This window comes from Pinus tabuliformis, chromosome 1_2 (genome assembly GCF_031772625.1).
Source record: "Pinus tabuliformis cultivar Carrire ecotype Pingquan chromosome 1_2, CPIR1, whole genome shotgun sequence".
Taxonomy (NCBI): domain Eukaryota; kingdom Viridiplantae; phylum Streptophyta; class Pinopsida; order Pinales; family Pinaceae; genus Pinus; species Pinus tabuliformis.
Genome location: NC_142298.1, coordinates 564,667,453 through 564,739,541, shown reverse-complemented (window position 1 = coordinate 564,739,541; position 72,089 = coordinate 564,667,453). Strand labels below are relative to the sequence as shown.

The window sequence follows — 72,089 nt, the reverse complement described above, 5'->3', positions numbered from 1 at the left end:
AGGATTTGTTTTATTTTTTAACGAGCTTGACACAGAAAAAGAACTATGCTCGGATCCAGTTTCATGTTTACGCAAGCCTGAAACGAAAAACTATGCTTGTTATAAGTTCGCATGCGTCACCATTTTGTCACACGGAATGAGTCGTTCTTGCGGACAAGACCGACCTCCCTAGTATCTAATGATATGTAGCGACAAGCAAACCAAACAAATTCTATCTTTCTCTAAATATGAAATTTATAAATAAAGGCAAACAAGTGTTTTAGGCCTACCTTGGGTCCAATGCAATTTTGTGGAAGCCTCGCTCCGTTGATCCAAATGAGCTCCCTTGTAGAGAATTTGCAAACACAAATAAGCACACACATTAAATAGCACCTGAAAAGCCAATATAATAAAGCATACTTATCATGATGATCAAGGAATTCATGAAACAAATCACATAAGACAATTTGTTGAGAAAAATGAATCTGATTGTATTAACTTAAATCAAAGAAGAACCTTACAACATGTGCCTTGATGCTGTACAAGCTCCTCCCAGGGTCCAACAAGAAGTCTCCTCTACTTTGATAAGTTTCACTCTCTTCCGAATGAAGCCAAAAGGTATGTGATCTCTCCTCTCAAGCTTAACTAGGAAGTCTCAATTCCAATAGCATTTACCCTCAAAAATGTTCAGCTTCTAACCTCCCTAGCAACTAGCCCAATGCCTTAATTTATAGTGCAATGGAGGGAAGTTACTAGGTCCACCTTCAAAGGGATAAAGCCCTCCTTCAAAGGGATAAGCTCCTCTCATCAAGGGATTAGCTCCTTCACTTTTGGGATGCATGAACCACCTAGGAGCGAACCATCCACGTCAAAATTCCTTCTAGAATCATATAGAATTAACCCAAAGTGAGTTTTTAAGAATAAACTTGCGCCTTTTTGACTTTCACAGGGTTCCTCACCCACTCCTTTAGAGACAGAGCAGGAAGGTCTGCAGGTAACATGAACAGGGGGTGTGGGACCGCATGTAACAGTGAGAGAAAGTGCGGAACCAGAGATTTATTGATTTTTAAGGTCTTTCTCTCATTTTCAAAGCTTGACATGAAGAGTTGAGGTTTGAGACTTGCTTAGGAGGATAGTATGAATGATGATAGACCCATACTGACTGCAAATAGTCATGGTGACAATATTTTGTGTAACACTCATATTCTTTTTGTGTCATTTTGAAGACTTCATCTTTAATGTTATGAGGCATACAATTATATTTATATTTTTCTAAGAAATATTCTTTCATTTGTGCCCATGTCCTTATAGAATTTGTCCCTAGACTCACAAACCACTTTAATGCTAAATCATTTAAGGTAGCAGGGAACAATTTCAATTTTTGAGCATCATGCAAATAATCATATGATGTGCATAATACTTGAAATTCGAAGAGAAATGTCTCTAGGTATTCAATTCTTCTTCCATGGAAATTAGGAAGAATATAAGGTGAAATATTTTTCATTGTGAGGGTTGTATCTTCATCGAAAATAGGAAATCCAAAAGGATATTGATTTCCTCTACCTCTACCCCCTCCTCTATTTCTATCTCCACCTCCTCCTCTACCTCTTCCTCCTCCAATCCTATTTTCCTCACCATTGACATTATGTACCTCACCTCCCCCTTCTTCAGCCATGACAGATTCTTTAGAACTAATGTAAGGTTCTTCTAATTCTTCTGGTTCCTCTATCAATGGGTAGCCAAAATAAGTTTCTTGTTCCTCTTCTTCATTGGGAATTTCTAATTCTTCTCCTAGAATTTGTTCACTAGTGGAAGATAGAAAAACTACTCCTGTAGTTGGGGATGTAGGATTTTCTTCAATTATAGCTTCAGTAGATGAAGTAGGTGAAGTTTTGGATTGGATTTCTGATCTTGAGACTTTAGGAAGTCTTCTTTGACCTACAAATGGAATTCGGGTTTGAGTAGGTGGTGTGGAATTTTGAAGTCGTGGTGAAGTGAGTGGATTTGTGGGGATTAAGATTCTTCCTCATCCTACAAATCTACCTCTAGAGTCTCTATCCCTACGCATATCATGTTTTGAATTGATGATTTTTTTAACTTCTATTTGTACTTCCCTAGCAACGACACCAAAATGTTTAGTCAATTTAATGTTCTTAAATTGTAAGCATAAATTATCAACTAGGGCAGGTAAACTAATGAAGTACAAGTGCATTGTATGTGCTAGAAGTTACTTATGTCATTAAGGTGTTTATGTTATGGTTAATGTCTAAATCTAGAATCAGTATGGGGATGATGTTACTATCTATATTAGAGTATTATCCTTGAGATATGTTAACTCGTTATTCTAAAATTAATCTTAATTGTGTTGAAATTTGTTGGATGGTTGAATAGTGATCCTAACTCTACTCTATTAAACTATTTTTTATTATGTTTGGATTTTTATGCTACAACCAAACTAGACTAACTATGAAAGCATGGAATGATGTGAAGGAGATCCTACTTTATCGAATTGGAAAATGAAAGATGCTTGAATTTAGTTGCTAAGAAAATACTGTCACTCTTAACTATTGCAGCTTCACTCAATGCAAAAGTAAACAAGAACAAGATTGATAAGCTATGAAATAACTAAACTGTGAAACGAAATGATTGAATTATACTAGGTAGAAAGAAAACGAAATGATCGAGTTATGCTAGGTATAAAGCAAATGAAATTACTGATGCAGATGTCAATTTAATCGCGAACTCCATTGGACTGCATCCTAAAAATATAAAACAAAGCATCCACAATTTAATTCTAAGAAACCAAAGAAAATCTATTTGCAGTGAGTCAAAGACCTGATCTGCACGTAGGGGCCCTCCACGAGGCAGTCAACAACTTTAATCAACACAACATGAAATGTATGAACCAAGATCTATTAATCGGAAAATAGTTTTAACAGGATGCTTTCAAAATTACATACAATGGTGCACACAAAACACAGAGCAACCATTGTTCTTATAACATTTTCTTTATTAACAACATGAGAAATTCAAGCCTAAGTATCTTCGCTACAATCCTTATCAAACCAAATCATATCGCTTAATCATCAATTTGATATTTGAAAAAGCAAATTGATAATATTTCATGAAACTCAGACTCTGTTTTGGCACACTATCTTGCAATTGACTGCCATGGTTGACCGCGTTGCAGTGCAATTATCTTGATAGATTGGTTCGAGTAAACAAGAAGAAATCCGTGAGGGGATCATTCTCCATCTACCCATATACTCATTTGTTGAGCTGGAGCAATCAAACCCTGTCAACAATGGAAGTAGCTGCAGATTTGTGGATTAGCTGCAAAATCAGGTAAATTATGTAGTTGAATGAAAAATTTAATAAAACAATAAGGTATATGGACAAAGAGGACATATAAGTGCTTACCTTAACAAAACCTCATATTTATTGCATTTGTTTAGGTGTTAGGAATATGAAAAAGGAGGAAATATGGGCGAAAATAGGGTGTCAAGGTAAAGCAGTTCTTGGAATCTACACCTTCCTTTGCCTTAAGCAACAAAGAAAACCTTGAACTTTTTTTCACTTCTATCAGCTCCATGCTTGATTTTGTAGAGCCACTTAGAGGTAATAACCGATTTGTCATGGGGTCTAGGGACCACATCCCAAACATCATTCTTCATAATAGACGTGTATTCTTCATTCATAGAATCCTTCCATACTTGTTGCTTCACAGCTTTTTTGAATGATGAAGGCTCATTTTGAATGATAGTGCTCATGGCAGTCAAGTATCCTTGATACCTGTTCGGCTTCTTGCTTTCACAAAAAGTCCCCCTTGGTGCAATATGTCTCTCAACATCTTCGAGAGTCTCCCTAAGCCATGAGGGTATCCTCTTGGAGGAGGAGGGCTCTTGAGGAGGAGGATCAATAGGATCCATAGGTTCATCAATATCCGGCATTGTTTCATCTTCTTTTGCACCCTATTTTCCGATGTCAGCTTCTTTGTCCTTCCTTGGGATAGGAAGGTTGTTGATCTTGCTGAGGGCCATATCTTCATCGAAGGTGACATCATGACTTATCTCAACTTTCCTTTGACCAACCACATAAATTCTATAACCCTTATAATTTTCACTGTAGCCCACAAAGATTCCTTCCTTCCCTGGTGCACCCAATTTTCTTCTTGTCTCTTTCAGCACATGAAAATATATAAGACTTCAAAAAATTCTAAAATGAGAGACATTGGGTTTCTTGCCAGTGAATAATTCTTCGAGATTCTTGGAGTCTAATGCTTGATGAGGGCATCGGTTTTGAACATACACAACGGTATTTGTAGCTTCAGCCCATAGAAACTTTGGAAGCCCTTAATCATGAAGCATGCCATGAACAAATTCTACAATAGTACGATTCTTCCTTTTAGCCACACCATTCTGCTCAGGAGTGTATGACGTTGTGGTCTCCTTCTTAATGCTAGCTTCTCTGCAATAATCATTGAATTCATTTGACTCATACTCAGTTCCATTATCAGTCCTCAATATCTTGATTTTCTTGTTGGATTGTTTTTTAATCATGGCTTTGAAGTGATAGAACCAGGTGAACACTTCATCCTTCTTTTTCAAGAAGTAGATCTAGGTCTTATGAGAATAGTCATCTGTAAAGGTGAGATAATATAAGTATCCTCCCAAGGAGTTTATGGGCATCATACCATATGTGTCAGAGTGTATCATATACAACCTGGGTGGGAATCCTCCAAGGGTAGTGATAGTAAGTTCCCTGTCATGAATGACCTATCCAATTGAAAATAGATCATTCTTGATCTCAGTGATCCTTAAGAAGTACGATTTAATATCCTCATCCTTTCCCTTATTAATACCCTTCAACTTATTTTTGAGAAATAAAATTTTATTAGCATCACTAACCTTGAACATGTTGACCAACCTGTCGTAGAACTCCTTGGAGGTGTTCAAATCGGAGATGTAGGCCACCAGACGCTTGTCAATGGAATCTCTGATAATATTCTTTTATTTGACTTCAACCCTATTGTACTTGGTCTTCGTAGCAGCCGTTGCATTTGAAGGAGGCTCATGGATTTTACCCTTCACATAATCCAACACTTCTTGTTCTTCCAAGGTCAAATAAAGAGACTTCTTCCATCCATGATAGTCATATTTTTCATGGAGCTTGTCTTCAGCCGGGAAGTGGGATGAGGAATCCATTGAGCCTTTTGTCCTTGTCCAACTGTCTATAGTGATTTCTCTTTCAGTCTTGCTTGGGCTTTGTCTTCACCTCACCTCTGATACCATGTTAATTTTAGGTAACAATGGTATGTTCTATGCTTAAGAGCAATTTTACTTCAATTTCTTTATTAGCCAATATCAATATCCAATTTAGCAATCACATCAACATGATAGTAAAATGCAGATAGAACATAAACATAAATAGTAGAAGACAAGCCAAGATAAGAGGATACAAGATGTGGTACCAGCCATGGACAAACCCCAATGTGGGGAAAACCTTGATTAATTCTTCTTATATTCTTCAATAGTTCAACACAGAGAGAGAGATAGTACAAATTACCAATATGATAATTTATGATAGCAGCAAGAAACCCTAACCAGAAAAGTCAACGCTGGTCAAACAACACAGAATTATTCCTCTAAACAACTCGGTCAAACCGAGTCAACTTCAACCTCTAACATCAAGTCTAATCAACCCAAAACAGTCTGAAAAAGTCCAGTCAAAACTGCTCAATGAAAGTCAATCTGTGGCCAGCCCTAGGGAAGTCAACACTGGTCAAAGGAGAGGTCAAATAGTCTCAATTTCAGCGCCAAGATCTGAAGCCTGCTAGGATAGAGCTGCCTCACCCAAACTGTAGTCAAAATAGGTCAACGCTCGAGGTCAACGCAGTCAAACAACAATCCTGCAGTTCGGTCAATGTTGGTAAAAGCAGTCAAACTGAAATTTGTCCTTCTTCCTTCGCACATCCACCCTTCTTCCTTCGCACATGTGAGAGATAGTTTCCCAGATATGCATACCCAATCACAAGAGGAGAGAGAGATATGTGAGATGATATGATGGTTAAAATGACTTGAGGTCTCCTCCTTTTATATGCAATGTTGAGGATGAGTTGGGGGGTTTGAATGCCTGTTTTGCTTGCTAGCCGACCTTGACAATTTGTCCATAATATAAATAAATTCATATCTCCATTTTTACATGTCAGAATTGGATGATCTTTAGATCAATCCTAATCTCTCAAAGAGAGGAACCCAAGAAAAATATCAGCTATCATAAATAATATGACCCATGTGGATTTTGGCCCTAGTTGCCAATTTTAACAGAGTGGAATGGGATAATCTTTGACTCCTCTAGTAACTCATAGGCCAAATGATAGAGGATATAAATATAGGAAAGTTTCATCAATAAAAATTCCATTCTAACTCCATCCTCAACTACTGAGACCTCAAAATATGCTAGTTCTCTGGTATGTCTAGTGAAACCATTCATTAGAGAAATTTTGAAGTCTAAAATGTTCCTCCCAAGGGAAATAATTAAACAATAGATGAATTTTTGAAGGGAAATAATTTTATTTTATTTTTTAAAATTGTATTTTCAAATTATATCCTTATATGTTTACTCAAATTTTTGGTGTATGCACTATTCAGTGTAGTTTTTTATGCCCCTTTTACCTTAATGTAAACACTATTTTGACCCAATAAACCTACTTTACACTCCATTTTGTGTACATTGTCCTAATTTTGGCCTAAAAATGCATCAAAATGGTATTTAAATCATTTTCTCTTAAATTGTGAATTTTTGATCAAATTTGTGCATTAGAAAATAAATCTAACATAAATGGCTAGAAAATGGAATTTTATGGTAAATGCTTATTCTTTGGAATATGTGCAGGACATCCAAGTGAATTCTAAAACATGGTTTTGTTCCTTGGGAACCCCATATGGATGAATACCTATTAGTTCTCCTGAAATGGGCTCGCATATTCCTGGTCAATGCTTGGTCGACACATCCAGTTTTAAGAAAAATACAATTTTTAGGCTAAAAATTAAAACTGTTTTCTTTTTTGAGGGATTTCACCTAATTGTGAGTCACTACAAAGGTGGAGTTCGACCAAAACAGTTTTTTAAGTTAACATTTTAGTTTGTGGTTCGATCTTTCATAGAATTTCAATTCCAAAACTTTATGTATAAATATCCAAGCAGATAAAAACATTCATAAGTTTGTAATTTCTAGATTTTAGTCTTTGAGAGTTTTCGCTTTAATTTCAGATCTTCAAAGTTGTGTTATAGCGTTGGACATGTTTCTTTCATCAATACATGAAGCTTCTTGATTTTTGTTAATTGATATTCTCAAAAGTCCGTAAACTAAGGTTCACATGTGCCCTTGTTTCCACTTGTTGTCCATAATTATGTATGCTAGTATATATTTTCATATATTTTCCTTTTATGTATGTCCATACTTATGAAAGAAAATTATTACTTTCATGATATTTGAGTTATTTTGTTTATATTTTCAATTTCATGAGATTTAAGCTATCTTATTCATAATTTCAAATTTCATGCTTTTAGTTGTTCACACTTGTTTATAATTTTATGTTTACATTATTAGTCTTATTATTTTAGTTTTAGTACTATTCATTAATAGATTGAGTATTTTCATCACAAAATAGTTAATGCTCTTGAAGGCATCCTATTGGTGGGATGGGTAAATGACTAAGAGTTTCCATCCAAGAGAAAAGGCTCTAGTGCATGCATAACTTATTGTTGGGAACGAGATCCCCCAAAGGGCAGTTTTGGGGCTAAAAGCCCATATTTTCATCAAATTTTATAAGAAACTTGTAAAGACTCCGCTTTTTGTGGTTGCAGAGCACGTAGGTGTTGTAATTCATAAAGGGTTGTCTGCCCTTAGTTTTGTAAAGTAAAGTCGGTTGTAAGAGATCTACCCATGGTCTACAGACCATGGGATTATATAAAAAGAGCTAAGCTCTAAGTAGTTAGAGTAATTGATAATGTAGGAGAGTCATAGCTCTGAAGTAAGAAGTCTAAGTTTCAGGTCGTAGCATGGGTAGAGGCTCTATGGCTGAGTGTGCAGAGGCGTAGGGTAGAAGTTCGTAGCTGAGTGCGCAGACCCCTGAAACTATGTGGGCAGGGTGGATAGAGTCTGTAATCACTTTGAAAAGATTAATAAAGAGAAGTATTCTGCAATTTCTGTGTCTTTGTTCTGATTAATGCATCTTATCATTTTATCTATGAATTTCCTTTATAATGCTTATGTGATGCGTGAATCTATATGATTATGTTGGATAACTGAACGCATATAAGAATATTTGTTTACGCGGTGCTAACTGTGAGTATCTAATAAGATAAGTAAGGCACTTGGACTAGTTTAGGAATCTGCACGGTATGCTTCTTTAGCAGCATGAAAGTGTCTAGATCAAGGGTTAGGGCTGTACGAAGGTTAGTTGTACCCTTTCGTGGAGTTATTGAAGGATGGAAGAGAAGGCTCATCCACCAAGCCCTAGAGCGAAGTGACCTACACTAAGGCAAGAATAAAGGGAATAAAATGACATCACGACCATCTCAGGGTGCGAAAACTTGGTTCTAGCATCCCCCCATACTACTTCGGGTGAGACTTCAATCCACGCTCCGTGGGCTGATGCCGAAAGGGCTAGTAGTGTAGGGATTTGTTTGGCTAATTAACGTTGAAACTAGGTCGGGCCCCCTCAAGCCAACAAATGGTTCTGTTGCTGGGACTGGAATCTGCATAAGAGATGTGTGATGTCATATCACTAAAATCTGACTAAGAAAGAGATTGGAGACTAGATGGATAGGAAGATCCACAAATTTGTGGCACAGGAGAACAAAAACCATGACTAACAAAGGAACAGTGGCTGGACAAGTACCTGTATACAAAGATCCACAAGATCTTTTTTTTCTCCTTTCTGATTGAGCTATATGAGTGGATTGTGAAGCTAGGAGATAGCTAAGGAAGGTGGAAACTAGACAGTCCTATTGTGTGGACCCCGGAGCTAGTGCAAATGTTGGAAGAATTGGAGGATAAGATCACCTACGCTATCGATCATTGGCTCGATTGCGTCATAGGAGGATTTGTAACTGAATTTACGGTCGACACCTCAGTCAACTACAGCAAGGCGGAGCATCACTTTTTCAAAGGACCGCGAGGTAAGTACATGAAATATTTGAATACTTGGATTAAAATGCTATTGTGCAAAAAACGGGTTATGCAGCTACCTTGATGTTCGAAGCTATGCAAAGCGAAAAACTTACAGAAACGAAGGAAAAAAGGGTTCTTAATATAGTCAGTTGATTTCACCTCTACGAGGTGACAAAGAGGGAATAGTGTATGTTTCTCCGCAAAGTGCTATTTTGTTAATAAGTCAAGGATTCCCGCGAATACCACCTCCACCCACACCACCTCCAACTTCACCACCATCACCTGCGACTTCACCCATACCACCTCTGCCTCCACTGCAGTTCAGTATGGCGAATTCAGTGAAGTTTCCTTTGTTCAAAGGCTTGGGGAATGAGGATCTGTACCAATTCTGGTTCATTGTAAAAGTTTTATGGGAAGCTTAGGGCATTACAGACGATAACATGAAGAAGGCGACATTGGTTAGCGCTCTACAGGATCACACGTTAACCTGTTATATCAAATACGCTAATGATAACCCGAATTCTAGAGTGGCAGACATCTAGACAACACTAAATAGAGAATTCAATAGGCCTAAATCTGAAGCACAATCTATTGTGGGGTTCAAAGAAATTGTGATGCGACCAGGTGAGACACCTTGGGAACTCAATTAGAGGTTGAAGTGTACAATCCATGGAGCTAACATGAACCTAATAGATGGAAAACATCGTGAGTGGTTTGTGGCTTCGCTCTTGCCACACTTAAGGGTTACATTGTCACAATAGAAGATAATGACTCAGGAAGAGGCCTTGGAGATTGCAATAAGACTGCATGAAATACTGATGCGGGATCCAAATCTGTCAGTTCAGCAAATCCATAAGTAGTTGAAAAATATTTTCCTTGAGATGCAAAGCTTGAATCAGGACATAACAGTTCGACCAGAAGTGTGCGAAGAGGTATGGTGCCTGAAATGCAAGAGTCAAGGGCATGACAAAGACCGTGTTCCAGTCCTTGCGAACTAGCTTACAGTAGGAGGACCGACGCCTTTGAGTCCAGAAGCTCAAGCAAGATCAAGTGTGGGGCCTGCATTATGGTGCACTATATGTTAGGTAGCAGGAAAACATGCCACAGATAACTATCGTCTGCTGCAGAAGTTTGTACAGACACTGCAACAACTGTTCTACAAATTTTGTAGGTCGGTAGGGCATGATGAGCGTAATTGTAGGAGTTATGAATTGATGATGGATAAAACTCTCGCCTATAAGGTTCAGGCCGAAACGCGATCCCCTGACCAGAGCGCAAGGATGGTGTTGATAGGATTTCAGGGGTTTGGACGAGGTCGAGGTAGAGGAGGACCTGGCAAGGTCGAGGACTGTTGATCTACTACAATTGCAGAGGGCCAGGACACTATGACCGTGATTGCACTCACCCAACATGTCCATCATGCAAGTATTGCACATTGTTTGATCATGAAATAGAAGACTGTCCTACGTTGATAGCAAGGATACGTGACAAAGGGGCGTTACCACTGCAGCCTACTCAAAACCTGCAGATGATGAGGTCTGAGCCACGCGAAGAGGACCCAAATGTTAATATAGTGCTCCAAAGTGGAATCACAACAGGATATGACAAGGGGAAACAACTAGAACACAGTACATGGGTTCACAAAGCTCCAGTAAAGGAAACTAAGTTTTATTTGGAACGGTCATGTAAAACCTTCATGGAAGCAAAGAAGAGATTCACTGAGCCCTCCACCTCAGGATGCAAGGATAAGCCTGATTAGGAGATGGACCCTTCTATGCTTACAACTTTCTTGGAGGCCTGTATGAAGTTATTGTGCGATAGTAAGGCTATGAAGGGGTTACAAGAGGTCATCAATAGATGTGCTAGAACTGCTCCGGGTGAACCATGCATAGTGCGAAAGATAGGTAAGAATAAAACAAGGACGGGACGAGAGATGAGACTGCTGCGCAGATAGGAGAGTATGCGATGGATCAAGTTATCTTGGACTTGGGGTCAGATGTGAACGTCCTACCAAAACAGACTTGAGAACAGATGGGAAAACCCGCGCTACAATGGTCTCCAATTCAGCTAAAGATGGCGAATCAACAGAAGATCATCCCCATGGGGCAGTTGTAGGGGTGACAATAGATATTGAGGGTGCAACATGCTGGATGACTTTGAAGTGATAGAGATAGTGGATGACAACAACCCATATCCTGTGCTCCTTGGAATTGATTGGGCTACTAATATGAATGGGGTAATCAACCTAAAGAAGTGAAATATGATATTTGAAAAGAAATCGCTACGCATAATTGTATCCCTAGATCTTGATGAAGGTTCGCGTTATACTGAACTAGTCCGCGATTATGAGAGTGATGATGATGTGGATTGTATCTATAAGATAACAACGCAAGACCAAGATTGGGTGAATCCAACAACGGATGGACGAATTACATGGTATTGCAAGAGTTCATGCACCTCAGACTCTAATGAATAACTAGAGTGCTGGCAGAATCGGTTACACGAAGTAACTACGCTGAGCTGTAACATGATGACCCGGTCACTACGTTGTGTGTTGTTAGAGGTAAGAAATCTGCCTACTTATGATGGCCTAAATGATGTAGATATTTTTCTAGATGCATTTGAGAGGGAGGTACTAGAAAAGCAGCACTTCCAAGCGATGGACTGGGCACTGCATGTTATGCCCGCAAGGTGGTGGGGTACGCACAAGGAAAGCTTTCATGATTGGCACGAATGTAGGAGAATGATACAAACTCACTTTAAGAAGCTGAAGATGCGAATGGCAGATAAGTATTGCGGGCAGGATGATCCGCGTGCGCACTTGGCCAAATGGGCTCAGGCTTATGGTATAGGTGAATGGGATATTCTACACGAAGGATTCCTAATGACATTCAGTTTTGAAGATGGGTTTGACAGTATTGATGAAGCGCTACAAGAGTTGAAAGCATCAATATTTAGGATACAGCGGGATCCTCTAGACTTGATTCAACCTAAATGGGCTACTCAGCTGAGTCACGTGTTAGAATGTTATAATGTAATTGTTGAAGAAGAGGATGAGGATCCACGAAATATTAACATCCCTGAAACAGAAGGTCATTGTGAGGTTGAAGGACCGCAGGTTGAGAATCCGAATATAACTGCACCACTGAAAATGAAACAAGTAAACATTGTTATGGAGGTAGAACCCAAATTCACAAATATTGGAGATTACTGCGGTGACACGACGGTGGATAAGGTCGCTAAATTTCTCCGCAAATACTAGGATTTATTCCCTACCAAGTTTACGGATCTGAAGGGGATAATTGGGGACCTAGGTATGATGAAGATCATATTGAAACCTGACGCGGAGCCGGTTAAGCAAAGGCCTTACCATCTCAACCCGAAGTACAAGGAAAAGGTTCGCTTAGAGCTAGATAAGATGCTTGCGATAGGAATTATTGAGCCTATGGAAGAATCTGATTGGGTAAGCCCAATGATGGTACAGGAGAAGAAGCAGAAGGATGAAATAACAATATGCGTGGATCTCAGAAAGTTGAATGATGCTTGCGTACATGATCCTTTCTTGATTCCATTCACTAATGAAGTGTTGGACAATGTAGGTGGCCAAGAAGCATATTCCTTCACTGATGGGTTCTCTGGGTACCACCAGATCAAAATCACACTGGAGGATAGGAGCAAGACAACCTTCACAACTGAGTGGGGTTGTTTTCAGTACACTGTAATGTCGTTTGGATTGAAGAATGTGCCTACAATCTTCTCACACGTAGTTTTTGTTGTGTTTAAAGGGTTTATTCATAAGTTCTTCGAAGTATACTTTGATTACTGGATTATGTTTGGGTTGTTGAAATGCCATGTAGCAAGCTTGCACTTGATGCTAGATACCTGTCGAAGATACCAGATCGCGCTCAATCTGAAGAAGTGCTTGTTTTGTGTTCCCTTTGGGACCATGCTGGGTCATGTGGTTTGCAGACAGGGACTGATGGTAGACCCTGCGAAGATCACGATGATACTGAACTTAGAAGCGCCAAGGAGTGTGAATCAGTTGTGTGCTACCCTGGGACATACGAGATATTACAGAAAGTTTATCAAAGGTTAGATCACCGCGCCTATGGAAAAATTATTGAAGAAGGATGTCACATTCTGCTGGAATGAAGATTGTAAAAAGAGCCTGGATGTATTGAAAGAAAAGATGGTCACTGCACTGATCCTAGTCTTCCCATATTGGAAGAAGGAGTTTCATGCACATGTCGACGCATCATGTATAGCACTGGGAGTAGCACTGACACAGGCTGGTGGAGAATACCTGGACCACCCTCTCGCATTTGCAAGCAGAAGGTTATCCAAGGTGGAGAAGAATTATTCCACTATCGAGCGTGAAGGGTTAGCCATGGTATATGCACTTCAGAAGTTTAGACATTATTTGTTGGAGGCCATTTTAAGATGTATACAAATCATTTCACACTGAAATACTTGGTCAATAACCCTGTGTTGGGGGGAGAATCTGCAGGTGGCTCTTATTGTTATAGGAATATGATTTTGAGGTTATTGTAAAACCTAGACGTCTGAACGTGGGACCAAACCATCTATCATGCATCAAAACAGGGGAAGAGCCCACTAATTTGGAGGAAGGATTGCCTAACGCGCAACTATTTGCAGTGCATGTCATGGATGGCCATTTTGAAGTTATAATAAAATTCCTAATGACAGGAACTGCCTCGGAAGGATACATTGTCCAAAAGAAGAAGAAACTAGTAGTGTGCGCAACAGATTTCTCTGTCATAGCTGGGCATCTATACAAAATGGGGTCTGATGAGATATTGCGATGATATGTACCTGAGTTTGAAAGAAGAAGCATCCTCATGGATGATCATGGGGGCACCACGGGAGGACATTATGTAGGGAGAGCAACTCCGCAAAAGATTCTACGTGCAAGGTTGTGGTGGCCAACCCTCCATCAGGACTCAAAAGTGTATTGCAAGGCGTGCGATGTATTTCAAAGGACAGGTAGGACATCGCAGAGGGATTTGAATCCTCAGATGATGTTGCAACCCTTTGAGAAATGGGAAATATACTTTATGGGACCCATTCACCCCAAGGAAAGATGGGAGCGAGGTACATTATCACCACGACAGAGTATTTGACTCGTTGGGTAGAGGCACAACCTGTGAAAGATTGCATAGATGCGACTACTGCAAAGTTCCTCTTTGAGCATGTACTGACACGATTTGGCTACCCAAATATCTTGATGAGTGATTGCGGTATGCACTTTTTGAATGAGATGATCAACGCACTGACGGAGGAATTCTAGGTATATCACCAGAAGATCACACCTTATCACCCACTGGCTAACGGGACGGTGGAAGCATTCAATAAAGTGTTGGAGAACGCGCTGACCAAGGTTTGCAATGCTCAACGAAGTGATTGGGACCTACACATACTAGTAGTACTATGGGCTTATCGAACGACATGCAACAAGTTGATTGGACAAACCCCCTTTAGGCTTGTCTATGGTGTTGAAGCAGTAATTCCTATGGAATATATTGTGCCTAGTCTGCGCATAGCGGTGCTCACAGGTATGATGGATCACGGAGCCCTGGAGGAAAGGCTCACACAACTGGATGAACTTGAGGAAGAGAGATTTCTAGTTGGATTTCACCAACAGGCCCAGAAGCAGCACGAAAAGGCATGAAATGATCAACATATTAAGCTACACACATTTAAGGTAAACGACCTGGTTCTATTATATGACAATAAGTTTGATAAATTTCTAGGGAAGTTCAAGATGCACTGGTTAGGGCCTTATGTCATTAAGGAGATTACCGACGAAGCAGTGGTACAGGTGGTTAAATTGAATGGAGATCCCTTCCGAGGAAAGGTGAATGGCAGTCGATTGAAAACATACACCGACGGTCTAACCATGTGACTAGATGAAGGTAGCATAGTCTTAATGCTCTAGGCAGCTGAAAGGAGGCACGTGACTATAAACTACACTGCCTAGGTTGGGGAGCTGCGCAATTGGAGGTTTGTGTGAAGCAAGGAAGTGTCACAGGTTCCATGACAGTGCGAAGGAAGTTGCACTACCTAGGGAGAAATTGCAGAGATCGGCTAGAAAGTGACCATTACAGTCACTGTTCATGATTTAATGGTTGAAATGCAACCAAATGGAGTGGGTGGACAACATTTAAGACGAAATTTATGGCTTAGATCCTTGAAAATCTGCAGCCAATCTAGCATTAATGAATCGAATTTGGGGGGAATGGTTGGATTTAAATTCAAAATTCCCCATAAATTAAAAATGGTTGTCCAACAAAAAACACTTGGTATTTTGAGAATTGAGTTGTTGAGCTCTCAAACACCCATGGATTGAGAATTCTTCGAGGCTTTCAAAGAGACTCCCGCATTTGCAGACTTGCCAGAGACGTCGCGAGCACTGTTAGAAAGTGTTATGTCAACACCCGCAGAAATTATAAATATCGAACAAGTAGTAGAGGAGCTGACATAGGAAATGGAAAGAGAGGCAGAAGTAGCTGCTCCAGAAGTAGTCAAAGTACTAGTAGAGGTCCCTAAATAGCCGAGGCCCACTGTCAGTGCCCTAAAGGGAATAGGGTTGAACCTGGTAGCGCTCCCACGCGAAGAACTCCACCTCTTGCAGGATGGAGTAATTGCAGAACTTAGGGCCCGAGAGCATCACGCCCTCCAGGTGATCAGTGAACAACGGATCAATAACGAGCAGATGGCCCTATAGAGAAATGCTGCCATCACCACTGAGACCAAGGTGACCAATCAGAGCAAGCGGATTATGCAGGTCTTTGAGGAGACATGTAGAATGGCCCCAGAGTTGGCCATTCCGAAGGAGGAGCCAGTCGAGGTACACATCTGCAAGTTGGCCATAGGGGTGCACGACACTCAGATTGAGATGGTGCAGGTTCAGTTGGAGTTGAACCTGCAAATTACAAAGTTACGGTTGAGGGCCCAGCCTTCAACTCCGCCAGAAGTGAAGGAACAACGCGTGACCGATGTCACAGAAGTAGTAGCAGCGGTGGACAGTGTAGTAGCAAACTGCACGCAGCTATTTGAGCAGTCATTTGAGGTCCTAACAAGCTTGCAAGCAGACCCCAAGGTATAGAGGCTAGAGATAGATGCGCGCGAGCTACAACAGCACTATGATGAGGTTAAGGGCACAACGCGAACCATCATGCTGACACAGAGACTAGCCAACCTGTAGGAGGCCAAGTAGCTAAAGGAATAGGTGGACGCAACACTGAACAAGGAAGCAGTGCTCAAGGAGAGACTAAAGCCCTGGTCGGATGAGGCTTATGCAGTGACAGGGAATATCGAAGGCAAGCTTGTGACTAACAGGCAACGCAACAAAAGCTTTAGGTTGACAGCGTAGGAGCATTAATCGAGAAGACAGTGGAAGGTGCAAAGCAGGTGATAGCTCAGTGCACGACCAATGTTGCGGTCATACAGATCGAGTTGGAAGGTCTTTGCGCAATGATCTCCGCGCCTACTGAGTGACTCAAAGGCAAATCACGATGTTTTTGTTATGGGCCTGTTGGGAAAGAGATCCCCCAAAGGACATCTTTGGGGCTAAAAACCCATATTTTGGTCTAATTTTGTAAGAAACTTGTAAACACTCTGCATTTGTGGTCACGGAGCACGTAGGTGTCATAAGTCACAAAGGGTTGTCTGCCCTTATTTTTGTAAAGTAAAGTTAGCTGTAAGAGATCTACCCATGGTTCGCAGACCATGGGATTGTATAGAAAGAGCTAAGCTCTAAGTAGTTAGAGTATTCGATGATGTAGGAGAGTCATAGCTATGAAGTAAGAAGTCTAAGTTTTGGGTTGTAGCATAGTTAGAGGCTCTGCAACTGAGTGCGCAGACCCCTGCAGTTGTGTGCACAGGGTGGATAGAATCTGTAATCACTTGGAAAATATTAATAAACAGAAGTATTCTGAAATTTCTATGTCCTTGTTCCGATTAATGCATCTTATCATTTTATGTATGAATTTCCTTTATAATGCTTATGGGATGTGCGAATGTGTATGATTATGTTCGATAACTAAATGCATATAAGAATATATGTTTATGCAGTGCTAATTGTGAGTATCTAATAAGATAAGTAAGACACTTGGACTAGTTTAGGGATTTGCACGATACGCTACCTTAGCAGTGCGAAAGTGTCTAGATCAAGGGTTAGGGTTGCACGAAGGTCAGTCATACCCTTTCGCGGAGGGATTGAAGGACGGAAGAGAATGCTCATCTACCAAGCCCTAGAGTGAAGTGACTTGCGCTAAGGCAGGAATAAAGGGAATACAATGACATCATGACCATCTTAGTGTGCAGAAACTTGGTTCCAGCATCCCCCCATACTGCTTTGGGTGAGACTTCGATATGTGCTCCGTGGGCTGATGCCGAAAGGGCCAGTAGTGTAGGGATTTGTTTGGATAATTAACGTTGAACCTGGGTCAGGCCCCCTCAAGCCAACACTTATCAACTAGTTTTGCATTAAATTATTATAGATAATGTTTTCATATATTAGTAGATGTCATGAGGAACAAGCTTATTGATGGGTTATGTAAAATATTAGGAGTTTCCATCCATGAGAAAATACCCTAATTCATGCAATTCCACCAAACTAGTCTTACTCAACAATATTTCATTATAGATCTTGCTTTCATAGATTGGTAAATGTCTTGAGAAACAAGGTTATCAATGGATTATTTAAAATATTAGGAGTGTTAGTCCATTTGGAAAATACCCCAATATATTCAAGTCCACCAAACTAGACTTACGCAAGCATTCTTTCTAGTTTTGAAGTGTGCCTTTACTTTCAAGAAGTGTGCCTTTACTTCCAAGAAGTGCACTTTTACTTTCAAAGAAGTGTTCTTTTATTTTCACTAAGTGTGATTAGTTTCTTTTAGTTGATTCAATTATTAAATTAGTTTTGTTTCATACTTTATCTATTTTTCCAATCTAGAGTTTTAGATTTTAAATTTCCTACTCGTTAGCTCTAATCTATAGGACAACTAATCATTTTCCATTTCTTAACATGACAACAAGTCTAAGTCTAATTATCTACCTATATACATGTGCTCTTAAGTTTATGAACACTTGGATTGATTGAATTATCATGTCCTAATTTATTCCCTTATATTAGCTTGACATTTTTTGAGCCATTGTTGAGGAAGCACATGTTGAGCCTTAGAGTTATAACTAGAAGTTTTTCTTGAATTTTTGCATTTAACTTTTAAAAATATAAACATTTAAGATGAGGAGTGAAGGCAGTGAGATGAGAGGTAAGAACCTACACATTCACTTTAGCTAAGTCTTTGCAAATCTTAGTCATGTTTATATATGTAATTTTGAATTAGATCTTCATTTTTAATTATGTTTATTTATGCATTCCTACACTAGATCTAGGAATGAGAAAGGTAGGTACATATTAAAAAAAGTAACCATTATAATCAACCACCATTGGTACCCTGAACACCAAAAAATGGAAAAAAATTAGAAGAACAAACTACATCAACTATTGGAAGAATAACTATTGAATAATTGGAACAAAAGCAATCTACAGGGAAGAGTTTGACACATGTAGAAATAAAATCATTATTGGCTCAACAAGAAAAGAGGAAACAAGTGAACCTAAGAACCTCCTTAATATAAAAACAAATAAAATCAATTCCTCAACTAGTCCTTAAGAACTAGGAACATTTAAGAGAGAACAATCTCACTTTCCTAGTAAAATATTACAAGGTGATTATCGCTGAACTGAAGAATTTTCAAATTTGTTTGAACGATAAATGGTAGATACAATTTGAGAATTAGAAAACAAATAAAGTGAAGAGAAATAATAAATGAAAGAGAGAAAATGAGAAATACTTGAAAGAGAAAGCGAAAGATGAGAAGAATGGAAAAGAATCGAAGCATAATGGGAAAGAAAATCCAAGGAAGACCATGATGAAAGAGGATAAAATGTAGGAGGAAGAAGAGTTATTGTTGAAGAGGAAGAAGACTGAGATGATGAAAATGATTTTGATTTCCCATTTTCGATGCACCTACAATCATGGGAACAAAGGTAAAATTGAAGAATATTCCTCCTTCTGTCATTCCAATCTTCTATAGAATGCCTGCTGAAGATCTTGATGATTTCTTGTTTAAATTTGATATTTTATGTGGTATATATGGATGCACAAGTGACCAATAAAAACTTTTTCGATTCCCTAATACTTTAAAGGGTTCCCCATCGAAATGAGTTATGGTAAGAGAATCCATTATACTATATTGGGATGAATTGAGAAATACATTTTTGAGAAAATATCAACCTTATTGTATATCCTGGAATTCCAAAGAGGAAATTTTCATGACGATTAAACAAGAGGATGAAAGTCCAAAAGGTTACTTATAGATTTACATAAAATGTACAAAAATCAAAGAAAGTAATATAAGAACTAAGTTTACCCAAACAATTTTATTAAAAGGGATCCAAGATGATTATATAGATGTACTTAATTTTATGATGGAAGGTTATATTTCTCGATTAGCATATGATCAAATTATTAAATGGTGAAATAAATACTCTAGAAGAAGACCTAAATGTTGTAGGGGGCAACAATATACTCTCTCAAAGGTGACCAAGTCAGCTTCTAGAGGAGTTACAAGAGCATAACTTGGCAATCTCTTGAAAAAAATTAAAACTAACTTGGTAAATACTCTTGGATCTCAGGTTGATACACTAAAAGATAAAAAGAGACAAGAAGAATAAAGTGAAGTATTATCTATATATTTCCCCAAATGTAGAAAGATAAATCCTTTACATGAATTTCATTTTGATAATATTGAAATTTGTGCAAAGAAATATTCAACGGAAAATTTTCCAGCAATATTAGAGCTAAAGAAATCCTATAAATGAAGGTGAAGCAGTAGAGTCACTTTACTATGTTGCACCACCAAGAAGGCCTTGGAAACCTCGACCTAAAGATATGTCTCAAGACCCCCAACAATTTTCTCAACAATTTCCTCAACATTGTCATTATCCTATGAAAAATACATGGAATACTCCCATGCCATGATAGGCTTGGTATCCTCAGCAATTCCAAAACCAACCTTATCAACAAGGTTGGCAAGTATAAGCCTATGGAAACCAACCCTCCTACAACCTTCATAAACCTTACCAACCATCATACCCTCAATAGACATACAAACAATAACCTTCTACATTTTAGCAATTCCAATAGCAACAATATCCTTATGTTCAACAACAATTTCTTGCACCACAAATAACCCAACTTCAACAACTTAAATTTTCATTTAACCAACCTCAACCTATACCTACATAGCTACCTACCCATCTAGTGAAAAATAATAATAGTAAAGTGGAAAAATGTATTTATAATAATAGGGAAGGAACAATTCCCACTTATGCAATTGTCTTTGTTGAAAAAATCCACTTAAGGTCAGGTAATTTTTACAAAAGGAATCTCCCATAATCATATAAGAACGAGATGCATAAATCGATAAAATTCCTAACAAAACTAGCACAAATGACTCACACAAAAGCACAAATGCTCAAGATGATCAATCAATAGCAACTAAATCGCCTCCTTTTCTAGAGAGGTTGATTTTGGAAAAGTCAGCATTGGCACGTGAGATTCTAACAGACTTAGGATTTGTTGCATAATTGGCCAAAAAACCAACTCAGTACTGACCCTTTTGGCATCGCCCACAAAGTGGATGAAGTCTCGCCTAAGGTGCTATGGGGACTACGGGAACTAGGTTTCCGTAGTTATATGGGATTCCTAAGGTTCTATGACACTAAGACTTCAACTTACTCTGTGGGATTCCAAACACTTGACAAACATATATTTCACAATCATTCTAAGATTATCTACTACGTGGGAATTCATGGTATTCTATGAGAATTAGTTAGTGTGTTGTTCATTGTTTGTAATGATACTATGAACAAAGTATCTTATCTCTCTCATTAGCCTTTTTGACACTAGTAGAGAAACTCACCATTCAACAAATATATGGTAACATGATAAAACTATCACAATGCTATCAACTCTCTCAACCATTCAAGAAATTGAGAGATGTTGGTTCAACATTATATCACGAAAAAGATAATAAACAATAGATAGGAATAAAAGCCACATAACACATTTATACACCAATATAGAGGAGGATATTGACTATTATTTTAATTACTTCATCATAAGGAAAAAAGGTGCAGTGCGCACTACAATAGAAATCATTCAGAACTTAGCTCACCAACCTTCAGTACTTACTTGGGACACTATACAACCATCATTACAATGAAAAAACATAATAGACTCCAATACAAACTATTTTCTCTACACATATACTACACAACAACAACATACACATATGATTAACATCTAGAAATCTCACTACTATAACATAAGACACGTTCTCAATATTTCTTCCTTCTTCTTCGGCCAACCCTCAAACTGTCTTAGATGAGCCCTCTTATTTATCCTTTGTAGTGTCTCAGTCCTCTTGACCTACTTATCCTCTCTTCCAACTGCCCTCCACACTAGCTAACCATCAAGGATATACACTGAGAGCTTCTCTCTAGGTGTCCCACATCGTCTAACCATCTGGGAGATCCTGCTGAAAATATCTATCACTATATCATCACCACTTTGCCGACTTCCTCCCTTCTATAAATATCTCTAGACTCCTATTCCACGTGACCTTCCTCTCCTTCACCCATCATCTCCAAACTCCCAAATACCATATTTATTCACACAAGTCCTCACATGATGGACGTTGCATTATCCTTCACAATGTGCCTCCTTGTGATACATCTCCCATTCTTGTGCTAGTCTTACTACTAGATGTTGACTACTCTCATATGTCATTCTCTTATATGCCGCCTCTTGCAATAACACTATAAAAAAAAAATTGGCCTCCAATAGGCCCCCAACACAAAATTGTTGCTCATCTCAAGTCACTTAGTCCTTCTCCTATCACCATGGGTTTGGGAACATTTGTCCTTACTGAGTTTAACTTTATGCTCTTGGTAAATCAGTTTGTAAATGTGGTCAAGTGGTTTGGTTTTCCTAGAAATCTAATCCTAGATAATAGGGGAGTTCCATGCCCCTCTTCTCATAGTGGATTCTAACAGAAAAATAGCTTAAGCTACCACTGCTATTGTAGGCCTGATTTCTATGTTTTTCCTTGACCTTTGCCTACTTCATCCTGCTCCAAATTCTCATTTCTTTGGTGGGGATTAGAAAGACCTTGAATTCTTTGCCTTCTTCATGACACCTAGAGGGTTAGTGTGAAGAGCGGTGCATCCTCAATTAGAGGACCACTCACACACCCTCAAGGTGGTCTCGGTTTTTCCTATCCATGAAGGCTTGGGTTACTCTTCGATGATCCTCATGCCACCCCTATATGCATGAGGATGAAACTATATTCTACTACTACATCCACCATTGTAGGGACTACCCCGAAATAGTTCAACCAAATATACTTGCAAGTCCCTCCCATAATCTATGCTAGGTTAAATTAATTGATGCATCTATGACATGCCATGTAAAAAATCCTCTTGAGAAAAATGGGCCCTGTCTTTTTCAGGACATCTGTCACAACTGGGCCATCATCGATAAATGAATTCGTCTATCTCCTCTCTACCACCTTTGGCTCTCCCAACGCTATCTCTTCTTCCATAGCCACATCGTACTACATTTCCAGGTAGTGAATATTCTTATTTCCTACGCGCCCATAGTCACTTCCATTCCTTTAGCTTCTCTCTCTATTAATAGCATAGCACCATCTATCCCTCGCACCATTCTTGTGCTACCCCTCTTCTCACAATTGCAGATTGCTCTAATCTTATGAACTCTCATAAACTCTAAAAAATCATTTATATGTTCTTTTTATAGCTTCCATCCATTGGTTGGTGTTTTATGACTCTTGCACCAATTTATCCTTCCAAAAGATGATCATTACACTAGCTTGATCATTACTAGTTGTAAATCCAAATTGCTAGACTTTTGTGTGGAACATGTGTGAAATATTATTCAATTCAACTCTAGAGGATGACAGACACATTCCACCACTTAAATTAATACCAATTCAAGCTCTCTTTGTCTTATCCCCCTTAGCATTATCCTCTTTCAATCATATAATCTTGATACCCAATGGGTCAAAAGGGTGATCTACGTGCTCTTTTAAGATGCCAAAATCTGATTCGAGGATAATATAAATTGCTTTCTTTCAATTCATTGGTCATTACCATACCATGGATTATCATTCCTTCATCTTCATAAGTGGTTCTTGTCACATTGTTTACTATCACCCTAACTCTTTCCTAATCCTTCAGCCAGACCAATATATTGCACATTGTCAATATTGCATCCAAGCTTAAAATACTATTTCCCACTTGATCATTTGATCTCTATATGTGATTATTTTCTTACTAGAATGCCCCCAACTCTACATGTTATATATTTTGTAAGTATTCTTATGCGGAATTCCCTCTAGTGTGTCGTGTTCCACTTCAACAAGCCATGTGAATTTATTCTACAGTCATCCAATAAATTTCGATAACAAACCTAATGAGAAGTACTACTACTCCTTACCTCTAACAAATAGTGGAAACTTAACTTCAAGCTACAAACAACACATTTTATCTATGTACACAAGAATATAAATTTTCTGTCATTTTATTCTTTCATCATTACACAAGTCCTAATTTCTCGTGTCTTCTTGCTCTGGAACACCATCAAGCTTATCCACTTAAATTCTTACATGGGTTTAATAATTCCTACTTTTATCATCTTATGTAACTCTCGCTTGACCTTCTCTTTGTATATTAGATTCAACATATACAACCCTTGCTTTATAGGATTCGCCTCAAACTTGAATGGAATTCTCATCTCATTCAATTCTCCTATGATTCCATTAATTTCCTCGAAGGTGTTGGGGAACAGACCATGGTACTCACACAACAAATTTGCAACCTTTTATACCATTTTATCATCCCAATAATCTCCATCTTGGGACCTTCCTCTATCCCAATGTTTACTTTTCTAGCTTTAATGGGTTGCATGTACTTAGTTGATTTCAACTCTAGTCCACTTATTGATGGATCCCCTTCAATTTCTGGGATATGTATGTTTCTAGAATCATCATCGTCCTCTCCTAAATATTCTATCTTATAACATTCCATAAAATTATGTATCTTTTGTGAATGCTTGTGTGCATGACACGATGATATATCCTTCAACATTGTCAAATCTCCATTGGTAAAAAAATTATGTTGTAGTACCTTCAAAGCCTCATCGAGTGTTGGTTCTTCCACCTCAAAAATAAATGTAGCTTTAAAGCTATGTTCCATATCATTCCATTCCTCTATGCACCTCCAACCCAATATACCAGTTCATGGGAATATTTTTAAGTGTATGTTCAAACTTGTGAACCCACTCTTGTTGTGGCACATGTTCTTTCATCCATCCCATGACACACCACTTTAAGTGTGTCCTTGGGAATTCCATGCCTAAATACTTCACCCTAGGGACCCCAGAATTGGTTCCAAACCTGATGCACATAACCTGTCTACACTTCTGTCATCCCAGAACTTGGTTCTTAAGTGGAGTCCACCATCTAGCTGGGGTTGTATGCGTTGCAACGTCCAATGCATGAATCCTTACTTGCTCAGATTTATGATCCTTGAAATCCTAAACAAAATTAGTCAATTCAAGCAATCTATCAAAGTGGGGTGGATTATGCGCATCGATTCCTATCCAGAGCATGACTGAAGTGAGGTGCACACAGCTTCGAGTGTTAACCTCATGCACTATGTTTTTCCAGTTTTCCATCACCTATTGAAAGTAAAAAGTAGATGAACCTACCATGCACCAACTCAACACTCCATCATTAGTAGGGTTTGCATAATCCTCCCAACAAGCTACTACATTGTAAAAAAAAATCGATTCTTCCTTACTCATCTCACCTTTAACTAACTCCATATACTAGTCTCCTTCCTGCGGGTCCAAAGGTGTTGTAACCTGAATGTCCCTAGCTTAAAAGATTATTTGTCTCTTCTTTAGGTTGATAATCACTTGATTATTGAAATCCCAATCGATCCCCAATAGAGTAGGGTATGGATCAATGCCATTAACAATCTTCATAACTTCGAAATCAACTATACTCATGAATCCATCAATATCTATTGGCATACCCATGAATATATCAATGGAGAAGATACAATGTTGATTAGCTAATCTTAGTTCAATGGGGACTAGGTTAGCTTTGGCTTCTCCATCATTTCCCAAGTACTTTTTGGTAAAATATTCACATAAGACCCCAAGTCCAATATGATGTTGTCTATTTCATATTCTCCCACTTGTGTGCCAAACTTGAATTCATTGCTCATTCTTTTCCTATGCACTACCTGATTTACTACCTCCAGTGATGCTCATGCAATAGCTACTTCAGTCTCCTTGGAACATTGTTCTACCATTTTCCTGAATTTCTCCAACGCCAGTTCATTCTTCACCAGCTCAAGGCAGCTTTGAAGCAAGTTCCAAATTGGATTGATTTATGTCATAAGCTCCTTGTAGGAAATGCCATCATAGGTGGTCAGCAATGTTTCTTCTCAAACTATGTCCAGTCTATCCCACTTTGCAACATCCATCTCCCATTAAGCTTCTTTATATGTTGCTTTCTCTCAATTGGGATCGAACTTTAGAGGAGGTTCAGGTGCCCTTCTAACTCATTGTGGTTGCAAAGCTCCAGGTATCACATCATCTACTCCTTTTCTAACACCTCTTAAAGTTATTTTTCACACCCACTATTAGGATCTATGGGGTTTAAGTGCTATCATTTGTACATTTGGCCCCTTCTTCTCTTGTCATTTGGTAACTAATTGTGGGGACTTCTCAATGGCATGGTCCAATTCCCTACAATATATACATGTACAATAGGTATTATGACAGTCCCATGTAAGGTGTCCCTCCTGTCCATAATTATAGAAAACAATCATTCCTTGACCGCCTCCAAATCCTCCTTTTCCTTGGGTTGGTCCTCCTAAACCCATAGCTACCATACATTTTCTTTTTCTAGGCTGATTATATTGTCCCATCTGATTATATCCAAATTGATTAAAGCCAACTATCACAATTTCGATCCCTTCGGGTCCCTATACTTGAAATGAATTAAATGTTCATTCACGCATCAAATCTAATGCACAACATTGGTGGATATCATTCCCCACTAATTTTAAAAAATCACAAAATAAAGCGCGAGAAATTGCCTCATACTTCTACATCATTAGATAGTTTTGTGGGGTGTGGCCCCATACTAGGAAAACTCTGCACCATAACCCTCTACCTTGTGCAAGAATATTAGTTGCATTGATCACCATATAGTATGTCAGCAAGTTGCATTCATTTTGGTGGTGACCTTCGGTTTGACAAATTGTACACCATAGTTCCTTTCGCTTCTCTTTCCCCTTGGTCAAATCTTGTAACTGAAGAGTCAGTGTAGCCAATTGTGATTGTACTTGTTCCATACCCGTATTCTCTCCATTCCTCGCCGATAAAGCTTTCAACTTTAGCGTGAGCTCTAAAGCATTTGATTGTGAGGTGATTCTATGTTATGTTAAAGGTATCCTAATGTGTGGTAGTAGTCCAATTATGAACCATTCCTTATGTTGCGCGACCAAAATCACGAACATCAGCCTATCCTTCAAAATATCAAACCATCCTTCAAAATCCCACATAGACTTGGTTGAACCTTACTTGATCTCCTTTAGCTCAATAATACATTGAGATTTAAACTTTGGCTTCTGAAACTCCCTGATCAAATATTTCTTAATATCATTCAACGTCTTGTTCTATCTAGTTAGGGTCACACTCTTAAATTTCATGTACCAAGTCAATGAGTGATCTCTAAAGGTAGCTTCCAACTACGCAATATTCATTGCCTCGTCTTGGAACTACACAATTTTATTGCTTACTGCTTTCCATTGACATACCTCCTCCAGAGTCCATTATCTTGGTCCATTGTGGTGATAAGTTAGATTATTTTCCTTTAGCTGTTGAACCCACTCTGTCAAGAGATTAGGGAATTCTCCAAAGAAATCTTAATGAAGTTTAGTAAACACATATATCTACAACCATATCTCCATGCTCATTCATTTTTACTTAATTTCCTTTATTGCAAATTCGTGTTGTCTTCACTTAAGCCACCAAGTAATTTATTCCTTGGTGGGATTCCATGGTTTCCACATCTCTATCACAGGACAATCCCATCATACAATGATCGCGATCCTGACAATGGAACCTTTTTTTGGCAGACGATATTCTAATAGACTCGAGATTTGCTATGTAGTTGGCCAACAAATCCACTCAACACCAACCCCTTTGGCATCACCCCCAAAGTGGATGAAGTCTCACCTGAGGTGCTAATGGGGACTACTGGAACTAGATATCCACAGCCATATGGGATTCCTAAAGCTCTATGACACTAGGAATTATCATGTAGGATTCCAAACACCTGGAAAACAAACATTTTACAATCATTCTAAGGTTATAAGTTGCATGAGAATTCATAGTCTTTTCTATGGATTAGTTAGCATGTTGTTCATTATCAGTAATGATATTATGACCAAAGTATCTTACGTCTCTCATTAACCTTTTCGACACTAACAAAGAAAATCACCATTCAATAAAAATATGGTAACATGATAAAACTATCACAATGCTATCAACTCTCTCAACCATTCAAGAAATTAAAAGATATTGGTTCAACATTATATCATTAAAAACTAATAAACAAACGTACAATAATAAAAACCACATAACACATTTATACACCAATATAGAGGAGGCAATCCACTATTATTTTCATTACTTCATCATAAGGCAAAAGGGCGCAATTCACTACAATAGAAATCATTCAAAACTCAACTCACTAGCCTTCAATATTTACTTAGGGCATAATACAACCATCATTACAATAAGAAACATAATATAATCCACTACATACAATTTTATCTACACATAGGGCACAACAATAATACACACATATGATTAACATCTAAAACTCTGACTATTGTAACATAAGACACAGTCCTAGTAGTTCTTCCTTCTTCTTCGGCCAACCCTCGAACTATCTCAGATGGGTCCTCTTATTGATATGTCATAGTGTCTCGGTTCTCTTAGCTTGCTTCTTCTCTCTTTCATTTGTCCTCCACATTAGATAACTGTCTGGGATATACTCTGACAACTTCTCTCTAGTTTCCACATGCCATCTAAGCATCTAGGAGATCTTGCTAAAAATATCTATCACTAGCTCGTTACCACTCCACCAACTCCCTCCTTCTACAAATATCTCCATACTCCTTTGCCACAATGATCTTCCGCTACTTCACCCATTATCTCAAATATCCTAACTATGAGATTTATTCACACATGTCCTTGCCTGTTGGATGCTACAATCTCCTTCATGTGGTGCTTCCCCACATTACATCTCCTCTTCCTACACTAGTCTTACTACTATGTGTGAACTACTCCTCTCCCATGCCTCTCTTTTGTGTGGTCTCCTAAAATAACACTATACAAAAATTTCAAAACTTTTCAGCCTCCAATAGTCAGTGATCCCTCTTGAGCATTATTTCTTAAATCAAGTGGAGATTCTTTTGTCAAAATTCCCTTATTGCAAGCTATTAAGGAAATACCAATTTATGAAAAAAAAATTAAGGAATCATGTTTTAAGAAATTCCGTAAAAGAATGAAATCTTTTGCTACAATTCATGTCATTGAGAACTTTGCTAGCTTAATTTAAATAACAATTGAAACTAAAAAATATGTTTATCTTGAAATACCTATGGTAACAATTATTATCAATAATATTTAAATTCCAAATACATTAATTGACTTAGGTGCAACTATTAATATGATGACGATGGATACAATGCAATGTTTAAATTTACACATCTTCGACCAACACCTACAATTATTGAATTAGTTGATAGAACAAACAAAATCAAGAGGTGTAATTGAAGGTCTAATAGTCTCCTTGGATTCTTAGAAATATCCAATAGAATTTTTAGTTCTACTACCCAAATCTAATTTGGGTGGAAAATGCCCTCATCCTATGAAGACCATGGCTAGCTACAGCTAATACATTCATTAGTTGTAGATCAAGAAAAATGACAATGTCAAAGGGAAGTGAAAGTGAAAAAATTACATTATATCCTCAAGCTAAATCACTTAATGAATTATAACAATTATCATGGTGTGAAAAAATAGATTCAGAAGAAGTAATTCAATCTATATTCACTATTAACCAAGTTATTGATTTCAGATGAAACAAATGAAAATTTGTTAAACTAACATTTATAATCCAGATATTGTGGAACAACTAAAAACAACTTAGTATATGGCTACAAATCATCTCTTAAAACATTTTTTTCAAGAATATTGCACAATAATTTATGTACAATCTTTATTTCAAATGACAGTTTCTTTACAATCTTTAGTTCAAACAATTTTTCTTGTAAGCTCGATAGCTAATTCAAATAGAAAAATTGTTGAATGTGAACTAGGAAAAAACTTTGAATATCACTTCTACATTTGAAGCATATAAGGAAACCAATTGATTCAAGTACTAAAGAATATTTCAAAGCATTTACGTAGGGACCTTCCTTATGACAATTTTTTTTTTAGAAATACAATTCAGATTCAAATAAAGGCAACAAGTTCTAGATATAGGAACCAACTCATAATTAACTAATACTAAGTAAATAAATTTAAGATATGACATTGAAATTTAAGCAATTAGGCAATCCATTTTATACTATTTAATTGTTAACCGCATCCTTTATGAAGTCACATATTGCTTAAAATACATCAACATTGAAAACACATAAATTTGAGATACATAATTAGTAATCATAAATTGCAATTCAACTATCATAACATGCACTTTTGTAATCTAGTCATTAAAGATACATTGATAATCATATAAAAATATTTATGAATACCCAAGGTACCATTCACCAAGGAATGGAGTTTTGATTCTCGTCTTTGCTACTGCTTGTGCTCCCTTGCTTCCATTCGCATCCATGTGTGATGGATAAGGCGTCCTTACTGAAATTTGGGACTCATCGGTTGACCTCCCAACCTACTCCTTGGGTACTTTTCTTCCCCATGGACCCCCAAGTTCGAATGGGACTATAAGTAGATGAAGAAATACTAGCCAATGGAGGCGAGCACTCCTAGATCAAGAGATTCCTCTCTAATCACCTCCACCTCACCACACTCCCTATAGTATTCATAGTCACAAACAATAGCATTTTCTCATCCATCCAATCACAGGGAAAAAAAATGCATTCAACTATATCTTGCTCCTTTTTTTATAGGAGGATTCATAGGTGACACTTGGCACTTCATGCAAAAAAACTATTTTTATTAATTTTAAAGTTTGATTATTCACCCACCCATGTGTCACCCTCTCACCAAGGATTTCCTAATTTTTTTTTTACTTAAACTATTGTTCAACATAATATTTTTCCTCACCCCAACATGAATCCCTATTTCTTCTCCTAGTTGTCTCTTGATCTCCATTTTCTACTCCTTAATTTGTGTTCATTATTGAAGTCGACTGACATGTCTCATATTTGGTCCCCCTACTACATCCTAGTTTAACTCACATTGTCTCTTACCACATGGAAGTTCTCTAAATTTATCTAATTTAATTTATTAATCCTTATTTTCATTCTCCACCATCTTTTCTTAATTAGGCTAAACTATTCTAGGATTAATGTTTCAAACTTTATTCCCATTTCCCCCCTTCTCTTATTAAAATCTTATGTACTTTGAAGTTACTTTGTATGCACATTCCTTAACTTATATTTTCCAAATGCGGGAAGGGTAGAGTTCTTAATTGGTCCAATATTTTATTTCTTCCTATTCTCCCTTTACCCTAAGGTTTACTCTTGATTTAGTTTACATGGTTCTAAATATCGCTTACTTCATTATGTTAATTAGTATCATTACCTTATCTTAATTACATTTCAACAATTTCTTTTTGATGCCAAGGGTGTCAAGTTGATTGTTCCCTTCGAAGTTCCAAGGATAACACACCAATCAATTTCCTTTTGATGCCAAGGGTACCAAGTCGATTGTGTCATTCAAGAACTTTCCTTCGAAGATCCAAGGGTGCTATGCCACTTTCCCTTCAAGCATCTAGTGACTATGAGGGGGATAACTAGGTGAAATGACAGAGGTTGCTATCCACTCTTATGTCACCCTCAATAGTGACACTTATGATGTTGGGGATCAAGGAATTCACCTCAATGCATGCACCCCAGTAAAATCCTTGTGAGAAACCCAATATGGGGCTTTCCCCCACAACATTGTGATCTTCAAGGCGAAGGTATCCCAACCCTTCCATCCCAAGTCATGGAATGAGTGCTAGCGGGTGGAATTATGGACGCTATCATACCCATCCATAAGGTTGCATATATTTGTACAACCCCATCACCCATGTGCGAGTCATTTGACCAAGCAACTACCCTGTGCCTACAACCAACTAGCATATCGTCAATATTCACAACAATATTTAAATTTTGAGACAATAATATGCAATTCACATCAAACCAAAGGTCTTCGACGCATGATATGGAGTGCATCTAGGTAGTCTCCTGCCATAGTCAATAATCATCAGTAAAAAATGTTCACAATAATAGTCACCAATATACTCATGTATGTTAAATCATCACCATGACATAATCATCAACATATTGTTAACCATGAGAAAGAGCTAATGTAAACCAAAAACATAAATAATCCATCACATGATTTAGTCATAATCATAAACACATCCATCATAGCTACATCAAACTCGAAAATAGTTATTATCACATCCACAAATAGTAAAAGTCAAATATCTGGATCCTTGACTTGAGGTCCTCAAACAATAATGTATGATCCCTAAGGCTATATCAAGGCTAATGTCATATTAGTATTAGTCAACCAAAGTGAGGCACTACATACACCCCCTCTTAACAATGTAATTTGTCTCAAAGTCCTCATAACAAGAAAGGAAAACAATGACACATCTCCTCAGCTTCCTCCCAAGTGGTTGAATTGGGACTATAACTGTCCCACTAGACCCTAAATTAGTCCATCAATCATTGTCTAAGTTGTAGAGTTTGCTAGTCTAGTATGTGAATTGGTTTTTCCATCACCTTGCCTTCATCCAAGACTTGCAAATAACCCAAGTAATACAGACATACGAGTCACATCATGCATATCTAAAAATGATGTAGGTAACACAATGCTATATGACACCATCCCTTTCCTTTCTATGATTTCAAAAGGTCCCACAAACCGTGGAGACAATTTTTCTCCCTTCCCAAACCTCATGGAGCTATTTTGGAACCTTACTCTTAAAAACACCCTATCTCCCACTTCATAGCTTTGATAAGTTTGATGAGCATAAACATAGATCTTTTTTTTATTTGGTGCTTCCTTTAGCCTTGTTGGGTATGTGTTATATTCTTTACATGACTAGGGACATGTGTTGTTACATTGGACTAGGTGTAGCATCCCGGGATTGTTTTTTATGTGGATCCAATAATAGTTGGAAGGACCTATGCATGGTTTTGCATATGGTTTTTTGGGCATGATGGTTTTTCCCATTGTATTTTGTAGATCCGGTCAAGGGAACTACGGGTATGTTCTAATCCAAAGTTAATGGATTGGGGTTTATGAATGCTTCGCCATGTATATAATGTGTTGTAACATTGAAATAAATATAATGAAAAATCAATATGGTTTTCCCATTTTTGGGTTCAAGAAGAAAATATCTATGTATATTTTTTATGTTCTCACCATTGCATATTTTTTTGTCTTTTAATAATTCATTTGCAGGTAATTTTTGTATAGGGTTAAAACCTACATTTGGTATCAGAGTTGTTCGACATCAAGGGGACAACTTGGCAATTGAGGGGTTTTTCTTGGTCTATGGTAGACCTTGTTACAATGAGAGATTGATTCTTGCGGAGAAAGGAGATGGAGAGCAATGGAATGATAGAGATCGAGGAATTTAATGCACAAAGATTTGAGCTATGGAATCTCAATATGGAGGATCTATTGGTGGAAAAATATCAGTGGATTGTTATAGATCCAAGCACGACACCAACAAGAATGTCGATAGAATACTAGGCGAATATAGATCAAAACGTAAAGAGAACAATACAATTGTGTATCTCAGATTCAATATCATTGAATGTATCAGGGGAAGCTATGACAAAGGCTTTGTGAGACAAGTTAGGGACTTTATATCAAAGTCCCTGGTGAATAAATTATTCCTATGGAAAAAGTTGTATAACTTGAGGATGAAGGATGGAGACTCAGTGACATAGCATTTAAACGCCTTCAATAATGTGGTAAGTCGGTTGTTATCTATTGATATTAAAATTTCAGATGAAGATAAGTCCATCAATCTGTTGTGTTCTCTACTAGAATTGTGGGATAGTTTGGTTATTTTTGTAGGTAGAAATAAAACTACCTTGAACTTTGATGAAATAGTCTCATCCTTCTTGTTGGAGGAGATGAGAAGGAAAAATATGGAGGGCCAAAATGGAGATGCCTTATATGTAAGAGGATGGTCCCAGAATAGAAAAAAAAATAATTACTCAAGTGGGAGATCTAAATATATATGGATATATAAATATATAAGAAAAATTGTAAAGATATGTTGGAAATGTGGAAAAGAAGGTCAGTACAAAATTGATTGTAGATCTAAAACTCTTGATAAAGGAAATGGGTCTAACAATTCTCCTTCTGTAGAGGTGAAAACTACACCAGATTAAGGTGGGGATGTGTACTTCGCTTCTTCTTCAAGTACACATGTAGATCATGAGGCATGGTTGACTGACTTAGATGCATCCTTTCACATGACTACCCATAGGGAGTAGTTCTATGAGTACAATAAATATGATGGTGGTGATGTCTTCCTCAATGATGATAGGAAGACTAGAATAACAGGATGTGGAAAAGTCAAGTTGAAGTTGCAAGGTGGAAGGATTAGAACACTACCTGGTGTTCTCCACATTCTTACATTGGTCAGAAATCTAATTTGTGTAAGCGAGATGGATGATGTAGGTGTAAAAATAGTATTTGAGAATTACACTAGTATTGATGAGGGGAGTTTGGATTTTCTCTGTACAAGTTGCTAGGAAGTATTTTTATTGATGAGTGAAATAGTTCTATGGTTCCTGAAAGTGGAGCAAAAAATCTTGTAGTCTTTGATGAAAATACTATGTTGTGGCATCAAATATTGGGATAGATTGGAGAAAGTTGCCTTCAAATACTACACGGTAATGGTATGGTAGAAGGTATGTCTAATTTCTCTCTGGATTTCAATTTTTGTGAACATTTTGTATATGGGAAGTAGAATCGGGTGAGTTTCCCCTTTGGTGCTAAGAGGGTGAAAGGTATATTAGAGATATTTTGACTTATGTCAGTTCATCACTGGGTAAGCCTGTGTACCATGTATCATTTATAGATGATTTATTGAGGACTACATGGATATATTTCCTTAGGAAGAAATTTAAAGCCTTCGACAAGTTTAAAGAACTTACTCTGGTGGAAATCATATGGAGAAGAAGATTAAGGTGTCAAGAACAAATAATGGTGGATAGTTCTGCAAGAAGGAATTTGAAGATTTTAGTAAGAAGTGTGGTATAGCATAATAAAAGACTATTACATACACACATCAGAAAAATGGATTTCAAGAAAGAATGAATAGGACGTTGATCGAAAAGGCAAGAAGCATGCTTAGTGGCACTAGATTATGGCATGAATTATGGGAAGACGTAGTGGATATTGCATGTTACATGTTTAATAGTTCAACTTCATCAACATTGGAGGTTAAGACCCCACATGAGGTATGGAATGGTAAGAAACCCTCTCTCTCACATCTCAGTGTATTTGGATGCGATGCATATGTACACGTTCCAAAGGATAAAAGAACCATGTTGGATAATAAATTTGAAAGGTGCATCTTTAATGCATATAAGGATGGTTTAAAAGGTTACAACCTTTGGAACCCATAAACAAGGAAGGTTGTGTACAATCAAGATGTGGTGTTTATGGAAGTGAAAGATGTTATTAAACATGAATTCCTACCAAAGGAAAAGTAAGAATATAAGATAGAGTTTGAACTAAAGGAGGAAGAATAAAAATATATAGATGAACAAGAATTAGAAGATGAGGAACCACACACTCCAGTTTTGAGGAGATTAGTTCAAGAGAGAAGGCAGTCAAAGAGGTATATTTCATCTTCTTTCTATTCAAAATTTGATTTACCTATTATTGATGACGATCCCAAAACTATGAGGGAGGCAATGGATTTAGAGGATGGAAAAGTATGGAAAAAGGCCATGGTTGAAGAAATGGCATCCTTGGAAAAACATGAGGCTTGGGATTTGGTGGAGTTGTCGGCTAGAAGGAAAACCATTGGAAACAAATGGGTGTTTAAGAAGAAGATGAATATAGAAGGAAAGGTGGAGAAATACAAAGCTCATATGGTAGAAAAAGGTTATTCCCAAGAGTCAGGAATTGATTTTGGTGATATTTTTTGTCCTGTTGTCAAGTTAGATTAGATTCATTTTATCTATTGTTATTTATTTTGCTTTTGAGGTAGAATAGATGGATGTGAAGATATAATTTCTTCAAAAGGATCTGGAAGAACAAATCTACATGATGCAACCAGAAGGATTTGTAGTGAAGGGTAAGAAAGAAATGGTATGCAGGTTAAAAAAGTTTTTGTATGGATTAAATCAGTCACCAAGAATGTGGTATAAAAAAATTGATACATATATATAGAGACTTGGCTTCACAAGGATAAAAGTGGATCACTGTGTGTATTTTAAATTAGATCGTGACCATGTTATTTATTTGGTCTTGTATGTGAATGATATGTTGTTGATTAGAAATGACAAATAAATTATCTAATATGTGAAGATCCAATTGTCCTCTAAATTCAACATAAAGGATCTTGGTGATGAAAACTATATTTTGGGCATGAAAATTAAATGAGATTATGAAAAGAGGAAACTCTGGTTAAACCAAAGAAAGTATTTTGAGACAATATTGCAAAGGTTTAATATGCATGATAGCAAACCGGTGAGTTCCTATTCTTGTAGGTGCAAAGTTATATGTTGAACGAGTGCAGTTGGTATCCTTATGTATGAAATGGTATGTACATACCATACATTGTGCATGCAGACATTGAGTATTGAGCAGGTTTATGTCAAAAACCAGGGAAGAAGCATTGGACAAGAGAGAAATGGGTTTTCAGGTATTTGTGTGGCACTAGTGATTATGTTTTGTGCTACCAAGGAAGACTAAGATTAGATAAAGTATTGGACATACATGGATTTTTTTATGCATACTAGGTTGCATAATTGGATCAGAGAAGATATACAAGTGGGTATGTGTTTAACCCATTTGGAGGAGAAGTCAGTTGGATGAGTAAGAGATAGTCTGTAGTGGAAATTTCAACTACAGAAGTTGAATACATGGAATCCATTCACACAATCAAGCAAGCATTTTGGTTGTATAAATTGTGTTCAAGTATTGTATTGGTACAACAAGCTATAAGGATAGACTGTGATAGCCAAAGTGCAATTTTCTTGGAAAAGTACACTGCTTATCATTCGAAGACAAAGCATATTGATGTTCAGTATCACTTTGTGAGGGATATAGTTGAAGACAAAAAGGTGTTGTTGGTAAAGGTGGATACTTTGAATAATATTGTAGACGTGTTGACAAAGTATATGAGCATTGAGAAGTTTTATTGGTGTAGAAAAACAATGGGCATTGCAACCCTAAAACAATGACTATGCACTCTTGGACCCCCCTATGTGGAATGAAAACAAGTGGGATAATGTTGGGTATGTGTTATATTATTTCCATGAATAGTGCCACATGCTATTATGTGGTGTTGGGAATAGTAGGGGCATCATGGGGGAGTGAAAGCCCCCCTACTAGGGTGTTTGCATTGGGGCAGTCGCCCCCTGCATGAGGTTGGGGCAGCACCCCAAGATAATTTTTTTAAGAATTTGTTTGCAAGTAATTTATATGTAGGGTTAAAACCTCCAAGCCTCCCATTGATCATGGTCCATTAGAGAAATTTTGAGGTTTAAAATTGGTCCCCTAAGGAATAGTGGAAATAATACAATAATATTAGATTACCTCATCAAGTTTTGGAGGGACAAAAAGAAAAAAGAAAAAAAAAACTACTTTTTCAACTCATATTTTCAACTTATATCCTTATGATTTTACTCAATTTTCGAGCTGGAGCACTTGTTGGATGCAAAATTTAATTTTACATTCAAGGAGTACCCTAGTTGCATACATTCGATGGACCTTACTATACAAAAAATGTGAAATACACAAAAAACGTGATTGCAATCACATGGTTTCATGTATTTCACATTTTTTGTGTAGTATGGTCCATTGAAAGAATGCAACATGGGTACTCCTTCGATGAAAAATTAAGTTTCACATATAATGAGTGCTCCCACTCTAAATTTGAGTAAAATTGTAGGCAAATAAGTTGAAAATACGATTTGAAAAAGTATTTTTTAATTTATTTTTTTATCTTTTTACTCCAAAAATGGTGAATCATCCCCCATGGTTGATATCATTATATTGGATCATATTGGTTCTTACACAGTTTATTTTTGTTGTACATTTTTGTTTTGAGGCCCATTTTTTACCTCAAAATTTCTCTAATGATTTGTTCTTCCATTTCTAGTACTACTTCTAGACCTATTAATACTTTGTCCTCTAGTTTAGCCCAACTAAGAGTTATTCTACAAATCCTCCCATAGAAGAACTCATATGGTGCCATCTCGATGGAACTATGATAATTATTATTGTAAGCAAAATTCCACCAATGGTAAAAACTCTTCCTCTTTTTTGATCCATTTCATATATTTGTAGCATGTCCTCTAGGATTTGATTATTTTCTTTTGTTTGACCATCTGTTTTGGGGTCATATGCAATGTTGAAGTTCAAATGGGTTCCCAAGACTAAGATTATTTTATATGCCTTTAGCTTAAATTCTATAGCATGATCACAACTTTCAAAAATGAAATCATGGTTGAAGAATTGCATTTTTTTTTTTTGAACCATCAAACATTTCAATATTGTCAACCTCTATATGCTTTTCCAGTTGTGATTGTTTGCACATGGAGTTAAATAGTCATGTATATTCCATCTCATATGTTCATTATAATGAACATTTCCTTGTTTTGGTCTATGACCAAGCATAAAGGAAAACATTGTAATGGTCATATCATAATCACATGGCTCCATTAACTCTTTGCTTACACCTAACAATTCAATTATATATGCTAAGTAGAGTAGGTGTCCGCTCTCGGAGGATTAAATTATTGAAAAACATTAGAGTAAATGAATAACCTTTTTCATTATGAGCATTATATTTTTTTAATATTAATTTATCATTGTTTCTTATGCCCTTCTACATTGTAAAACCGATTTTTAAAAGTTTAATAATATTTTGTTATGGTGAGGATGATATTATACCATCTCACAACATAGATTTCAGTCCTTTTTCTTGGAGAATATTCTCACAAATACCATCAAAGATTTTGAAGTTCTCATATGTCCCTAAGTTGGAGGCAAATTTTATCCATTGTGTTAACATGAGTGGTAAAGGCACCCTTGAAAATAATTTTCTCATGTGATATGTGTCCCTGCCTAACAGGGTTCATATTGCAAAACAAAAAAACGTTTCTCAAGCGACATGTATGGCATGGGATAAACTTTTTTCTTATGCGACATGTTACACCAAAGGATTGCTCCTCTCCTATGACAACCTCTACACCTCCCTCATCCCTTTCAAGGTTTTCATGATGATCCATTGTGTGGGAGGAAGTTTTCTCCCATGTGTCAACATTAGCTATCACTCACCTTCTTATCCCATCATAGAAATATTCACTCATGTGCTAAAGGGACAACCCTTACTTGAGAATTTCCTCTAGTTTATCACACTCATGGAAATTTTATCTTGGCAGCATATCACACCAAAGATATATCGTGACTTCATCAAGTTTCCACTGGTGTGATGGATACTTCCCTGGTTCATATCACTATCCAGGAGATGATATCTATTTTTTTTTGTTGTGAAATTTTGATGTTGACCATAATACCATGAGAGTTGAGGGTGGAATCACTCTCTACATCAAAGATTTACTTAATTACTTTCTCTCTATTTCCTCTTATTGCACAAGTTAATCCCTATGGAGATAACTATTGGTATGTGTGCTTGTAGTTGAGCACAGATAGAACCTCAATCTTGATTCCTTTACTACAACTTTGTCTCACATTTCCTGGTATTTTCACCATTTAGGATATAATTTTTATATCTAAACAATGCACATAAGCCAAATTGTGATATTCTTTGTGTTTAAACTGACATTTAAAATTTAAACGCAATGTTATACACATACCTGCAATTATTGCCTAGAGAGTTTTATTCTCCACAATTGACTTTTCTAGTATAGAATCAATCCCACTTGCTAAGATAGAAGGGTTATTAGTCTCAATGTCTTATTTATTTTGTCAATTGGGTCCCATGTTTTCCATCAATGATAACAACCTTCACATTTTGTGTTTTTCAAACTTGACATTTTGAAGCTTAAATGGATTTGGTATCTCATGAACATTGGGTCTCTCAATTCATTCTATGGACAATGTAAAGTCCTAATTAAGATTCAATGCTTTATAGTTGGAAGAAAAACCACAATTAAATTTTGCGGAACATAGAGGTTTTTTTTCCAATACTTTCATTTTATTGAATTATTGATATGTAGAGAATCATATTATTAGTTGTTAGTAAACACAACTAAACTTGAACCACATTATTTTAAGGATCCCAAGAGGCTTGCCATCAACAATTTCACAATGGATATTTTTTTTCATGGTGAAGGATGGTTTTATAGCCCCAATTGTATAAGTATCTTACAACCACAAAAGCTAGCTTCTTTTACTTAGCAAGCTATTTGGTAAATTGAATATGTTTAAGCGAAGTCTCAAGGAACCAACTCTTTCATTTATCCAATATGGCTCATAGAAATTTACTAAGAATATGATTTTACACTCTCATGTGTTATTATCAATTCAATAACGACGATGCAGGTTGAAGGTTTTTTATGTAATTACTAAACAACGAACGTAAAATCTTCACCGTATAAACCTCACAAGCTTTCCCATAGGATTCCCTCAACATAAGCTTAATTATATACCATGTCACTTTCTTGAACATAATTCTTCATACTTATATTACATTCTCATTTCCTTTCTAGAGCATTCATAATGCTAGAATTGCTAGTTCAAGTGTCAATAGCCCAACAAACCAATTTTATTTGGTTAAGGGAGTGGGTGCAAGAGAACATATACTAACCATAGCCTCAAACACACATGTAAGCGCATTTGACAAGCCATACTAATTTCAATCAAGTTGTGCACCAATTTCACATATATGTAATCATTCAACAAGACAAGTAACTAGTCTTCAAGCTTATTACATATATTTAATATGGAAATAATTCCATCCAAGAAATATATTCGTATATTTACACGTTGATGTATAAAAATCAAGGCATTACTCAAGTTTTCCCTCAAATCCTCAGCCTACAGTGAGTGTCACCTATCAAGGGTGTTGTAGGGACGAAGTCAATTCCCATTACAAGGTTCTTCTACATACAACCATGGAATTCACAACTCTTTACAACAAAAATCCACAATTCCATCACTCCCATTACATGGGATATCCATGCAAGGCAACATATCCCATTGTTGAAACCATACCTCCTTCATGTATAAATAAGACAAGAGCTAAAAACTCTACTAGGAAGCTAATCGAGCAATCATATGTTTTCCAACAGATTTAGATCATTAGATTAAGAAAGGCTACTTTCCTAACTTAAATTGGCCAAGAGTTTCACGATGATCTACACTAGGGTTTCTTGATCATAAGGAGAAGATCTTACAATTTACAAGGATGGTTGAGTCCATAAATGAATAGTCAATAGGTTTGCATAGATGTTCTATGAAAAATGATATGATCAATGAGTCTATCATAAAATCACTGCTCCACACTACACACATAGACCGTATCCTCAATAGAACAGTTAATTTAAGATGTATTGGAGTTGAACTAACTCATTGATGACAAGGAAAAATGTGCAATAATCCTCAATAGTATGAACTCATTAATGATAAGAAAACATGAATAATAGTCCTCAATAGTATGAATTCAAGCAATCCATATTAGGATCAAATAAGTCTAGGGTTAGCTAGCCAAAGAAGGTTAGATGAACTAACATCCAAATTGTGGACTTTAATGCATCAATCAACATTCATTTCTACAACTATGTGTCTTATAGATACCAGTACCATTCAAACCTTCTCCTATCAACATAATTTAGCATGACAACTCAACAAATTTTCCAGCCATTTTTTAATACAAAACACATATTGGGAGATCACCTAATCGATGAGTTACAACCCACCATGCAACAATACATGTTGACAGTAAGACTGAGTAAGACCATTTTCCATTTTAAGCAACTACAACTAGTAAGACCAAGTGTGTACAATCCACGAAAGCAAAAGAAACACTTATCTAAAATTATAAGCTACCAAATCATTGGGAATGAGTTATTTTCCACCAAACCCTAGGCTCAACTTCCTATATGATTTTATATCATTGGCCACCCTTATCCAGGCCATGGTAACACAAGGGAAATTCCTTCAAACACTGAGGAATTGGCCAAGTGAAGGAAAAATCTCCTTCACATGAAAAATATATACATGGACTCGTTTTCCCCATTAAGCCTACTGTCGCTGCAAATTTTCCAATGCTTCTCAGTTGAAATACACAACATATAAGGAAATCCTTTCATTGCACTATAATCTCTAAGTGATTTTCCTGGCTCATGCCACTCATGCTTGCCTAACATGCATCGTTCATGATCCCTTCAAGCTCATGAATGATTTGGAGTTTCTTTGAATGAATTCAAGGCCATTATTCAAGGAACACTCTGTCAAATTCTTCCAATGATTAGATAACTTTTGAATTGGTGTCTCTATATGTGAAAATTTCTCTCTCTTTTCCTTGTACACATTTTATTTCTTATTCAATGCCTACCCTAATCATTTTCCTCATTTTCTTGTGTAATTCATGGGTCATCTTTGAAAATCAAAGAGGGTGTTTTTCCTCAAAGTGCTCTATACAAGTGAGCTTTACTAAATGCCTTGTGATTTTTATCCATGCCATTTTGGTCATTGACATGATAATGGAGCTTCCTAGCATCATAAACACATGTCCAATATATCTCACAATTTTTGTTTGATTTTACTAAAATTATAGCATATTGTAAATTAAATTGAATGTTGGCATTAGTCATGGAGTCCTTATAATAGCCTAGAATTGTATTGTAGTGTCCTTGATGATTCATCTAAAATCTTGTAGAGAAATTAAGGGAATTTGCATCCTTATTTGTAAGGGACTCTCCTCTGATTGAACTCCTATGATCACCTTCAATATCTCTATATATTTGAAGTTAAAGAGTCAAGGGATCCATGTAATTGTTAAAACCTAACTTTTTCATGGCCCATAAAACATCCTTGGTAGTAATAGTCTTCCTTTGTTCATTTTGGCACCGGTATTCTGCTTCGCTTGTGGTGGCACTGATAAATTATGAAAAACATTATTGTAGTGTATCCCTTGCATCATTAGAAATTTTTTCATGTGTCTAGAGAAATTTTCTCATGATCCTAATGACATTTGCAGTATGCATAAACCTATCTTATTCTCTCACAACACAATTTTCTCTATCTCCATCCTTAGAGGTGTTGTTATCCTCGCTGGTTGGGCTTGCATCTTCTTCCATTGAAGTAGTTTCTTGTGCTTTCTTAAGGTGATAAGGAGGAGACAAATGTTTGTAATGAAGGTGTCATAACTCACTTCCTAGGGTTCAATCATTCACTGAGGTAGTTATACCTTGGGTCTTTGTTGGGTCCTCCCTATAAGTGGTTAAATGTTTTTTTCTCAAATTTCGATAATACTAGAGTACCCATATTGTCACAATTCATCACTCATGTGTCATGAAAAACCCTTCAAAAAAAATGGTGCCAACTTCCTAGTGTAAGCTATGAAGTTTTAGAGGTGAAGATACTTTGTCGATTGACGCCAAGGGATGTTCCCTTACTAAGTAGTTTGTTTTGCTACTTTTATAATTTATTAAAGATAATGTATTATGGAAGCCTTGTTTCTTAGAATGATTGAATTAGGGAAATCAAAGAGATTGTAGTGGGGTAGAATTTCATATTTCGTCAAAGTCCCATTGACAATAGTGGAGGCATCTAAACAAGAAAAATGAGCATTTGATTCAGCGCCTTTTGTACCAATAGCTTAACATTTTGATCTGATTTTTCCAATAGAGGTTTACTATTTAGATCAAGTAGCACATTCAATTGACTAATCAATTGATATTTTTGATCCATAATTGTAGATTTAGTCAACACCTAATTCCCCAACAACAGTCATATGACTATCTTTACTTAACTAGAGATTGGGTCATTCCATACTTACTAGCAATGGTGAGAGCTAGTCAATGCTATCATTAGAATTGAAGAACCTTAGTTAAAAAAAACACAACATCCATAGTTACTCCTTGTCTGTAATTACTGATTATATCTAATATCAATTCATTTGAAGTGGAATTAATTCATTGTTAGGTTTGAAATAATTTATGTAGAACCCTTGGTCTGGTATCAAAGAGATAACGACGACATGTGGCCAAAGTTGCTTATTTGAATCCTGCAGTTAAGAAGGAACATAAATTTGGTAAGAGATCAATGCTAAAGTTATCATCCAGTTATTATCTTTGCAACTAGAATTGATGATTGAGGCACCTAATTTTAGGATGAAATCAATTCCTTTAGGTATCTCTAGAAAATTAATTTTGTTGGATAAGAAATAAAACTATAAAAGGAATGTGTATCATACATAATTATGTTTTCTATCAGCGGGAAATAGAGGTGTAGTTCTTGATGAGATTGCATGCTAATTGTAGGTTGTTATCCTCAACATTGTGAGGAAGTTACCATTGAATTTAATTTTCAAGAGAAAGAAAATTGATCACTCCTTATCACCAATTCATTATAAATTTATGCCCTGTCCCCCTCAACTTCTAGAAAACCATGATTGATGATGGGAGTTGGCAACCCATCAGACAAACCAATGGTGAATGATGCACATAATGATGAGGGAACAACATATAGGGCTGTGAAATTGGGTGAGGTTATGTTTTGTCACTAAATAATTTCAAGCTTTGGTGAACACAAAAAGGAATTTGATAGAAGAAGAGATATCTAAGGTGGATTTGACATGAATTTTTGTTGCCAATTATTATATGTTAAAAAAATATGGAACATATTTGGTGTTGAGAGACTGACCGACAGTGATCGTGGAGGATCGTAGATGATAGACGTGATGAGAGGTTAGATGAGTAGGAGGAACTTAGACAATAAACACGACAGTGGTGGTGGTAACCCAACGAACTCCAATAGTTGGCAGAGGCTTCACACTTAGGGAAGGATGAATAAATCAAGGAATTGAAGTGGAGGAACAAGAACATGGTGAATAGTAGTAGCAATAGGAAGGCTCGACCTTATTGTAGTATCATTATGATCATGACCAATGTTCCCATCTCACTAGGAATGCTTCCTTAGTCCTTATGATACATTACTATGATTATAGGATCTCTATGAACCACATTTAATATTTTAAATTTTACTTATACATATCTGGGAAATTCTTCAAATCAACTACTATTCTTTTATATAGAGAATTTGTAGACTACATTGTCCCACTGAGAGTACATACAATGTGTATTATAGGAATATATCTAGTATACATATGATTCTCATTCATGTGTGATTTACAAAAGATATTAAAACAATTAAGAGATACTTTAGTTTCTCTTTTACATTGCAAAAAAGTGTGAATTGATATATATATATATATATATATATATATATATATATAAGTTCATCATTTATTTTAATATGTATAGTATATATATTACAATCAAATAATAAAAAATTTCAATCAGGAATCGAATTGAAGCTCTCAACCTCACTAAACTAAAATAACAAGATGGATAGAGAAATTTTTCAACTTCAAAGGTCCATAGGTGTTGGAAATAATACTGAGGGGGGGGGGGGGGGGGGGGGTGTGGTGGTGAATCATTATTATCGGATCAATAATTTAATTTTCAAAACTTATTTGTATACGGTACTTTAGTTTAGTAAACTAGCGTGTATACGCGACTGTACTTAATGCAACCAGCATATATGTAGAGATCTTTTAATTTACCCAAATTATCATGTATTGAACTTTAATCAATATTTAGGGAATTCATTAGACAGTGCAGTAAAAACAGATTAAAGCATCACACCTAAGCAACACACATGAACACCAAGATATAAGGTGGAAACCCAATGTGGGTGAAAACCACCTGCTGCAATCATCTCTGTCTTCTTTCAATAAGAAAATTATGTTTACAGTTTTTGTACTAGTGCAGTCTTATACTAGTATGCATGCTTCTACCTTCATAAGGCTACAACCTTCTCTTGTTGTCCAGCTTCTACTGAAAGGGAGCTACAACCCCCTAGCTCTTGTACTAGCCAATGTGTTTACTAGTACGTAGGCGCCGACCTACAAAAGGCTATGACCTTCTCCTTTTTCTTCCAGGGACCATGTTTCATAAATTTTCAGAATGGATCCATCAACAACATTATATCAACTATATCTACATCAACCAATCACCTTTCGAACCAAACACAACCGAATCAATCAATCACTTTGAAAACCCATCAATCTGATCATTCAGAATACTATCACCAAAATACAGTAACCAGAACCCAAGCCAGAACCTAGAACACCGCAACAGCAAACATAAGCAACTAAAACATATTATACAAGGTATACGCCACTTCCATATGTTGAACTTGTGTGTATACGCGCTTTTCCCAAAGTGAACCTACATAAAGATCTGCAAATCAAATTTATGATGTATACGCTACTTTGATATGTAGAACCGGCGTGTATACGCTCTTTTTCTAAATTGAACCTGCGTACATATCTATAAATGATGATTTAAACATTACAACTATTCCAGACTTCAATCATACCCAGATCATCATATTTACAGACTACAACATGCGCCAGTTATTCAGATACAAGCTCAAATCACATAAAGATAATTCACTTCAAGCCTTAAGATCCTGATACATCATTAGATATTATCTTTCATCAAATGCTAAGGTTCCTCCTTCGTTCAGATCCAGCAATGCACCATAACCCAATAACTTGCATACTAGATCTCACACTTCATCATATATTCAATGCTTGTGTGTTCTGGCCTAATGATCTTCTCCTCCTTTTATAGTTTTAGGCCTTTCTCAATACCATGGACCAAAACCACTTAGGACCAATACCTTGGATCAAATACCTAGGGTCAATACCTCGAACCAAATACCATGGATCAAAATACCATGGACCAAATACTTCGGACCAAAAACTTAGTTTTCCAAGGTATACGCGCTTTTCCTTTTGTGAAAGTGCGTGTGTACATATACGCAACTTGTATACAGTGAACCCGCGTGTATATGTGGCTTGGCCAATGGTGAACCTGCATATACCTCTATTTCTTCATTCTATGCAATCTGATTTGTAACTTTGAGCTGTTAACCTGGTATACTGTGATCTTTCATCTGAGTGAGATGCCTTCTGAACTGATTCCTTGAAGTTGTCCTGAATTTCATCACATTTGTAACCACTACTGTCATGCATTCTGTCACATCTGATATTTCTTCTGTAGATTCATCTAGTTACCATATACAAGTGAGTTGTTTTGCTATAAGTGGGTTGCCATCAAGTACAACACATACATCAAAATGCCAACAATAGGTCCTAGCAATTTAACCTAGGCTTTGATACCAAGTGGAGGGACCTTCCCTATGATGCAATTTTTTTTTTTAGAAATACAACTCAGAATCAAATAAAGGCAACAAGTTCTAGATATAGGAACCAACTCATAATTAATTGTTACCAAGTAATGCAATTTAATATATGACATTGAAAAATAATAAATTAGGAAATCCATTTTATACTAGTCAATCATTAACCACATCCTTTATGAAGTCACATATTACTTAAAAATACATCAACATTGAAAACACATAAATTTGAGAATGTCATCAATAATCATAAAGTGCAATTCAACCATCATAACATTCACTTTTATAATCAAGTCATTATATATACATCGATAATCACATAACAAACTTTATGAATACCCAAGGTATTGTTCACTAAGGAATGAAGTTTTGATTCTCATCTGTGTTGTTGTTTGTGCTCCCTATGTGTCGTTTGTGCCCACATGTGAAGGATAATACATCCTGACCAAACTTTGGGACTCAACAGTTGACCTCCTAGCCTATTTCTTGGATACTCTTTTCCCCACAGACCCCCTAGCTCCAATGGGATTGTAAGTAGAGGAATAAATACTAGCTGACGGAGAGCACTCATAGCTCAAGATCTCCCTCTCTAATCACCTCCACATCACCAAACTTACTATAGTTTGCGTAGTCACAAACAATAGCATTTTCTCATCCATCCAACTTTATATATGCAAGGAATTCATCCCAACACATTCATTTATCATATTTGCATATATGAATATGTAGAACCTATAATACTACTGATTCACAATTATACTGAGAGGGGGTGGGGGGAATCAATATAAGGATATGTTTTACTTATTTAAAGCCAGTCAAACATCATAAAACATCAATCTCATAAACTGAACAAGTAACACAAGATATATGTGGAAACCCATATGGGAGAAAACCAAAAGACTTCTTTATATGAAAGATATTATAGGAACAAATCTATTGTTACATCAATTTGCAGGCTCCAGCTTGCAAGTAACACCAATCCCCTTTATTTCTTTGTAGTCACCAAACCACGTGAGACATCAATTCCCTTTGTTTCTTTGTAGGCACCAACTATGATCCGGATCTCTCACCTACCAGAATTAACCAAGTTATTTTACTTTTGTGACGTTAGAAAAATTTCATGTGAAAAAGTATGAAAATTCACATGTGCATACATTAAAGAAGGTGAAACATAAAGGCAACTATAAAATCAAAGAACACACACAAGTTTATAATGAAGTTCACCCAGTGTGGGATATGTCTCCGAGCCCAGCATTAAGAGTGGGGAGGGCACTTCATTAAGTGTTGAAAGATGATGATGAGTACATGACGTATTCTTTGTCAGTACACAGATGAACTTCTCTTAACTAGAGTGGAATGTCTCTCCATAAGAAGTTATCCTATAAGAACTCTCACCCATAAAATCTCTCCGTTGATATGAAAAAATATCAAACTCTTTCATGAAGTGGCATACAAGGATCCTCCAACATAATAGCAAACAAGGATCTCAACATCAAAGCATCATCTTAGCAAAAATCAAAAGAAGACATGGCATCAGTGCATATTATACCTCCACATCCAGGGATGGACTAAAAATGCACAACTTTGCTTAATAAACAGATTGCATGGTTGAACTCTTGGAAACAAATCATGAAATATGACTGTAGACTTGACCCCTTTCGGGCTCGGTCAAATTTGGGCTCCTTGGGAATCTCAAATATTCTTCAAATATTCTCTTTTGTGGACTGACTGAAATTTCTCTGCTCATATGAAGAAATTGATCACATCAACACATTCCTTGCGAAAAACTAATAAGAATGAGAATAAAGTGGGCTTGGTTATGAAACTGTCATTGTTTAGCCTCTAGGGAATTTCAAAGATTCTTCAAAATTCTATAAAGATTATTTTTTGCAGATCGTTTGAAATTATTTTTCTCATATGAGGAAATTGATTACACCATCAGAATCCTTGCGGAAAAATGAGAATAAAGTTTGCATACTTCTGTTACCTTCAAAAATTGGCCTCTAGGGAATCTTTTAGATTCCATGCAAATTCTTGCGTCATAGTTCCACTTTCATGGTTCTGCGCTCAACATTCTATCTCTGGAAAATCCACTACTTAATTAGAAAACAGTTTGCACCATCAAACTCTTGGCAAAATTTTGAGTAATCTGAGTATAAACTTGACATATTTCTGACACCTTAAAAAATTCACTCCAAGGGAATCTCCAATACTCCTCAAAATTATGCTGCTAGAATATTCCATAAAATATTCCCTTGGTATATCCTTAGGATCTGTCTCTTGATTCATTCTTATGAGGGACCCCTCTCAGCGCACCTTTTTTCCAAATGGTGATATGATTTACTCTCCACAACCCCGCCTCCTCTTTTCATACAAATAGAGATGGTTTAAATAGATTATGGTAAGAAAATATTATAATGACCATGCTATTGGTGTGTTGGTTTGGCATGCTCGAATTAAGAATTTGACTTTTAGGGTTCTTGGGTTCAAACCCTATGTACATCCTCTTTTTAACATAGACTTTCACAATTATATTAATATGTATGCTTTGTTGTAACCATATAACCACCACCATTAATAATTGGTTTGACATATCCATACTCCATAATATGGCTTTCACAATTATATTAATATGTATGCTCTGTTGTAACCATATAACCATTGCCATTAATATATTGGTTTGACATATCCATTCTCCATAATATGGCTCCAAACTTAATACGGTTATATTTATAACCATAATTATTTAATATTATAATAACCATAATTTAATTATTATTATATTTTGGTTAATATATATATATATATATATATATATATATATTGCATTAGTTTTTATATATTTTTTTAATTTTTAAATAATATGGTCAAAAAAATTTGTCGATTGTTTTTAGGGTCATTGGAAAAATTAATTAGGCGATAATTTTGCCATTTCCAAATGTCGAAATTCGTCATCGTGAAGTGCCAATTTGTTGCCTAGTAATTTCCACCAAATTTAGAGGTTTCGCCAAATTTAGTTAGGCTCCAAATTTAGTTGGTGCTCTGCTAACTTTAGCCAATGGGCCTAGTTGACCAAAAAGTTGACTGGCCATAAATTTCACATACGAACTCCAATTGAGGTGTCATTTGCGTCGTTGGAAATTTTACAACGAGCTCTTTGATCTTGCCCTAGTTTCATTGCAATCCAATAACTTTTATTTTTGAGTCTTTTCAAAGTCCTCTGACTTCTGACTGTTTCTAGATCCACTTGGATCATTCCTCCCCGCTGAGGAGATTTTGGTTCTCCAAAAGCATGAAAACTATCTACAATCTATTGTACTTTCTCATCTACACAAAAAGTGACCTAACAGGCCACACTTCATTCTTCTTCAGCTTTGTTCTTAAGATCCATAAGTGGTGAACTGACACTTGCATCATCTGCAAACCTGTAGTACATCTTTGTAAAATACATGTTCTTCTACAAGAAGAAACATGACCCAAGAAAACCCCATACTTTCCAAGAGTTTATAACAAACTCTTTGGTCAAATTTACATCAAAATCATAAGAAAAACCAACACCCCAACTATCAACAAAAGGCCAAAATCATCATCATGTTGCTTTAATAAGGGATGGAAAACACCTCATCACTTTTACAATCATTTCACAACATGTGATTTACAAAATGTGGCCATGACAAGCTACTATATCTAATAAAACCATCTCTCATGCATCAAAGTGAATGGGTCACCATTCTAGAGTTGATTTGCCTGTTGAACAACTTTGCTGGCAGATTCCTTTGCAGGTGCTTTGTCCTTCTTGGGATGCTCCTTTGGATGGAGCCTCCAACATGTGGCTCTCTGATGTGTGACTTATGTTGCAATGACTACAAAAATTCTTCTTCCTCCAAACTTTCTTAACCTTCTTCCTTCGTTGATGTGGAGAAGGCCTTTCACATCTTGTCTTCTTTCTTGCTGTCATTCTTTTCCAACACTTGGCAACTACATGGTTATACAAGCCACAAAAACTACATGGTTTTCTATGTAATAAAATTTTCTCATCATTAGTAATCTGCTTGTAGTCAAAAGGAACATTAGCATACTTGGACTTTTTATACCTCATTTGGTTGTCTCTGGTGCAATCCCGATGATGAGAGCTTGCCTTAGCTCTTCCTATGCAATTTGCACTGTCATGGGGAGATTATGATGTGTTCCGATCATTCTCTTTCCTTGATGATTTCGACAACAGGTTGGATTCTTAGTCTGAAGAACCCCTTGCTTCTATTTCCTTCGAGCATTCGCCTTCAATGTACCCCAATCCTGAAATGGGTACCTCAAGGCTTCCAATAGAAATAGCATAATGTGAAAACAAAATTGAATAACTATCAACATTGTTTACCTCATCTATCAATTCTGAAGTAGGTGATGATAGCTTCGCTAAGCCTTCATTGCACTTCAACTTTTCCAATGCCTCTTCTATGGCTCGTAATTGAAGTTGCAATCTCTACTTCTCTATTGAGTCTCCAAAATGTCATCCACTTTCACCTTCATTTCCATCATTTTACCCTTATTCTATAAATATATAACTCCATAACCTTACATTAAGTAACCTTTTTCATCATTATATGGGTTTATCATTATAATTTTCCAAGTCATTGATTTTAAGTATTATAACTAAATTTGTGCTTAAATGTTAGGAAATTAACATATTTCCATATATATCTAAACGTGCTATGAGTTTTGTGATATTGTAGGGCTACTTGGACATTTTAGAAGGGTTGTACTTGGCCATCCAACCACAAATTCGAATTTCAAATTCCAACTCATGAGGATTTGTGGAATAATTGTAGAAGATGTGGATCATTAACTATGCACATCCAAAGGAGAAAAATCATGGATGAGAGGATTTTGAGAGGATTTGTATCTTACAATTTTAGGAGATTGGTTGTAAACACAAGAGATAAATGTGGATTTAGGAGAGATCTAAGGATCTATATTTATTGTATAGTTATTCTTAATTTTTTGTATAAATAGGAGTGCATCCTTCATACAAAGGGTTGTCAATTGTTAGTTGTTAGATGCAAGCTAGTGGTTAGAGGTTAGAGGTAGCTAGTTGTTGGTTGCTAGTTGGAGGTTTCTAGTTCCATCCATGTGGTTTGTAAAGTGAGGAGAGAGAATTTTTGTAATATTTTGTAACTCATTTTATGAAATGCATACTGCCACTTTGATCTCCATGATGTGATAGTTTGTTTGGTATGCTTGTTGAGGAATGGAGGCCCCCCATCAATCATAGTTTGCATTCCTTTATACATATTGGCAACATAATATAGTTTTGTTATTTCATTTATTTTATTCAAGTGTGCCTTTTCCTTTAAGTAAGTGTGATTTACTTTCCAGAAGGTGTGATTTCAATTATGCAAGTGTGGTGTGATTTCAATTCTACAAGTATGGTGTGATTTCATTTATTCAAGTGTGGTGTGATTTCAATTCTATAAGAGTGATTTCCTTTATGCAAGTGTGATTTCAATTTCTTTATGTTTGGTTTGATTTGGTTTGGATTGGATGGATTTAACTTGTTTGGTAATTAGTTTTAACTTCATTAGATTAATCTATTCTAATAAATAACCACTTAGTACATATAGTACAAGTATACCTCGTCAGTTCTACAAACCCCGAGTTGACAATTAATGACAGGGATTTAACTTACAATTAAATCACCCAACATTTTGGCATCATTTTTGGGGAGGTATACATAGGTGTTTATTTTGAAGTTTAGACAACTCATTATAGTTGCATTCATTTTTAGATGCATGGTTAAAAGCATTGCATTTTCAATTTCAATAATTTTTCAAAACTTCGTACTAATCTATGTGCACAACGAGAATTATCAACCAGTTGGATTAATTCACATACAATTAAGGAGTTTGAAGAATATCCTTCCAAGAACTCTCTCGAATCCTAGCAATAGCTGGGATATTTTCTTCTTAGGAAGAGTATATTTTAACTGCATTCAAAAATTTATCTGTCTCTCCACCTCCACAAGAAGATCTTCAAGTCTCTTTTGATTCCTCTTGTCAATTTGTTGAAGAGACTAAAGAATCATGCAATACTATTGATGGGGAGAAACTACTAGAATTTGAGGAATGCATAATAAAGGATGATATTCAAAGTGATTTAAACCAAGAAATGAATCAGGAATATCATGGCCTTATTGAAATATGGTTCGAATCAAGCATCAAATCACCTTATTTCTTAATTGCATTATCAAAACAATTGGTTTTTCATGATTTGATGTATTTTAATGCATATTTTTCAAAACTAAGCATGAATATGTTTTTACTCATGTTACACACATGGTTACACTGGAAATATGCATACACTTGATTAATTCTTCTATTTCCAATAGAGTAGAGTAAGATAGAATCAATGAATAAAAACCAAGTTTGGTGATGTGTTTTCTTTTTAAGTTTTTAAGTTAGATTTCATTTTGTTTGCAATTTTATTTATTGGTGGTGTAGTAAGAGCCACCCAGCTCACTAATCATTTGCAGGAAGATGTAGAAAGAGAAGGAATATTTGAGAAGGAGAATAAATAAGAGTTTTGAGAGTCATACTCTGAATTTAGAGATCAAATCCTTTCACTTTGTCTTTTTAATTTCACATTCCAAATGAATAAAGAGTTTCGATATTACTGAGCATGCTCTCTTTTTGCACTCTTTGCGATCTGGAAGATCATAAAATAAAATTGAACAAGTTAGTTTTTAAAATTTTGCAATAAAAATTGGATAAGAAATCTAAATTCATAATAAAAAAAAGTATAATTACTAGACTTTAGAAAGCTCAAACAAAACAAATAATGCCTCCAATGGATCCAGCACTGTCGAAAACCCCTGTTTTGACTCTTTTTGCACCTCATTTGGCCAAAAATTGAGAAAGATATCATTGTTTTAAGTTTTTTCCTAGTTCCAATGTTAATAACCCTACAATTCGACCCAAACCCAGCTTGTGCACCCAGAAAACAGAAAAGACGTTCGAATCTAGCCTTCCTGACTGGCGGTCGAAATTGTAGGACGGTTAAAACCGCCCCCAAGTCCTCCGCGCTCGTGGTCATATTACGCTGCATAGGACCATGGGCTAGGGCTTAGCCCTGACCCCTTCCCAAAAAGCGCACCCATTAAAACTTAAATAGATTTTTGGGAGTTATATTAAACAAGAAACATGGTAGTTGAGTTGGTAAAGGTGCTTGTTGCTAAATAATAGGTCATGGGTTTGAGTCATGGGGAGGTTGTTCTGCCTCACAAAAATTTTGGTCCGCCATGAGGATGCCACATGGGACTTCCTTGCTGGCCCACCGTAGCAAAATTGTTGACCAACGAAAACCACCCATGTGTCCACCAGTAAAACATTGCCAAGTGTCAAATTCCCATTGGCCAATGAATGTCCAATAAAAACTTTCCAAGTGTCATGACTCAGTCAGCGTACGGACTGCTAACTGGGCATTCCTGCAACTTAAAAATTCATTTTTTAGTTATTTCACAAAACAATCAAAACTCGATTCCGGTAGCATCCGATGTAGGATTTCAATGAAACGAAGTGCATTGGATTCAAAATGCTGAGATATATGCTTTGGAGTTGGTTTTAAGCTAATCCAATAATTTTGAATTTTCAACAATTTCTTGATCCACAAGATCATGGACAAGGGTGGAGTGCTAGAGAAAAAGAACAAACGTAGTTACAAACTTATAATTTCATAAAAACATGCAAACATTACAAACCCAACTGTGATAGTTAACAAACCACCATTCGAGTCTAAATGAAAGTTGTAAAAGTGACAAGGCAATGCAACGATCCATGTTTTTGGTAGTTGTAGAATCGACACAATTCAATAGCTTATGCAAAATTTGGTTTATGGTCTATTGATGAAGAATTAAGTGTGTGGAGAAGAGGTCTCAAGTTCAAAATTGGTTAGAAACATAATGAAGAAGTCACCAACAAAACAATAACAGGTGATCCATGGTACTAATCAGGTAAAAGTGCATTTAATTTTTCGTCCTTGAATTTGTTTTATTAGTATTATTTCTGAGTTTTTTTTGTGTAAATATCAAATGAAGAGGGACTAATCACCTCTCTCTTTTGATAGTATTACACTTTATTGTAGAAATTGCTAATTTTTTTCAAGTTCCAGGATGACGAAGGAAGATGAAATTACATGCACGAGTACCTTTTCAAAGACCAATTTTATTTCAGAAGAGCATAATCATTTCATGTCAAAGCAGATCCACTACACCATTGCTACTAAATACATACCGATTTTACCATTTCTACACATTTTAAGACTGTAGTTGATCCATAATCGTCCATCTCCCTACTACCAAAAATTCATTTCCCTTGCAATCTTTATACTCTCCTGCCTCATTTTCATTCACCCTTAACCAAAAAAATAAACTCATTCAACTCCCTTACAAAGTTGAGTCACCCCATTTTCATTTTCCTTTCTGTAAAATAAACCTTGCTTCAATGCAAATTTTCCATCTATATTTCTTCAAATTATTATTTCATACTCATGTTAGATGATGCAAGATTCATTAAGGCCTCCCTTCTAACAAGTTTTGACCCATCGACTCCGACACATCATCTAGGATCAAAACTATAGATCTTTCAAGTACCGTGAGGCTTGCATGCCTTAATGGCAAGTTCTCTCACCAATAAACAGTGGGAATACATCAATGTCCCATGTTTGTTGGATCTTCTAGGTGACTCGACTACGACACATCTATTTGTACCTAGTAAGATGTACTTAGGCATCTTGACTCTTATTGACATCAATGGTGAGTAGTCTCGTGTTGGTTAATGGAATTCATTAATGGCTAGTAATCCAACAATTTCTTTTGTATGTTTGACGTCAACACACTTATTCACATAGATAATAATTATGCCACTAAGTGGGAACGAATGAAGACTACATGATTTTAGCAGTTTGTAGCAGGACTCAATTCAACAGCCATAGAATAAAGATTTCAATCTTATCATCAATTCATACATCCAAGAGAAAGAAAAATCAAGATCAAATTATTTTACTTCATATTCCATGATCCAGTAGCAGCAGACACACTCTTCGTTACACATAACTTGTCCACTATTCAGGTAGATGAAGGTATGTAATTTTCTAATTTTTAATCATGTAACTCCTTAAATGCTAAAATTGTGATTTTGGAAAATAACTCACTTCATTCATATTCCTTTCTCATTTGCCAAAAAATGAAAACACCTTAAGTTGGGGGGAAGGGATATTCATATTTCATGCCACATGTCACATTTCGTTTCATCCTAACCAATACATTTTTCCCAAATCAACTATTATTGTATTTTGATTCAAAAAAAGTTTATATGTTTTGCAATGATCAATTGATTAGAAGATTAAATGGCTGATAGTCACTATGGGACTTAAAAAGAAATTCTCAATGTTTTCAAGTATTTTGATGCAGCAAAAATAACAAAAGCATTGCTACACAAGAACCAATACTCATAAAAGTTTGGTTGTCACACAAGAACCAACCATAAAAAATATATGTTGCAATCAAATGTATTTCAAAGTACACTTTGCAAAAAGAATAAAATTGTCAAATGATATGATTATGAAAAGTTAAAAGAGAATCAATACAAAGCCAAAGCTCATATAGAAGCAAAACATTTCAAGAAGATCAACTTATGATTAAGTGAATCAATGCAATAGTTGCATGAGGACATGCAACATCTTCAGTTGGGGGGTATGTTGAGTCTCCAAAATGTCATCCACTTTCACCTTCATTTCCATCATTTTACCCTCATTCTGTAACTCTATAGCTCCATAACCTTACATTAAGTAACCATTTTCATCATCACATGGGTTTATCATTATTATTTTCCAAGTCATTAATTTTAAGTATTATAAGTGAATTTGTGATTAAATGTTAGGAAATTAACATATTTTCATATATATCTAAAAGTGTTATGAGTTTTGTGATATTGTAGGCCTACTTGGAGATTCTAGAAGGGTCCTACTTGGCCATCCAACCACAAATTCGAATTTCAAATTCCAACTCATGAGGATTTGTGGAATAATTGTAGAAGATGTGGATCATTAACTATGCACATCCAAAGGAGAAGAATCATGGATGAGAGGATTTTGATAGGATTTGTATCTTACATTTTTAGGATATTGGTTGTAACCACAAGAGATAAATGTGGATTTAAGAGAGATCTAAGTATATATATTTATTGTATAGTTATCCTTAATTTTTGCATAAATAGGAGTGCACCCTTCATACAAAGGGTTTTCAATTGTTAGTTGTTAGTTTTCAGTTTTTAGATGCAAGCTAGTGGTTAGAGGTTAGAGGTAGCTAGTTGTTAGTTGCTAGTTGGAGGTTTCAAGTTCCATCCATGTGGTTTCTAAAGTGAGGAGAGATAATTGTTGTAATATTTTGTAGCTCATTTTATGAAATACATACTGCCACATTGATCTCCAAGATGTGGTAGTTTGTTCGGTGTGCTTGCTAAGGAATGGAGAGCCCCCATCAACCACAATTTGCATACCTTTGTACATATTGGTAACATAATATAGTTTTGTTATTTCATTTATTTTATGCAAGTGTGCCTTTTCCTTTCAGTAAGTGTGATTTACTTTCCAGCAGGTGTGATTTCAATTATGCAAGTGTGGTGTGATTTCAATTCTACAAGTATGGTGTGATTTCATTTTTTTCCCAAGGAAAAAGTGCAATTTTCATTAATTATAAGAAAATTACATGTTTTATCTTCAGCATGTATGAAATGCACCAGTGAATGGAAAACTACTCAGATCAGTACAGTCATAGTTCAATATTTACAATATCAACATAATATTTACATAAAAAGTTAAATGCATAACCGTCTTGTGAACCAAAAAAATTAAATAAATAAATAAATAAAAATAAAATTAAAATTAAAATTAAAAAACAAAAAAAATAAATAAAGAAAAAATGACAGAGTGATATTTATGAAGATCATTCTGATATGTTTCCATCCATCTCGATGAATGGTCGATGAAAAAACTAGAAGAATACTCGATCTCTGAATTCTTGAATCAGCCATTTCCCCCTGATTTGTTGCGTGACTTCTTTGGATAGTAAATCAGCGACCACATTCCTTTCCCTGTATATATAAGAGCATACAATAAAATCAAAAAGTAATTTTAGAGTGATGACTTCATCCAGTAATCCCCCGAGTGTGTGCAAGTGACAATGATATGCAGAGTTGATCCAGTTTATAACAAGCTGAGAGTCCCCAAAGATCTGAATCCTGTGGCAGTTTTGTTCCAGTGCAAATATGAGAAGGTATCTTAGGCAATTTAGTTCTGCGTAGTTATTGGTGCCTCTCCCTAAACCCACTTTTATCTTGAAGAAGTGGTGTTCATTTATATAAAGAACACCCTCGCCCCCACCACAGCTAGCAGCTTGAACATACCCATTGAAGAAAGCCCATGGAATACTCTTGTCAATTACTTCCAAAACAATTACCCGAGCATGTAGTTGTTCAGGATCTTCAGGAATCAGGTTATAGATGGTTGTGATATAAGTGCAAGTGGCTGGCCAATGAGTCGGAGCATCCTAGAAAATACAATCGTTCCTGGTCAACCAAATACTCTAGCAGACAATCAGAGGGAGGTTTCTAACTTTTTGAGAGGTTGCCACATTCCACCAACATTGCCAGGCATCAGTAATGTGCGGACCTTCCCATCTGTGTGAAATGTTGAGGGTGGTTGTAATATGAGTCCACACTTGACCAACAACTGGACAGTGAAGGAATAGGTGATCAATGTCCTCTGAGTTTTCATGGTAGAGACAGCATCTGGATGGACCATGAAAGGCACGTCGCATAAGGTTGACCTCCGTGGGTACTTTATTCGATAGAATACACCACATAAACAACTAAGTTTTGTGAGGTGCCTTTAGTTTCCATAGTGGGCGCCACCACCAACTTACCTCCACCGGGTCTTGAGCTTTCATAAGAGTAGCATACCCTTCCTTTGGTGTATATCGACCATGAGGTGCAGGTGCCCATATGATTTCATCTTCCTGTGGAGTAATTCTGATATTTGCTTCCTCTAGTGCACCTATAAATCTATGCCATACCCTTTTCCATCTATCCGAGATGCCAAGGTCCAAAGTGTCCAACTAATTTTTTGATGTCTAGTTTGGATGTATGTCATTAGCGATGTGTGCAAGCTGGGTGATTCCAGTCATTAAAAGTAATTATTGTAATGCCAGTGGTATGATGTGTGCATTCCCACATCCGGACCAGGCATCAGTGCATAGTTGGACTTGCACACCATTCCTGATTCGCCGCGCCAGTCCTTCCTTGATGATACTAATCAACTGTGAGATAGCCTTCCATATGATCGATGCACCAGATAAGCTCTGTGATGGCTTGCGTATCTAGTCCATGACAGATAGTGGGTGTATATATTTATAGTAGACCACCTCTTTCCATAGGTTCTCTGATTTTTTAATTTTCCATCCCATCTTGGTAGCCAGTGCCTTTGCAAAGGAATTTAGATCCTTTATACTCCAACCACCCCATTTCTTAGGTTTCCTTATCCTGTCCTAGTGTTCCCAAGCAAAATTCCTCCCAACATTTTTCCCATGTCATAGGAACCGACAACATATTTGTTGTATCCTATTGATAATGCCTTTTGGTATCTAGGCAAGTGTCATCCAGTGTACCGAAATGGCCTCCAGCATAGATTTGATCAAGGTGAGTTTGTCGGCTCTAGAAAGCCATCTCTGTTTCCAAATGTTTATACGACCTTCAATTTTTCAATGAACCATGACCAATCAACAATATGGTATCCATTTGGCTTGAGCCTGAATCCAAGGTATTTGAGGCCCGTCTCCAGCTCTTGTCTGACAAATGAAAATTGTTGTAAAACATGTCTTTCCTCATTTTGGAGGCAAGACACTAATACAATGGTGGATTTGTTGAAGTTGGGCTCCATACCTATAGCTTTATAAAATAGTGATAGTATTTTCTTGAAACAAGTGGTATCACAGAATGAACCATTTCAAAAAATAAGAACACCATCTACAAACAATAGGTGTGAGAGATAAGACACATCATATATCATTACACCTCCCAGAGACCCTTATGCATGATATTTATTTAACAACCTACTTAATCCCTCCATGATCAAAAGAAATAACAATGTGGATAATGGACATCCCTGTCTCAAGCCGCGTTCAACACGGAAAAATCCTGAAGCAGCCCCATTGATCAGAATGCTATAGGATGCGGAAGTAAAACAACACATGATCCATTTTATGAATAAATGAGGAAAACCGATATGAGTAAGGATAAGTTGAATATAAGACCAACTAGCATGATCAAAATCTTTTGATAGATCAATTTTGAGGATGATACCCTTGTTGTTATTTGTTTTGATCGAGTGGAGACCTTCATGAACAGTCCCTATGGATTCATGAATCTGGCACTGGTTAAGGAAAGCAAATTTCTCTTTAGATATCATCTCGGATAAGAAGGGTTTGATTTGCATAGCAATAATTTTAGAGATAACTTTGTAGATACAGTTATAAAGGGAAATGGGTCGATAGTAATCAAAGGATAGTGGGTTATCAGCTTTGGGGATGAGGGTAAGAAAGATCAAGTTGAAGCCTTCATACACCCGGCTAGATATTCTACAATCCTCAATAGCCAACAAGAGTTTTGTCCCAATGAGATAAAAAATTTGAGGTAGAATTCCATAGGCCACCCATTCGGGCCCAGACTCTTATCTCTTTTGTAACATTTCAAGGCAGCTTCTATTTCCCCCAATGTCACTAGATCATTTAGGGTCTCTGCATCTTCAGCCTCAAAAAATCTTGGGAAAACATCAACAATGTAGAATATCTCAGCAATGGAGGCTTCCCTTGGTGCTTTGAAGATATGTGAGAAATGTTTGATGCCCATGTCTGCCAACTAATTGAAAGTGTTAGCCTCCCTTCCAGTCTGATCCCACAAAGACCAGATAATGTTAGTATTTTTCCTCCCCCTGGCATATTGTTGAAAAAACTTTGAGTTCTCATCCCCAACCTTTAACCAAATCTCTCTGCTCTTTAAACGCCAACTCTCCTCTTTCTGTCTCAGGAGACGAATCTTTTCAGTTTCCAACTTGATCAAATGATCCTTTGATTCAGTATTTGTATAGCTTGTAATCCTCGAGTTTCCAGTTTCTTAATGACATATTCAATCCTCTATAAAGTGGCCTCATCCTTTTGATTCTTTTCTTTTTCCCAACTAATGGTTTTGGATTTTATGCGGGCCAAGTTGCTTGCAATCACCTCTACCGGTGAGTTGTTGTTGTCTAGTCCATAGTGTGTCCAAGACTCCATTACCAAATTATAGAATTCAGTTTCCGCCAGCCAAGTAGCATTAAATTTGAAAGGGGAGTATGGTTTATGGTTGGAGTCCATAATCTCCAAAAAAAAATGGGGAGTGGTTGGATATACCCCCCGATCCCACCCATTGACAAATACGATTCAAGCCAGCCAGCAGAGGAGCTTTAATCAAGAAACGGTCCAATCTTCTAGCCAATGCATCTTCACCAATTCTTTTGTTCCTCCAAGTCGATACAATCTTGGCCAGGTCTATTTTCAATAGATTATGGGAATCCATCAAAAGTTCGAAATAGGCCATCAGGGGGTCAATCTGACCCCTATTGCCCCAGGATTTAGAATGCCCTAAGGAGATGTTTAGGTCACCTTCAATGATCAAATTGCTTGCCTGCATGAAATCTGCACTCAACAGCCTACCCCAGTAAACCTCCCTATTGTGGAATGGACAATAGATGTTATTTAGTGTGGTGTGATTTCAATTCTGCAAGAGTGATTTCCTTTATGCAAGTTTGATTTCAATTTATTTATGTTTGGTTTGATTTGGTTTTGATTGAATTGATTTAACTTATTTAGTAATTAGTTTTAACTGCATTAGATTAAACTATTCTAATAAATAACCACCTAGTACATATAGTACATGTATACCTCATTAGTTCTATGAACCCTAAGTTGACAATTAATGACAAGGATTTAACTTACAATTAAATCACCTAACATTCTCATATTCTGCTTCTTGTAGAATTCCCCTCAATTCAACATTCTCTGCTTGAAGGCTCTGATTGATCTCCTCATTTGAATGATGAGAATAAGATGAAGAAGAATATTCACTCGAAGATGGAGATGGAGCATCATCCTCTTCTCTCTCTTTCTCCTATTCCTCTTTTTCTATTTTCTCCTCATAATTTTCATACATTATATCTACCATGTTTTCCATCTTGTAGAAGGCTTCATAGAGATCTTTGTGATCCTCCATTTTCTTTTATTGTTGCATGTTCAATCTCTGGTTATCATTCACACTGACAATTTTTATCAGAAAGAAGACCGCTCTGATACCAAACTTGATCTGGATCTCTTAGTTACCAAAATTAACCAAGATCTTTTACTTCTGTGATGTGAAGAATTGCAAGTGAAAGAGTATGAAAAACCACATGTGCATACTTTAAAAAAGATGAAACATAAAGGAAACCATCAAATTAAAGAACACAAACAAGTTGATAATGGAGTTCACCCAGTGTGGGCTACATCTTCAGGCTCGATGTCAAGAGTGGGGAGGCTGCTTCATTAAATGTTGCAAGATGATGATGAGTACATGATGTATTCTCTGTCACTACAAGGATGAACTTCTCTTAACTAGAGTGGCATGTATCTCCACGAGACATTCTCCTATAAGAACTCTCACTCATAAAATCTCTCCATCAGCATGCCAAAATATCAAACACTCAAATGAAGTAGAATACAAGGATCCTCCAGCATAGTAGCAAACAAGGATCTTAACATCAGAAAATCATCTCAAAAAAAATCGAAAGAAGACATGGCATCAATGAATATTATACCTTCACATCCAAGGATGACCTGAAAATTCACACCTATGCTAAAGAAATAGACTGCATGGTTGAATTCCTGGTGAAAAATCGTGAAATCTGACTATAAACTTGACCCCTTTCTACCTCAGTCAAATTTTGGCTCCCCAGGAATCTCAAAGATTCCTCAAATATTATCTTTTGTGCGCTGACTGGAATTAAGCTGATCATATGAAGAAATTGATCACACCGTCATGTTCCTTGCAAAAAGCTAAGAAGAATGAGTATAAAGTTGGCTTGGTTTTGAAACTGTCATTTTCAGGCCTCATGGGAATCTCAAAGATTCTTCAATATTTCATAAAAAAAAAATTCTACAGATCAACTGAAATTATACTACTCATATGAGGAAAATGATTACACCAAGAGACTCCTTGCGGTAAAATGATAAAAATGAGTATAAAGTTGGCATACTTCTATCACCTTCACAAATTGGCCTCCAAGGAATCTTTTGGATTCCATTCTTGCGTCATGGTTCCGCCCTCAACATTATGTATCTGAAAAATATAATGCTCATATCAGAAAACCATCTGCACCATCAAACTCCTAGCGAAATTCTGAGTAATGTGAGTATAAACTTGACATATTTTTGTCACCTTCAAAACTTCACTCCAAGGGAAGCTCCAAGATTCCTCAAGATTTTGTTGCTAGAATATTCCATAGAATATTTCCTTGGAATATTCCTAGAATCTGTCTCGAGATTTGTGCCTGTGAGGGACCTCTCTAAGCTCGCCATTTGTCCAAATGGTGATACACCTTTGAAGGAAAGTCGCATGCCGTCCTTAGCCTCAAGGACCTTATTTAGAGTTTAATTAATGTCAATGGATGCAAATCCACAGGAAGTAGAATATGTGTTCTCCATGTTTAACTTGCACAACATCGACATCAACTTGTGAATGTTAAATTTAGATATAGTCACATTCCTAAAACTATACTCTGCAAAATTAAAGGCTCGAAGAATGATACACACACACACACACAGATATTACTCCATCAAGTTTATTTCGGGTTGGGGGACCTAATTCTAGAACTGAGAATTCCATCATGGCTTCTGCAATTCTTCACTCTCTCCATTGAATGTTGAGTTGAAATTTTCATGCAAAACCATTGCTGAAAAAGAAAATTTCTATGGGGAGGGAGGGATTCAAGCCTTGGCGTGAGGTGAAATGAATTCAACCTGTGTAGTCACCTATTAAATCGAGACCCACTATAGGTTTATGGGAACACTAGGCAACATAAGGGGAATTCCACATGCCAGGTGTGGGTGCTTGTTGACAAGAGTACATTAGGGGGGATGATCAAGAGTTGAAAGAGGGCAATGATCATCAAACCTTAATGCCCATCATGTATAAAACATTAATTTCCCATTGGAGTAATTAATCTTCATAATTATCCACTGCCATCATTTTTATTATTCCATAAATACAATACAACATTCCCTCTTTTGCTAAATTGTAATATCATGGTATTGGGAGCTTATTTGGCATTGATTATTCGGTTCCATGAGCCCTTGGTTCAGACTTGCTCCCTTATTTTCTAATGAGTCAGCCAACGAGTGTAAATTTCATAATACATGATAGAATTTGATTTGTTCAAAATGTTGAAGTTGAAGAATTATTTGAAGTACCATGGGAGAGTGAGTGCATTTATGTTGATTCTCTGCCCCCTAAAATTGTTGGATTACTATCATTGAATCACAAAATATCAAAATTTTATGGACCTTCTATTCAATGGATAGATTTAAAACTTTCCAAAGAGTGAGGAATTCTACTTGATTATTGGTTGTTTCTCCCAATACCCAAGCATATTCTGTCTCAAATTTTTTGTTGGGGAAACGAATCACCCTTCCTGCTCCTACCACCCCTAGATCTTTCGATCAAATTAATATAGCTTTTAGGTTCCTTTTTTCATTTATTTTTTTATGACGTTGAGCTTGATTCTCCCTTGGAAATTTCATGATATCCAAGACCCTTTTTAATAAGAGGAGATCTTTGGAAAATAAGAATGATATTTAATGATTTAGTTCCCTTTACAAAATTTAAGTTTACATTCAACTAAGCTTTTTCCTTCTCTAGATCCTTCCTTAAGGATACAGCCTCTGCTTCTATCTTCTCACAATTTTTCTCCTTTTCTTTCAACTAACTAATCAGTGTATCCTCTAGTTTTTTAGCTTCTTCTAGTTTTGTCTTCAGGAGGATAATTGATGCTTTATCAAAACCATTATCTTTCTTTTCATATTTATGCAATGGATCCTTTAGTAAGTTTATTTTTTCACTCGAGCCTTTTTGTTTCTTTTAGGGAACTTGCTATATCTCCTTCAAGATCTACCTCACCTTCAACTTCTTCCTCTGAGTTTGAATCTTTATTTTGATGATGAATAGCTTGAGCATTCATGGCTAGGAGATCTTCTTCATCATTTATATCTTCCAATTTTGAATATGGACATTTAGAAGAAAATTGACTTCCTTTACCACAATTACGACAAAACAATATCTTACCTTTGGATTTGCTAGTTCCTCTTGGTGTGAAAATTTCAATCTATCACTGCAACTAGAAATTATTCTCCTAATTGTTAATTTATTTGCAGTTTGCTATGAAAAATACCAAATAATTCACATCATGATTTTCACAAATAAACTACGGAAGAAAATAGTGCTAGAAACTGAGAAAAAACTAGCACACACACATAAAAATATGACACCGTTATTTTTGGACAGTCATCTCTAGAAAAACCCAACTTGGGAAAATCGATGCAACAACTAAGGGTTTTATTATTATGCAGCAGTGAGAAATTCTAAGTACACTAATTTGGATACCGAAATCTAGCTATCATGTAGAGAAAAGACTGGAAAAAATATCTAGAGGGAAATTTCCCTCACTCCCGACAATTTTGACTCTCGACTCCTACTAAAAAGCAAGTCATCCAACAAGGCCTACACAGGCTCTGCATCAACCTGATGTTGTCTGCTGCAACTACTACCGAATCTGACTGCTATTATGGTTGTCCTACCTTCTACTGGCTGGGAAAACATCTCTTTGGCACTTTGGAACCTCTGTCCGACTTCTGGAACTGAATATGTCTTCCTTCCCATCAAATTGAACTGCCTTCTTGAGGCTCTACAGTGCCTCCTAGAGAAATCTCAGCCCTTTTGCAAATGTACTCGTTGGATCTAGAAAATTTCCTCCAGCCTCACTGTCCCTTCCCCTCACTATCTTTGTTTTCTCTTGAAGCTACAACTCTTCAACAATTGACTGCTGCTACTCTGGAAAATCGAATTCTCCAAGTCTCTCTGGTGTATTCTCCAAGTGCCCATCGACTTCTTTTTATAATCCTCTATTGGAGCACCAACGACCAAGATTAAAACTTAATCAAAGGCTAGGATCATATCAGAGTCAATCTGTGTGAGTTTCTAGAGAATTCTCTCCTTGAATTAATTAATTATGATTAATTAGTCATATTCCCTAAGTTTAGACTTCGGAAATATTTAAAAACTGGCTAATAATCTAATTAATCCATCTCTAAGTGGAATTTTCAGAAATAATTTCTGGGTTTTAGAGATCTCATGTTTTCTAGCTTGTCCACCAAACTTTGTGGCTATAAAACATCTGATGCTACAAAAACTAACACTCCCTCTTAGCGAGGACTGTGTTCTAGTGCTCCACCCCTACTACAACACTTTGTCTTTGTATCGTTGTTTTTCATGTCGCTGGTGTCAAGCCAAACTACCCAACAACCACTACGCAACTCTGATGTTCCATCTATGTTGCTACTGACACCGCCATATTGCTTCCAACTCTGCATCTGCACTGCAACTCCCTCTCATTTGTTGTTGCTTCATCTGCAACTACTGCAACTAAGAAGCATCCAAAATACTGAATCATTTGTGTTCAATATGATGCATCTATCTCCTGAAACCTGACTTCTATTAGCGTCTACACTATCACTAAATACTTTGCGTTGCTTCTAACTTTGCACTGAGCCACTTTCACTATTGTGAAAATTGCACCGCGCTTCTTAGCATCTGACTACTACTAGTCTGCAACTCACTCTAGTACTAACTACATCAACTGCCATTGATCCATCCTACTACTGAATATTGTGGGCCCCCATAGTCAGGTAATGATCCAAGAGGAAGACACCTCAATGGACCTTGTCCAATATCTGCAATCTCTGGGACTATAAGTCCAAATCACCCCACCTCAATCCTAGAAGTATGGCTGCCATCATCATAAAATATTCCTCCAATCTTGAGGACAACCTATCTATCTCAGCATGAGTTGCTTCTTGTTCCTATTTCTCCAACTTGTCCTTCTTGAGAGGACACTGGGTACTATAGTGACCAAACTCGCCACACCTTAAGAACTTAACCTTAGATAGGTATTTATTCTTCTTTCTTTGCTTCCCCCCTTCCCCTAACTGGGACCCTTTGATGTGAGGGTCACATTCTCCTCCTCCTTCACACCCTTCGATCCATTGTGACTACTTCCATTAATGGAGCTCTTAAGAAAATCTAACCTTCTTTCCTCCTGTTGCAAATTGACCCACACCTTGTGATCAAGTGCTCATGTCCTAAGTGTCGTAAAATGCTCAAAAATTTAAAATGCTCATAACTGGTTCAAAGTTGAACGACTGGAAAGTGCTCGTCTTCCTAATTCTGGTGCCGCAAACAGTTCGAAAAACGGTCGCCGTATGAGGAAGTTAAGGCAAAAGAAGAATTTGTCTATAACATTGAAATTTTTAATTTTTCAAAAAAAAATTAAAAAGGAATATTCCGCAGAATATTCCTTGGAATATTCCCTTCGCACAGCCAATAGAAATCTGCCACATGGCAGGCCCAGAGGCCGCCACGTGGCCCCCAGATGACGTCAGCAAGCATTGGGCACATAGAAATCTGCCACGTGGCAGGCCCGGAGGCCGCCACGTGGCTCCCAGATGACGTCACCAAGCATTGGGCGCATATTCAAAATTTTTGGGAGTTCAAAGTTTTGAACCCACAACCTATGGAATAGCAATCAAACGCACTACCGTTGCACCACACGGCACTACTTGGTAAAAAGTGCGAAGAAATTAAAATTTTAGTGGTAAACTTGTTTTGGGCGGAAACCAAAGGGGGCCAGCCCCTAAGAGCCAGCCCCCCATTGCATATGACCGCGGGCCCAGAACCAAGGGCTTAAGCCCCAACCGCCAGCACTAACCACCAGCACGAAATCCGAGATAAACTCCAGCATTTAATGTAACTGCAGTTCATTTGGCGGAGATTCTGGCAGGAGCGCCAAAATTGGCAGGCCCGCCATATTTGGCGGGCCTAACTGGACTCCAACTAAAGTTAGCTGGAGTGTTTCTAGGCATAACTGGAGGAAAACTTTAATTGGCCATAACTTTGGCTAGGAAAGGCGGTTTTGGACGAATTTTTTTTTTTATTTTGGGTATTTTCGACCTTCTGAAGCCATTGGTGCAGGTCTTACAACCATCTGAGGTCATTTGCAGAGGTTTTGGAGCCGTGAAAGTTCTAGGAGCCACCAGGGCCCAGTATTGTGAAGACTGTGTAGGGTTGCAGGTATCCGTTGGAGGTGATCCAATAGTCAATCATGAAGGATTCAAGTGTTTTGAAACCATTTTTACCATCTATTCCATCTGTAGATGCTTCTATTCAGTTGTATATTCAATTTGAGCATTTAATTAAAATAAGGACAGGCCCATTTGGGGGCTTTGGACCCAGCAGACATAGCCCAGGAGGGGTGAACTGCTTTATCAACTTCTTTTGCATCTGTGTTTGATTTATCTTGCAGAACAAATTCGTTTTAGTGTGTTAAACAGTAAAAGGAAATAAATTTGCTATGCTTAAATGGGTCATGAACAGCTGAAAATTTCATTAGTTTTCTTTCTGCAAGACATGGAAATCTTTTAAAAATGTATATTTCTGAATTGAATACCTTGCAAACAATTTACAAGTAGTTTCAGATTCAGATCAAGTTGGTATCAGAGCTCAGGGTTTTGTGCAAAGATCTTCTAACTGTCTTGCAAGTATTGATGCTAACTAGGTTGAAACTTAAAAGAGGGGAAGGACAGTTGACTAGAAAACAAGATAATCCTCAGTCAAGGAAGGCCAGAGATCCATCACCTCCACCTTCAATTTCACCCTCAAGAGTCTCAGCAGAAGCTTCAAGAATGTCTGCACATGAAGGAGAAATTCCTGCAGACATGGATCCAAAAGAAGAAGAAAGAGTCTTCAGAAAGGCTTTCTTGGATCTCACTGAAATGGTGAGGATATTGTACCAAGAAAGAAATGAAAAATTGGCTGGAGAAGGGTCCAAACATCCACATGAAGGAGAGGGCTCTTCAAGAGGTAAGAAGGATGATGATCATTCCAAGAAAGGACATGGAGGAAATGGTGATCCACCACCCCCATCGTCACCTTCTTCCTCTTCATCCTCGTCTTCTTCTTCTGTGCATAAGCATAGATCCTCTGGAAAAAGTCCTTTTTTGAAGCTTGATGTAAAATTCGAATTACCTATGTTTAATGGTGAAGTGAATGCAGAAAAGCTTGACAACTGGATTAGGCAGTTGGAAGTTTACTTGAGGATCCAGAATATGCATGATGATGCCACAAAGATTCAGTTGGCTTCTTTGAGAATGGATGGAGCAGCATTGGTCTGGTGGGAGGCCAAGACTAAAGAGGAGATCAAGAAATTTGGTAAGGTTACCTTAACATGGCCTGAATTTCTGTTAGCCATTAAAAAACAGTTTTATCCTCTTGCTCACATGCAAAAAGCCATTATGAATTGGCAAAATTTCAGACAACTTAAGGGTCAGAGTGTCCAAGACTACACCCAAGAATTCAGGAGAAGAGCTCTCTTGTTAGGGGTAGATTTACAGACCCAGGAAACCTTGCTGAAATACATTGGTGGCTTACATAGCTACCTTAGACACACCATCTTGATGTTTAACCCTACTAGCCTGGACGAGGTTTGTGTCCAAGCTACCCATTTAGAGGCAAGGGGAAAAAACACATTTGAAGAGGGTAGAAACAAGCCCCCCAAGGGGAAAAACAAAGATAAAACCTCCAAGGGAAAGGGCAAAAAGAATGCATCTATCAAACAGGAGAGTGAGAAAGTGATCTGTAAACATTGTTCTAAACCAGGCCATGAGGAGAAAAACTGTTGGAAATTACATCCTGAAAAAAGACCTCAATCTAACAAATCCAAAGGGAAACAGAAAACTGCTGCTACTACATCTACACCACAAGATTTAGGGGATGATTCAGGTGATGAAACCAAAATTGCAGCCATGGGTTTGAAAAACTTGAAGGGAAAAGAAATTGAAACTCAAGCCAGCACTAGTACCTCAAACTGCCATGTACAAGCTCCTAATGAGGAAGAAAGAATTGAACTGTTTCATGTGAGGGTGATTTCAAAACATACTAAAATTGACACACTTTTTGATAGTGGGTCACAAGAAAACCTTATATCAGAGGACTTGGTCAAGCAGCTTAAACTTGAGACCATTCCACATCCAAAGCCATATCCACTTGGATGGATTTGCAAGGATGCAAATTTACAAGTTTCAAGAAAGTGCACATTGCGCTTTGCAATTACTGCACATTTTATTGACACAGTTGAACTTGATGTGGTACCTTTTGATATAGCATGAATTGTCTTGGGAAGTCCTTACTTGTTTGACAGGAAAGCTATCTTTCATCGCCATGAAAACAAATATCATCTTTTCAAAGATGGCAAGGAGTTCATTGTTAGAGCTCATCGCAAGAAGACAAATATAGCAATGGTGAATGCAGGACAGGTAAAAAGGCTGGTCAATTCAAGTAAGAATTTTGTTCTTCTTATGATTAAGAATAAGGTTGATGTGAATCATGAGTCATTTGACAATTGTGATCCAAAACTTAAATCAGATCTATATGATGTAGTTGATGCATATCATGAGATGTTTCAGGAGCCAACAGGTTTGCCTCCTAAGAGGGAGATTCAGCATGAAATCCATTTGCATCCAGATTGTCCTCTTCCAAACATAGGCATGTACCGCATGTCTATTATGGAGAATGCTGAAATAAAGAAGCAAATCAAGGACTTGTTGGACAAGGGTTTCATAAGGCCAAGTACTTCACCATGTGGGTCACCGATTGTATTGATTCCAAAGAAAGATGGCACTTGGCGTATGTGTGTTGATTTCAGGGCCTTAAACAAGATAACGGTAAAGAATCGTTACCCACTCCCAAGGATAGATGATTTGCTAGACCAGCTGAAAGATGCTCAATATTTCACTAAGCTAGACTTGCGCAGTGTATATCATCAAGTAAGAATTGAAGAAAGTGACATTTGGAAGACAACCTTTAAAACCAAACAAGGACTCTTTGAGTGGCTTGTGATGCCGTTTGGTTTGTGCAATGCGCCTGCAACTTTCATGCAAGTAATGGATGATGTCTTGCGTCCTTTTCTTGATGATTTCGTTATTGTCTACTTAGATGACATCTTAATTTTCAGCAAGTCTAGAGAAGATCATGTCATGCATGTTAGGAAAGTACTTGATGTTTTGAAGAAGAATCAATTATTTCTTAAAATGTCAAAGTGTGAATTTGGAAAGACTTCTTTGGTTTATTTGGGACACATAGTAGGAGGAGGTGCTTTGAGAATTGATCCTGCTAAGATTGAGGCTATTGTGAAGTGGCCTACTCCCAAATCCATAACAGAGGTAAGAAGTTTTTTGGGTGCAACTCAATATTGGAGGAAGTTTATCTCTAACTTCTCTTCTATAGCAGCTCCTATGCATGCAGTGACAAGTGTGAAGCATGCTTTCCAATGGGGAGGCAAGCAGCAAAAAGCTTTCGAATCTTTGAAAGAGAAGATTAG

At 36.8% G+C, this 72,089-nt stretch overlaps 1 pseudogene; it reads right to left on the bottom strand.

Moving 5' to 3' along the window:
• Positions 1–42,463: 42,463 nt before the first annotated feature.
• LOC149206859 (nuclear transcription factor Y subunit B-1 pseudogene) lies at positions 42,464–43,138 on the bottom strand (annotated as a pseudogene).
• Between the last annotated feature and the right edge of the window lie 28,951 nt (positions 43,139–72,089).